This window comes from Anopheles ziemanni, unplaced genomic scaffold (genome assembly GCF_943734765.1).
Source record: "Anopheles ziemanni unplaced genomic scaffold, idAnoZiCoDA_A2_x.2 scaffold_12_ctg1, whole genome shotgun sequence".
In the NCBI taxonomy this organism is placed as follows: domain Eukaryota; kingdom Metazoa; phylum Arthropoda; class Insecta; order Diptera; family Culicidae; genus Anopheles; species Anopheles ziemanni.
The window spans coordinates 782803-854497 of NW_026690043.1; the positions used below are offsets into that span (position 1 = coordinate 782803).

General features: G+C 39.0%; 6 protein-coding genes across 6 annotated transcripts; 3 read left to right on the forward strand and 3 right to left on the reverse strand.

The window, feature by feature from the left end:
• Positions 1-5492: 5492 nt before the first annotated feature.
• LOC131292873 (guanine nucleotide-binding protein subunit beta-5) lies at positions 5493-7234 on the forward strand. The gene is made up of 5 exons (XM_058320966.1): positions 5493-5659; positions 5749-6004; positions 6073-6484; positions 6548-6811; positions 6878-7234. The coding sequence occupies exons 1-5, from the start codon at positions 5542-5544 to the stop codon at positions 6887-6889; spliced, it is 1062 nt and encodes a 353-aa protein (XP_058176949.1). The 5' UTR covers positions 5493-5541; the 3' UTR covers positions 6890-7234.
• Positions 7235-11657: 4423 nt separating this feature from the next.
• LOC131292829 (uncharacterized) lies at positions 11658-21936 on the forward strand. Its single transcript, XM_058320914.1, has 5 exons — positions 11658-12582; positions 16197-16298; positions 20793-20964; positions 21041-21102; positions 21180-21936. The coding sequence occupies exons 1-5, from the start codon at positions 12348-12350 to the stop codon at positions 21434-21436; spliced, it is 828 nt and encodes a 275-aa protein (XP_058176897.1). The 5' UTR covers positions 11658-12347; the 3' UTR covers positions 21437-21936.
• A 9551-nt stretch (positions 21937-31487) lies between these two features.
• Positions 31488-32517, reverse strand: LOC131292885 (farnesol dehydrogenase-like). The gene is made up of 3 exons (XM_058320978.1): positions 31855-32517; positions 31607-31753; positions 31488-31529 (listed from the first exon to the last, which is right to left on the reverse strand). Exons 1-3 carry the CDS (start codon positions 32515-32517, stop codon positions 31488-31490), a joined length of 852 nt encoding a protein of 283 aa, XP_058176961.1.
• A 16057-nt stretch (positions 32518-48574) lies between these two features.
• On the forward strand, positions 48575-49386 carry LOC131292868 (chymotrypsin-2-like). Its single transcript, XM_058320960.1, has 2 exons — positions 48575-49174; positions 49240-49386. Exons 1-2 carry the CDS (start codon positions 48575-48577, stop codon positions 49384-49386), a joined length of 747 nt encoding a protein of 248 aa, XP_058176943.1.
• Positions 49387-51406: 2020 nt separating this feature from the next.
• Positions 51407-55421, reverse strand: LOC131292841 (histone-lysine N-methyltransferase PR-Set7). Its single transcript, XM_058320935.1, has 5 exons — positions 55196-55421; positions 54013-55033; positions 53592-53925; positions 52185-52375; positions 51407-52119 (listed from the first exon to the last, which is right to left on the reverse strand). Exons 1-5 carry the CDS (start codon positions 55203-55205, stop codon positions 51909-51911), a joined length of 1767 nt encoding a protein of 588 aa, XP_058176918.1. The 5' UTR covers positions 55206-55421; the 3' UTR covers positions 51407-51908.
• A 6536-nt stretch (positions 55422-61957) lies between these two features.
• LOC131292898 (turripeptide Pal9.2) lies at positions 61958-65202 on the reverse strand. The gene is made up of 3 exons (XM_058320991.1): positions 65095-65202; positions 64826-65008; positions 61958-62093 (listed from the first exon to the last, which is right to left on the reverse strand). The coding sequence occupies exons 1-3, from the start codon at positions 65117-65119 to the stop codon at positions 62035-62037; spliced, it is 267 nt and encodes an 88-aa protein (XP_058176974.1). The 5' UTR covers positions 65120-65202; the 3' UTR covers positions 61958-62034.
• Positions 65203-71695: the final 6493 nt, after the last annotated feature.

Below are 71695 nucleotides of genomic sequence, written 5' to 3' on the forward strand. Positions count from 1 at the left end.
TTTCTGGCATCGCATACGCTCTGACTTCAGCGTTGACGATGGTTTATTATATGATGTGTCTAGGGTAGTTGTTTAATAAACAAATCTTCCGCGCAAGATATTTTATTGTAAAATATCAATAAGGAAGTCGATATTTTTGTGGAACTAGGCACAACAATATACATTCTTAACATTGGAATGGATGAAAAAGGTTTAATAAAAAAGTAAAAACACAAATAAATACCGGTTACAAACGAGTGTTTAAAGAACATTCGGCAATTTAACACCTAAGTTACTATGGATAGGACTAGTCAACGTGCATCTTTTTCATATTTATTAGCTAATCGAAAGCACGTGAGTTTTTTTTTTTTAAACACAGTTGGTTGGATTATGGGGCTAAACCAAATAGGGTATTCCCAGTCTTCAGCGAACCGAACCATATCCGGTTGTATGAACGAAGGCAAAAAATGGCGTATTCCATCTAATTTTTCTAAAAAAAGAGGAAACGGAAAATTGAGAGATATGTACGTTATATATTTTAGCATTTTCTTATAATTTGAATGCAGTTTCCAGTTGAGCCAAATGCCTTGCTTCGATACGAATCAGTCGATATAATTTTCTACGATATGGAAATCCACTAGAATAGTTTCTGTGGCATGAATAAGTGGCAGATGATTTATTTTGCATTAATTCCCGTTGTAAAATTTCCCACCACTTGTACACAAACCGAAGCAAATGGCAAAATGGCCAATGTTTATTCGAATTACACAAGGTAAAAGATTTCACAGGTTTGTGTTTTCCATATCGTGTTGTTATTTTTTCATTTGTAGTTAATGAAAATGTACCAATGCCAAGAAAACAATTAGAGAAAATTTTAAACAATAAAGAAAAACAAAGAAGTTGTTTTTTTTTATTAAAAATTGGTTTGAAAACGTTCAGAATAACATTTTAAATTGTTTGTAATCAAAGCGCAAAGTAGGCTTTGTATCAAAATTGCATCCAATGGTTTAACATTTAACCATGGTCAATTGAAACAGTACGCGATACCAAATTCGAGCGGCTAAAATAGACCATTGCTTAATTTAAGCCATGGTTAAAATTAAACAAATTCGTATGCGATTCCACCTAATATCTTCATTACATCGCATTTTTTCCCATTCCATGAGTTATTTTTGCAAAAAACAGCTGAACAGGATAAATACGGCAATCTTACGCTATCGGAAAGAAGAAAAAACAACTAGCAAATTGTAAACATAAACAAAAACCCGGAACGATTGCCAAATTTTTCCTTTTTTTTTCTAAAAAAATCGAGGCGATTTGTTCGGTATGAACCCACCTGTATAGTAATCACTTTGGTGCGCACTGTGCGCACAATCGCACTTTACCCAACACTAGTTACAGCGCACCATACCAAAATCGGTTATTGACACCTGATCGTACCAGCGTTTTTGGTATGGTACGCTGTTATGTAGTTCCGCGGTGTAAATCAGGCCGCTGCAGTCATGACCTTTAAATTGGCTGTTTAAGACTGCTTATTAAAAACTTCATTCTACCTAAACAAACCAAACATTGACTAATCAGGCTCAAGCAACAACAGTAAACGCTATGAGCTGTCATTTGAAAAAAACTTCGTGTATTGAGAATTCGCGTATATCGAGTATAGCGTACTGCGGGGACCTACTGTATGTTCTTAAATACCTTGCATTTTGGTTTACAAAACCAAGGTACAGATATAACAAAAATCATGATAACTTTACCTGCTAAAGAATCGTCTGTGCAGTGACCTTGATAATTATCAATAGTGTGAAGTAGCGATGGGGAAACTGAATCCCTACAGGGATTCGAATCTTTCGATTCAAATCCATTCTGAGATCCGGATCTTCGAATCCGAGTCCCAATCCGTCATATCATACATGCTCATCTGATGCCGATTTTTCATATGATGTGTTACTTTAACAATTGTTCAATCAATGGTTGAATTGATCCAAAGGCTAAATCGAGCCTGTGAATGGTCCCCAGGACCTTCTGTATCGCTATCGCTATTGTTCGATATAATATACGCGATATCGCTATCGCTATCGCGTGTGTTCGCGAGCACCTGATTTTCTTGCTTCATATTTCTGTGGGAGAGAGAGAGAGACAGTTTGGTTAGGTTAGTACTTTTCCATTCAATTACCTTTTTGTACGGCCGATGAGCTGTTTTGAACCCGGGTGGGTTGTGATCGTTGAAGTTCGCGATGCACGATAATTGCGTTGAACCGTTGGTGCCGTTGTAACTGGAGATGATACTATGCCTATATACATAGAGCAAAAATGTTTTAACAAATTCACCCAGTGCGATTTCGTAACATGTCTTCAATTTTTTTTAAATTTCCAGCGATGGATATTGCATCGAATGACATGTTAGGACCGGCCAAGAAGCGTCGGATTTTGGAAGAGTTGGTCCTCACAGAGGAAGATATAGTTGAAGTTATACCTAAATATAACAATGCTTTAGTTGCGTTTTCAAACAAAAATAGCTTCATTAACAGGTCCACCAGCACCAAAACAGCTTTTTCTAAAGCATATTTCTAATCCCGTTACGCCTGGTGAGTTTAGAAAATCTTTCGTAGTTTTATATTTTGGTTAATGTTTCGTTTCTTCCTAGACCCGAGTCAGCTGAATCAAAAAGTGATTTTACTTCCTGCTCAACTTTCTGGTCGTTCTTCTCCCGCTACTCCTGGTGAGTTTAGAAAATCTTTCGTAGTTTTATATTTTGGTTAATGTTTCGTTTCTTTCTATGCCCGAGTCAGCTGAAACAAGGATTGGATATTTCTCCTGCTAAACCTTCTGATCGTTCTTCTCCCGCTACTACTAGTGAGTTTAGAAAACCTTTCGTAGTTTTATATTTTGCTTATTGTTTCGTTTCTTCCTAGGCCCGAGTCAGCTGAAAGAAGGAGTGGTTATTCGTGCAAACAGATCCGTGCAAACAGATGGAGTCTAGTCAACTAATATCAGACAACACACCACTGACTGCAGGAATCAGATTTTTTAATTCATAAGTTAAGATACGCATGTTATAACATTGAAGGATTGCATGAACGCAATGAAAATACAATACCGTAAAACTACAATTTTGCATTTATGTGTGTATTTATTTGACAAGAGTACGTAGGAAAGGAAAGAATATCATTTCTCCCTCCTCTTCTCCGATGGTTTTCACTAGTTTACATTTTATATCTTTAAATTCTAATTCGATGGATTCCTCTGGAAGATCTATGATCCGCTTTGTTCGTAGAACAGTCCTCGGATCTTTTGGGATGTTCATATCCGTTTTTGCACGAAACATTTCCAGCATTCGTCCAACGGTTGCAAGCGACTCGTTCCCAGTTAACGCCCAGTATCGTACACACTCTGCATCTGGCATCTTGGCATAATCGGGACAATCTTCTTCATCATCTGCGGAATTCTCCTCGTCGTCCATCGCATTCTCTTCATCACTACTCTCTTCATCGTCCGTAACAAAGTCCATTTCGTATACCTGAGTGTCAGAGAAAAGCGGATCCAATTGTTCAGTTGGTTCCTCATCTGGCAAATCGATAGAAGGCAGCAATAATTGGTCCGACGAAGCCGAAACTAAAATGATATCAAAGCGATGGTATACATCAGTTTTGCTCGATTCCCGATACAAATGAAACTAAATTATTACATTACACATAATAATCTACATTACCTACATAAGATTATTTACCTGACAACTTGGTTGGTGCTACAACATTCACAAAGCTATCCGTTGTCTCGGATTTCGGCATCAATCTTGCAACGCGCTTGTAAAAGGCACCGGACCTGCGTTGTGCTTGCAAAATGCGATTTTTTCCGCACCATGCGCAACTGCTGAAGGATGCGGTCCTCGATTACTCATGGTTAACACTGAATCACAAAAATAATAGCTAAAACACACGAAACAAGTTACAGCCGATACCGGCCAGCTCTGTCGTACGCTCCTCGAACTTTGTCTTGTAAGCCCGATCGTTGGCTTCTGTGCCAATACGTTCAGCTTTCGCTCCGATTCGCTCGTCTTGTTCGTTGCTGAACAAGGTAACTAAACCTAGCTAAACAACTCGCGAAGGTTTATAGATCATCGAAGTCAAGGTGTATAGTTTTGGAGTCAAAAAAATTAAAAAATCAAAGACCGTCGTAATGGCAGTAGAATTGACCAAATTGTGTATTTGTTAAAGATTTTTTCAAGTGATTAATGATGCGTATGAAAATTATTACTTCGATCAATTCTACTGCCATTACGACGGCCATTATTTTTTTATTTTTTTGACACCAAAACTATACACCTTGACTTCGATGATCTATAAACCTTCGCGAGTTGTTTAGCTTGGTTTAGTTACCTTGTTCAGCAACGAACAAGACGAGCGAATCGGAGCGAAAGCTGAACGTACAGAAGCCAACGATCGGGCTTACAAGACAAAGTTCGAGGAGCGTACGACAGAGCTGGCCGGTAGCGGCTGTAAATAGCCAAACAGATACTGGACTGACGCTGATCAAAACAAACAATTTCGGCGGCTTTTTTGGTTGAGTACATCTATTCCATCAGGTAGAAAGAGACAGAAAACCAATTGACTGCTTGCACAGTAGCGCCACCCTGCGAGTGAACGTTGTAAGCTTGCAAATTCAATATGGCTTCCCACAAGGTTACCCAAACGCGGCATATTTCCTTCAGACACAGGCATAGCTTCGCAAAAGTAACCTTGAAATGGCTCACAAATCTAGCCTCGGTGCTTGTAGTGTTGTGATATCACGGTGTCATGAAATACCACTCGTTTTGCTACCGGTGAAGATACTTTTGTCCCTCTCAAAACTTTGTAGGGGTAAGCGGTGAAACCCATCATCATCATCATCATCATCATCATCATCATCATCATCATCATCATCATCATCATCATCATCATCATCATCATCATCATCATCATGTAAACATATCAATGTCGGTCTGGAAATTGTGTATCCTAATCTGAATCCCTAGAATCCGATTCAGAATCCGGTAAAAATGGTCTGGTCCTGATGAAATGGGTTTGGTTGGGTAGAACAACTCGGATAATGGACATTCTACTGTATTTCTTTGTAAAAACTAGGTTCCAGGAATTTTTCTAGAGCCTAACTTGCAAATCGCGCAAAAAACTCAATCTATGTCCAATGAACATTCTACCCAGCGTTCGATTTGAGTAAACTTAAATCAATTACAGATCGATCAATAGATCGACTAGTTATGTGACTAATTCGACTCAAATCATTGTGAGTCGATTCAAACAGTTTAGGATCAAGTCAGAATCGAATCAAATCGAGTCCCAAACCAATCAAATCTGATTCGAATCCTAATCGAATCAAATACTTAGAATCCGTCAGATACGATTCGAATCTTTAGAATCCGTCAAATGGGATTTGAATCTTTAGAATCTGTCCAGGGATCGAATCTTCGAATCTTCCGAATCCCGATTCTGCCAACACTTCACAGACGACGCTCGATAACATCGCGAGTGGTAACAGGACATTCGTATCCGACAATATAATACTATGACCGACATTCTGAGCAACGTACACAATTCCGATAAAGTGTCCGCCCTGATCAAAGAGGCGGAAAGCCTGAAATCTAAGTTGGAAGAAGAACGGCAAAAGTTGAACGATGTTACCCGTGAGATGAACATACTTATGCATTCTGTTTGTATCGATCGGTTTGAAGATGTTTGTTACACCTTATTTTTGTCTGCTTTTTAATCTCAGTATCGTCAGTAGCGGATCGCTTGGAGTTGATAAGTTATTTAAACATAAAACCGCGCCGTGTTCTCAAGGGTCATCAGGCAAAAGTACTGTGTTCTGATTGGTCTCCGGACAAACGTCACATTGTATCCTCATCCCAGGATGGTAAGCTGATTATTTGGGATGCTTTCACCACTAACAAAGAGCATGCAGTTACGATGCCTACAACTTGGGTAATGGGATGTTCGTATGCTCCATCAGGCAATCTGGTGGCTTGTGGGTAAGTAGTGTATTAGCGGCAGTAGGAAAAAACAAACAGTTTACTAATGTTATAATACTTCATTTTAGAGGGTTGGATAATAAAGTAACTGTTTACCCTATAACGCTGGAAGAGGATATATCCGCAAGGAAAAAAACAGTGGGCACACATACAAGCTACATGTCCTGCTGTATTTTTCCAAATTCTGATCAACAAATTTTAACGGGTAGTGGTGACTCTACTTGTGCTCTTTGGGATGTTGAATCCGGACAGCTTCTGCAAAGCTTTCATGGTCATACCGGAGACGTGATGTCCATAGATCTAGCTCCCAATGAGACTGGAAACACGTTCGTATCTGGAAGCTGCGACAAGATGGCGTTCATTTGGGATATGCGCTCAGGGCATGTGGTTCAATCTTTCGAAGGCCACCAGTCTGATGTTAATAGCGTTAAATTTCACCCCAGTGGCGATGCAATCAGCACCGGGTCGGACGATAGTACTGTAAGTAGAAAATATTTTTATCACATTTGTAATATAAGAATTACACTATCTGTACATCTTTAGTGTCGTCTTTTTGATATGCGAGCGGATAAAGAGGTGGCCGTGTTCAACAAGGATAGTATTATTTTTGGTGTGAATTGTGTTGATTTTTCTGTAAGCGGACGCTTATTGTTTGCTGGATACAATGACTATACTGTCAATGTTTGGGATACGCTCAAAGCACAACGAGTTTGTCTGCTGTACGGTCATGAAAATAAAGTTTCTTGTCTTCAAGTATCACCAGATGGCACGGCGTTATCAACAGGAAGCTGGGATTACACACTGAGGGTAATATGTATTGTACGTTCAAGCAACGTGAACTGCGAAAACTAACAGTTGCCAATATTCTTTCAGATCTGGGCATAAACCGAAATCTCCATCTAATCAAATGTTGGAACCAGTATTATTAGCTGAACAGTTTATGAGTCAAGGCGCTTTGTGGCAATATAGCAAAGTGAACTACTAGTCTAACCGTAGAATTGTTCCAGTACCTTTACTGATCCATGTTAGCCTATAGGACGTTATTCTGGTAAAATGAATGTCTAAGAAAAATTTGCTTCACTAAATTTTCAACACATTCGATGTACTCGTTGTGGTAATGTACGATTTTTAAAGCTTAATTGTTGGTTCTGCAGTGAAATTTCGAAAAATAGAAATAACTAAAGGCCTGTGGCGATCTATGTAATAAACAATACAATCAAGTAGAGATAATATGAATATTTTTCATGACAGCAAAAACACAAAATATATTGCAGGTCTAAATTTTAGTTTTTTCTTATTCCAAAATTGGGTTTATTTGAATTACTCTACACATAAAAGGTTTTATGGAATATTTTCACAATAGAACAAAAGTTCCTAACTCCATTGGTTAGCTACTCGTAATGGAAAAAGTACATATGATTGGAACCATCAATTTTATGTTTGTATTAAAATTAATTACAATGCATAATACTTTAACTCTCACTCGGGGTCCACACTACAGCGCGACGTCCCGTCCCGAAACGCGACGTTGCCTGACAGGCGGCTGAACTCCATGCAAAAAACACCTAGCGCGATTCGCGCGACATCGCGCAAGGTTTTTTTTATACGCGCTTTCCAGACTGCACCGTCGCGTAACGCGACGTCGCCTGACAGGCGCTGAACTCCACCTCCTATATGGAGTTCAGCTCCTGACAGGCGAAGTCGCGCTGTAGTGTGGACCCCGAGTATGGAGTTCGGCTCCTGTCAGGCGACGTCGCGCTGTAGTGTGGACCCCGAGTCACGCTTTCCAGACTGCACCGTCGCGTAACGCGACGTCGCCTGACTGGCGCTGAACTCAACCCGGTTGACAAAAATTCAAATTTTTTGCAGCTGTCATGTAGTTACAGCAAGTTTTTCCATGGCAGATTGCTGGGACTCTTGCTGGAACTACATAGTACCAGCAACAATTTAAATTTCTGTCAACCGGGAATGCAAAAAAACCTAGTGCGATTCGCGCGACATCGCGCAAGGTTTTTTTATGTGGAGTTCAGCTGCTGTCAGGCGACGTCGCGGTGTAGTGTGGACACCGAGTATGGTAACATTGAAAGTTACCCGGGGTCCACACTACAGCGCGACGTCGCCTGACAGGAGCTGAACTCCATATAAAAAAACCTTGCGCGATGTCTCGCGAATCGCGCTAGGTTTTTTTGCATGGAGTTCTGCGCCTGTCAGGCGACGTCTCGTTACGCGACGGTGCAGTCTGGAAAGCGTGTAAAAAGAAACTATAGCTCGGGGTCCACACTATACCGCGACGTCGCCTGACAGAAGCTGAACTCCATATAAAAAAAAACCTTGCGCGATGTCGCGCGAACCACGCTAGGTTTTTTTTGCATGGAGTTCAGCGCCAGTCAGGCGACGGTGGAGTCTAGAAAGCGTGTAGGAATCGATTTTCATCTTGACATTGAGTTATGAAACTCATGTTTTTGAAAGCCAATTTTGCATTTGATATAACTTCGCGTAGTTAATGGTTGTTGTATTCTTCTTCGTCTTATTGGCATACCCAGTCCGCAAGAATCAGTCGGGAGCTTTAATATTTGTATGTATTGTCCTATCTGTACACGGGCGAGCAGCTCACTCTGCTCCCCTTTCATTCCTCTCCCACAAAGTTGATGAGGCAAGTTCGGCTCTGTTCGAAGCGTAGAACGGCGCAATTAAAAATAAGCTTTACTACTTTTGTCTCGTTTTTTTTCCCTCGCTTTCACACCTGCGGCAGTGTATCCCCTGCGATTTACGATGTGTAAATATGTATAGGTTTAGCTTCAACCATTCGTTCGCACCAGCAGACGCGTACCGCGTTTCTGGATTTCTCTGCATTCTTTCATTCGTTTCCAGTGCGTTCACGTGCGTGCGATATGATTTTAATATACTCTTCAGTCTATCGCTGCTAGCCGACGCGGTAGCATGCCATAGATGGCAGCGGAATTTCGTTCCTGGACACGCTTTATTAAATGTCCGTATCGACCATGAAAACACGCTGCGGTCTCAACCGTACACTTGCCACGCGGTATATGCCTCTTCTCCATCCGTCATTCTTACCTTTCGAGTTTCCACCGCCGCAATACCAGTACAGAACATTTCAACTAGAACAAAATTACATATGATCTTCGCTCGGATAAAACTGTTTCCTAAACGTTTCATTATGTTTCTTGCAGTACCTTACAGTCATAGGCAAAGTTTTAGTTAATTTTTGAATGCTAAAAAAAAAATTACCGTTTTATTAATTTTATTTCTATGGGGTGAAGGAAGCCTCGGAGACGAAAGTGGTGCAAGTAAAAAAGTTGTAATTTATTGTTAACCAAAACTTTGTCGAAGACCGCAATTAGCTATCTTCAACCGTTTGCCCATTAGAGCCGAAAAACTGTTTCCCTTTGGGTCACGAACAAATCGATTACATCAGCATGTCGTCAGATGATGCACATTCGATTTCTGAAACAAAAAAATTTATGAAAAATTCTATATTTGGACTTAGAATTTTTTTTTCGTGATGCCTGAGCGCATCAAAACCTATTTTATATTGGAAACAAGAACGGTGATTGTTGGAGCCAGCGATGGCCTAACGTGTATAGTTCGCTATTTTATAGAAGGAAGGAACGGAATCGACACGCGACGACATCGCATCGTATAGAAGACCCCCGCCGCATGCATGCATGGAACAACGTGTGCGCAAATCGGACGGAGCACGCACAGCCAGCCGACTGAGACTGCATCGTACCAGCGCTGTGGACATACTGTCGATCAGACACGCGCGATAGATTTAAGCATTTAAGCTGGATAAGGAAAGAAAGAAAGAAGAGATGAGGCGCGAACGGTGACCGAGCCACGGGTGCACGACCACCAACGCAGAAGTCAATGCGAAGCAATCGCGAGGCGTGACTGGTCAAAGCTTACGCTCCGAGCTTTTTTCCAAAGCTTTGCCAATTCCTACAGGGCATGAAGGCAGAACCAAAATGGGGCCAGCTAAAAAGCCACTTTTTCACTATGGTGAGAAAGCTTTCACCAGTAAGATTTTGTAGCACTGGGATAGTTTCTGAGTCGTTTTTTGTATGAGCCCCGCTACACGACCCGCAAACTCAAAAACTTTGCGGCGCAAAGAGGGGAACAACCGAAAAGTTTGCGTCAGAAACTTTTCAGCTCCGTGAGCTGAAAACTGCACCCGCGAAGTTTTTGGCAGCTAACCGCAAACTCAAATGCGCCAGAAGAAGAAGATGAAGAAGAAGTAAATGTAAACATAACAAATCTCAAAAACAAAATAATCGAACATATGGTGATAAATGTATGTGTTTATTATATGGCCTTAGCAGCCGGTCCTTTAACATTAATAGAGGTCTATGTCACCAGATTGGCTTGCGAACGCCCAGGAAGCTGGATTCAATAGCCCTACTGGTGTAAATCCTCGACGAAGAAGAAGAAGAAGAAGTACGTGTTTATTTTGCAGCTACAGTCATATTTTGTCATTTTATAGCTAGAATATCAATTATAAATTCACTATAGATCAGGGGTTAGCAAAGTCCGGTCCACCAACTGATGTTATCCAAAAGTTTCAAAATGTTTAATGATAAAGATTAAAATATTTTATACTACCACTTTTTATGTAACTTGAGAACATCAAAATCTTCCTTCTTCATGCGAAGAAAGTTAATTATAGTTTCATTTGCTTGCTCTGCTACAGTATTGTCCAGCAAACGGTTGCCATCTTCTTGCCTACGCACAATACGCCTGTTGCGTTGTTGCAAGTTTTGGGCACTCAACTCGATGACCCGCGATAGGGTAGTTAGCCACACTTCACTCATCAACAGATTATCCATCTTTTACTTTTTTTGTGCATTGAAATAAGATCTTGTTTGCTTTGAAGGAAGATTTTTGAGTTAACTGAAAAATCAAAAACAAAAACCTCTTTGCGCCGCCAAGTTTTTGAGTTTGCGGCTCGTGTAGCTTGGTACCGCAAAACGCGGCTACACGAACCGCAAAGATTTTGACGTAAACTTATACGGTTTATGAGTTTGCGGTTGGAGTTTGCGGCTCGTGTAGCAGGTCGGTATTTCTTGCCCGTGCTCCTATTGTTATTGTTGCCTTATCTATCCGAATTTCGATAGATACCGCTAGGGCGATTTCGAGAAAATCGTCCTACGTGACACAAACATCGAGCAGTTTTGTATGGTGACTAGGACGAAGTAGCATGATTACTCGAAAAACGTCCTACATTTGTTTTATCTCCGTACAAAAAAGTAGGACGTTTGTTCGCGCGTAGGACGCGTTTTTAGCACGATATTTCGAGCTGCCTAGCGGGGATGTTCTAAATTCTGTCATTATGTCAAAAATGACACAAGGCCGCCATTGTGAATGTATTTATACGTATAAGATACGTGTCCAACACGGTATGGATGTGTTGGTGCACAAAATGCGAATGTGTTCGTACTGCACGTTGCAGTCCCGGTTCGGCCTACCGGTTCAGGGACCTTGAGCTCATCGTAAGCTCCAACAAAACCCGCGTCGAGGTCATTTTTACCGCTGATTTTGAAGAGCATATTTGGCCCGAATTTTGGGAAAGAACTTGCATTTTCGCCCCAAAAACGAGCGGCGAAAATGCTGGTCTTCCAGCTAGAGATGGGCAATTCTTTGAATTGAACCTGGTCAGTCTAGAAAAAAGTGCGAAACGATGAACAGTGCTGAATGCAAGCGTCTTTCATTCGAGTAAAAACATAGATGGAAGTGTGTCTTCTATGTTAGAGCAGCTGGCAGACACGTCGGAACTGTAGCATACTGTAATTATTAACTTGAAGCTTGCTGCTGCTAGCCTTGTGGAGTTATGTTTTATTGTGATTTTGTGAAATGTGTTCATATGTGTTTTCATTTTAATGATTTGAGATTGAAGTGTACCGCTACAATAGCAACTGTTACAAAAAAATATCGTGCATAGATTGGTCACCTACTTCAGTAGTACGTTGGTTCATTCTTGCTGCGCAAGTGAAATATGTGTGAATTGTTCAGTTGAATCCTATCGCCTGAAGGGCAGCTCCTACTATGAAGTACGATGATGTAGGGTGTTTGAAAAAATGTTGTATTTGATCAGAAAACCCTAAAACAGATCAATTTTGCTGTGCTGTATTTGATTGTGTTTGTGAATCACAACGCGTGGAGCATCCATTCGATAGTGTTTGTGTCGCAAGTGTACAATAGTCATAATAAGAAAAAGAAGAAGCAAACATGACGGCATAGATGGTTACTGCACAACTGAAGCAAATACAATTTTGAAGTAAACCTGGTTGTTGATTAGTAGTGCCCAAGTTATACAAAAAAAAACAAAATGCAGCAGAGGGAAGTTACAGATTATGTAACAGTAAATAATCAAAACTGGTCTGCACAGAAAATACCAGTCTACACCGGCAAGGGAGGCATTAAATATTGTGTCTCATGCAGAAATGCTATAAACGACGAAAGCAATAGGAAATTAACCAAATGGACGAAACCAACCTGTGAATCCGGAGTTAAACCCCAACTTGCTGCAATAGATTTATTCAAAATCCTTGCTCGATTTGCTGGTAAGTGCCGTAAGGGTTTGTTGAAATTAATGTTGTACAAACTTAACACAAATTTTACTCAAACTCCATCAAATTTGTGGCGAATAAAGAAGCCAACGATTGCTGTAGTCAGGTACGCAGGTTATCATCGTTCCGTTTGTTACTATTGGTATAATTTATCTTGTGTATGCAAGTCATTAAGATAAAGTTATTAGTTAGATAATGTAAACCAGAGAGCCAATCCTTCACAGCTATCATAAAAATTCCACTTCATTTCGTCACAGGTAAAACTCAGCAAAGGCAATCGTATACTTTGATGTATTGCCTAGCTGTCGATGTATTAGGTGGTTAGTAATTTCTTTGCACTCCGTTTTTTACTACATATCTGATTGTACAGAAACGATAAAATACATAGTACGTTTTCTGATAAATAGTTTGCGAGAACATAACATACCTGACCGTTTTGAATTTGAATACGAATTACTCAACTTATTATTTAACCATATGTAAATATCATAAGAAAAGTCGGAATGACTCTTCGAGATAGCCAAGCAGTTACGCCAGTTAGAACACGCACCGTAGAGTTCGCTCAGTGGCAATGCTCAACCAAAACCCGGATCCTCATCATACGCGAGATTTCATAACGACAGGCTATCCATATGTCACGCAAAGGAATAAGCCTAGTAACCTTTATTTCCTATCACCTCTCTTGCATGTTACAACTGCCAAAGAAAGCTAGTACAACTACCAAGAAACTATATCCTCAGAGAAAAGTAATCTTTTCTAACCGATTCAAAATATGTTAAATAATAAAATAAAAGATAATGAAGCCAATTAACACGTTAAGCGCTACGTCGGCCCCATGGGGCCGACATTGTCCTTCCCCGTAAGCCGGCGTCGGTCTGTTCGGACCGACAGAGCCCGTTGGGTAGGCCGGCGTTTCTACGAATCGCTGGCAGAACGGAAAGCAATTTGGGCATAGCGCTTAACGTGTTAAAGACGGTGCCGATCTTACCAAAAATGAATCAACAGATGACAACAAACATTATCCAACAGGGATTTTCAGATCATATAACAGTTGCAGCATTTATTCCAACTGCAGCACATGATATTCCAACTGCATCAGTTGATTTTATAACGCAATCTTGTTTATTATGCAGTTGAAATAACCCTGCTACTGTTATGATATCATCTGAAAATAACTGTATCTTGTAAAACTGCAATTTCCTCTCCCGAAACCCGAAACCCGAAAAGAAACTCTCGGTCGCAGGATTGTCGCAGTGTCGTGTAGACCTGCGGTCAAGCGCTTGTAAAACATCCCCCAACGAATTGCAAGACCTCTCCCATACAGTGCATCACGATTTACCGGTCGATGTGTCACCCGTCAAATTTCACTAAACAGCGAGTATTTTTTTAGTAACTTAAAAACCGATGACGAATTGCTAGGGGGATTTCAAAACTTGTATGCTTAACCTAATTTATGAATAAATTATCTATTGACATCTATGAAGTAGTCATTGTTCTACTCTATTTACATTGCTCATACATCTTTGTAACTTCCAGTTAGTTCACACTCTGACGGCCGGGTACATCGATAGATGTAACGGCACCGTTTCAGTTTGCATCCGATCACATCATTTTGGTGTGCTGTCAACGCTGTCGCCAGACACGCACCACAGACTACTGGATATAAACAAAGATCAAATGGAAAGTAAACAAATTTCACAGGGCGCGTTGCTGTTCGTTCGTATAAATTCTAATAAAGATTGAAAAAGAATGATAAAACAGAGTGGCCAGATACGGAGGAACTAGTGCAAACGCACCGGTCGCCAAGCGTTGCGACTCCGTGAATTGTGCGGCCGTCAAAGTGTTAAAAGATTTAATATGACGACGATGCCCAAATTTTACACATTGGCTTAGTTTTGGGCTAATTACTAATGAAACAATGACAATGAAAGTTCCAAAGTGACAAAAGTCTCCTTTATACCCTTATTAGACGAGGAATGTATCTGTCATATTTTTCCAGAAGTTATCTGCAAGACGCGCTTGACAGATACATTCCTTCCTCAAAATCTAATAAAAAGTAAAAAATGGAGCGTAATCAATACCACACCTCGCTGGGGATTTGTTTATAATATTGGTTGTGTTTACTTTTAACTTCATTTGTGGTCTACAACTTTGTAACGACTGTGGGTTCAAACTCTTTTATAAAAGATTCAAAGAAGATCAAAGAGCTATTTTTTCAAAGATTTAACCTATCCATAGTCAAAAGATGATACCTTTGTTCATGAATTCACATTTCTCTTTATGGAAAATTTTACAGTATTACAAAGCAGAAATTATATGCTACATAGAAAAGTGAACATCAACAATTCCTGCATTGAGCCGCTTGTACGAAAAACATTATTATCCTGTCTGTTATTCGATCTAATTGAAATCATGAAATTATTTACTTTTTAATGTCAATTAATTTCATGACGCAACGTTGGGTACGTAATCTTCTTCTTCTTCTTTTTCTTCGGTGAAAATTTACTCCAGTACGGCTTTTGAATCCAGCTTCCAGGGTCTTCGCAAGCTAACCTGGAGACATAGTCCTCTATTGAGTGAAGGACTGCCTACTAAGGCCATATGTCATGTGATTATTCTGATTTTCTGTGTGAGTCACCGTTTGGCTGGATGTTGTCAGGTTAACCCTACTTACGCTAACCTATTTTAGATTACGCAGCAAACTACGTTCAACTACAAGAATGTATTTAGGGTGTTGAATATTTGTTATCGATCTTCATGTTAATATTGTCTTCCTTATTTTTCATTCGCATTCACCGATTCAGCCCATTATCATAAAATCTCTATTAAACAGTTAAAAACAACCTGCGAGACAAAGATTTTTTAATCAGGTATGAGAATCTGCTCTAGTACGATCGTTTGAAATAGTACGATAAAAACGAACATCATTTGGTTACGAGTTTCTTCCAATACTAAACGACCTTGAATAAAAGTATTTAGTCATAATGACCGGGGATAGTTATAATACTATAAATAAAACTATTAGTAAACGTGCAGCAATTGTCTACCTTCCTACAGTGGCTGCTAAATAAACCAAAATAATCGTCCAGAAAACACTAAAAACAAGATTATTCGTGAGTTTGCTTGTAAACAAATTCTGAGTAACCTTTAAAGCTTTAAAATAGATAAGAATATTAGAGAAAGAATCGATGTTGTGTTCAGAATTTTATGAACATTATTCTATTCAATTAAGTGAAAATGGTATTTGTTATATCTTATATAGGAACATTTTTATATTAAGTAATTTAAATTTTAAAAAATACATAAGGCATGCAATTTATGAAGACATTTCGTTAAAAAAGTTATCCTTTGGCAATGTTTGTGGTAACATGTTTTCCCCTTAAAGTTTAAATTTAAATTTTCGTCATGGTAGCGGTATGCGGCAACAATCTATTTTATCCTAAGTTAAAGGCTATTTCTACATCTCCTGAACTATTATTTTAAACTACCTGTTCAGAATACAAAAACCTATAAATAAGAGCTATTCAAAAACAACCTCATACTGTACAAAAAGAATATAAAAAGAAAATAGATATTTTTTTAAATAATTCAATCATTTATCTTTGCAGGAAGGCGACAAATCAACCATCAAAAGCTTCTCATGTTCAACAGTAGGACTGTCTCTGTTTTGGCAATATTTCTAGTTTTTAGTTCAGCATTACAAATGACAGGTAAGAAGTTTGTTTAGTAATGATTTTATGGCATGTGGCATGAAACATGGCACAATTTAGAATTATAATTCTAGAATTATTTTAGAATTATAATAATGAAAAGATTTCCATCTTCAGTCACCATCTTCGGTCAATTCACAAGGGCAGTTTGAAGCCATACAACAGGTAATAACGTCATACCAGCGTGCCCATGCTACTCAGTTCTTAGTTACAGCATCAAATCCCTCATTATATGTTACTTCTCATTGGCTATGCACTACTCGGTACAATTTCACCTGATTTGCTGACCTGTTTGTCTAGATATCAGGGTCGGCAATCGGTCATCTCATATATTTCTAGGCGCCGGTTAGAAAATCGGCCCATGAGCGGCCGGGGCTCACCAGCTCGACGCAAAAAACGAGTTAAGATACAAATACCCGTAGCAGAGCGTAACGTTAAATGCAAAACTATTCTATTGACTATTATTATGTTCTTATTTTTAGTATCATTAATCTTCTATAATGCATTAATCATTTATGCATTAATATTCACCATGAAATATGCACCAGACTATCCCTAGAACCTGAAACTGGACGATCATCTAATTTTCAGCGTACCAAAAGTTTTACTTCATTCAAATGCTTATGTTGAAAACGGATAACTTCGTGTAACCGGCCTAAACCAAGATAGAATATTCAAGTAAATGGTGTTGGATGAGTTTGTTAAAAAAATACTTACTGTAAAAAAAATACCAGCCGCAAACTCCAACCGCAAACTCAAAAACCGTATAAGTTTACGAGTGAAGTGTGGCTAACTACCCGAAAAAACAACCTGCCGAGTAACCTGAAAATCCAACGGAAATGTAATTTAGTTTCATCACAGGAAAATAAATAGCAAATAAGTACATCTATAGTGAATTTATAATTGATATTCTAGCTATAAAATGACAAAATAATACCGTAGCTGCAAAATAAACACGTACATTTATCACCGTATGTCCGTTTATTTTGATTTTGAGATTTGTTATGTTTACATTTATTTCTTTATCGTCTTCTTCTTCTGGCGCATTTGAGTTTGCGGTTAGCTGGCAAAAACTTTGCGGGTGCAGTTTTCACCTCACGGAGCTGAAAAGATTTTGACGTAAACTATTCGGCTGTTCCCCGAGTTTGCGGCTCGTGTAGCGTGGCTCATACGGTTTTTGAGTTTGCGGTTGGAGTTTGCGGCTCGTGTAGCGGGCCGGTTAAAGATGATCGTAAATACAAACAAGAAATATACGGTTTTTATATTAAGGGTACGGGAAACGAAACGTAATCGCTAGCGTAATCGTGTAATTCCGCTGCTCAATCTGTCAAAGAATTTTGGCTCACCTACCCTATAATCGCATGCGCAATCTTGTCCACACGTAAACAAACGAATCAATATTTATTGAGATTCTGCGATTATTTAGCGTATTTTTGTATTTTCAACAAAAAACAACAAAATAATAGCTGTAGCTATCAAGCAATGTTGCAACTTTTACCAAATTGCAAAATATAAACAAAGCACTGATGACGCTTGGCCTGAATATCGACGATACACGAGAGACCAGCGATTACGTTTCGTTTAGGCTGATGTCAGTACTTTACCGCGTCAAGTTTTGACAGCCGAAATGTATGTATGTAATTGTTGGATTTTATCGAATGGACGCATCCGATTTTATCTGTCAACAAAGTTGGATTTTATAAACACGGAATCGTGGCTTTCATCTAGGAAAAAAAAACAATCACTTAATATTCTTAGAATTTGAAAAATTACAGAAACTTTTGCTGACCTGACGTCCGACAAAATATCGTGCGACAAAGCACTGATACCAGCCTTACGTGTCTTTTAGATTTACCGACAAACTTTTTGTGCAGACATTATTTACCTGTTTATTTAATTAAGTCCATCCTGTTGGTTGACCACACTGATACTTCGAGCATGTGCCTTTTCAAAGTCTCTTCTTCACAGACCCATCTAGACGTGAAATCTAGGATTCTGATGCTGTTAAAGCATGTTGAATTTTTTTTGCGTTTGCATTTTTTCACATGTACGTACTTTGACCTGCATGTGTGCTGCATATACCAATTTATGTGTATGCGCTGCTTCAGTTCACCAACTGCCACTTCTAAAGCTTCGACATGCGATCTTCACGCTCGCTAGACACGCGGTACAGGCTCTTTTTCCCTTGGTGACTGTAGATGTGCCGGGTGCTCTCGGGATTCTTCTTTGGTTCTGCGCCGTCTTCCGGTCCATGTTTTTTTGTGTCTTATTTGTCACTAAGCAGCCAAACAGCCAGTTAGTTCCATCCACCATATGGAAATCAACCGGTGTTCTTTACTTTTCGGCTGAGCATCCTAGTTGATTGTCATCTGGCCGTAAAGGACACTGTAGATAGAGCGTGTTTGAAGACCAGCTTGTGTTCAAGTGAGATGTTCAAAATGTGGATGAACAGATGCAATCCCGCTCTCTTTTGGTTCCTACTTTAATGCCGTTTCGATGGTCTTCTTTGTCCTGTTCCTCCTTATGTACATTGAAGGTTTTTTTTAGAAAAGGAGCGTGTGGTGCTGTCTAGAGATGTTAAGAAGTGCAACAGAACGAACGTTGTGAAAGTTTCGGTTTACAAAAAGAAAGAGAGGAATGGGCATAGAAATCCAGCGTAAAGATGAGGATGGAATTCGAACATGATATCTCAAACTCTTGGGATGAATGCAATGGAGTACCAGATGTGCTTTCAATATGCTCCTGTGTCACTTTTGGGCTGTATTCTGTTTGGCGTTTGTATTTCTTCACGGGTACGATGTGTGCAGTTTATCTTACTTTCATAGCTTGTATCCCGTTGATACTCGTTGGTAGCTATTACCCATTCTGCTTTCGTCCGTTGTACTTGTGTGCTGGCAGATTTTCTACCACGACAGCCTAGCACGTGCCAAATGCGCCTAAAAGATTGTTATGTACACAATACATCTGTTTTGGTCTGCTGTTTCCTGAATGCCATGTTATTTAAAGATTTGTTGCAGCATTTTTTTTTCAAAATGCTGATTATACACATTTCTTATAACAACTCGACGTACCTGAATTTCAATATTACCACTTACTTGGTTGGCGATGAAAAGTAAAATATAGCGTCTTTCTTCAAAGAAGGATTTTGTTTTTGAAAACTTGTGCATAAACGATTCATATCGTGATCTTAATAAAATATAAAAAGACAAAATAGTCGTGCCAAGGTAGTAGATAATATTGATACAAATAAATACGATCTATAGGCGAACCACACATCGTTCGGCGTTGATTTTATGACGACCAGTATGATTTAAAAACCCACGATGATACGTTTTGTTTTCTAGTACCACAAGAATTACGACATGATAAACGCAAATATACATTACTAGCTTGACGCCCCGACGATGCTCGGCGAATGAAGAAGAGTTTGAGAAAAAAGTTATGGTTTTTAGTCTTTACTTGAGAGTTATGTTTGAATTTAATAATAACAATAATAATTGAACGGGGGTCCGCGACAGCCGAGCGGTAGCGCCGGTTAGAAAATCGGCCCACGCCGGGGCTCACCACCTCGACGGCGTGGGTTCGAATCCCAACCGAGACCGGACCCTACCCTGTACGAGAGGACTGACTATCCACGTACAACAGGGAAACAAGTCTCGTAAGCCCTTAATGGGCAGGCATGACCAAGAGGTCGTTACGCCAAGAAGAAGAAGAATAGTTGAACGTCTAGGTCCTTTGACATCTAGGTATAAAATCTTTTAAATGTTTTAAATCGTTTTTTGAAACAGTTAATTTGAGTTAGATAAAATCTTTTAAATATGTTTTAACTCGTTTTTCATAATATTTGCTTATAAAATTTGTTAAATTGATTGTTTTCGAAGGCTAAGCCAAGACTAAGCCGCCCAGACAAATGGTTTTAATATTCCTATCATTTTTATGTTGCAATTTCTTTTGTTTATCGGACAAAAACTTATTAACTTTAGAACTAATGACAGCTGGCTATTAAAAATTATAGCCATGGTAGTCAACGTGTTAAAGATTATCAAAAACTTCTATCTATTTCACAAACGTCGGTGTAGAAATATATTGCTGAACTAATACTGGTATTCGATTTTTATTTTCACTACTACTTGTGCTTTCATAAGTTTGAGAATTTACTGTTCAGCAAACCACATGCATGTTCAACTCAGTTTTATTTGTTTCATCTGGGGATGTTTGACATTCTGGTTTTGCTGCGTCATAGCTGGCATAATGTTATACCCTACACTACTCGTGGTTTCCACAGTGATTACCATGATAATGCCCTTAGAAACAAAAAAAGTCAGTTAGTGCATCTGTGCACTTTAAATACGGTAATGGTCGTCATACCCAAATGTATAAAGAAATAAATAAGATTACTATGATATAAATGATAAATAAGATTTCTATTCATTCTCATTACGCGGTTTCTATAAACATTTGTATTCGTTTTCATTTTCCCACTTTTCTTTCTAGATGGTTGTTCGAGCAGAACAACACCGAAGCCCAGACCACCGAGTTCAACTCCTAGACCAAATATTACATTCCATACCTACAAATGTCCGCCAGCTTATGCCGCATGGTATTGCCTTAACGATGCCACATGCTTCACGGTGAAAATAGGAGATTCGTTACTATACAATTGCGAGTATGTTCGGAAACGAACTGATAAGAAAGGGTTGAATATATAAAAGGTTTTTTTTTTTCTATTTATCCATTTGAAGGTGTGCTGACGGATACATGGGACCAAGATGTGAATACAAAGATTTGGATGGCTCTTATCTACGTAAGTTCATCAAACAATTGTTAGTTGCAAATCTATCGACTCTTTTCTCTGAGCTTTGTCTTTTTTTCTATTTTTAGCAACTCGACCAAGAATCATGCTGGAAACGGCAAGCATAGCAAGTGGAGCTATCGGGTCTTTAGTACTAATTATGATAGGTTGGTGTTGTTGGTGCGTTAGAAGACATCAGCGGCATAAAAGACTTGAAAAGGAAAATGGTGTGGATACAGTTGACGCTCCTGGTGTATTGCATGTTGTGCATAGTCAGCAGGTAATTCGTCCTTTTGGAGCACATCACCTAAAGACTATTCCGATGAGTGAAGCACTGAAGCGATAAGAAAAAACGAACGACCTCATAAATTATTGGCCTGAATCTGGGCGACGTAGTGAGCAATGCCTAAAATATTTAGAAGCAAAAGCAAAATAAAATAGTACCAACGAAAACTACGCATTACCCAACATGTATGCGTGCCAGTAGAAGATTTAATACAGAAACTGTTTATTTTTAAGCAAACAGAACACAAAACATATATAAATTATCGAACCAAAACGGACACTAAACACGAATACTAACCTACGAATATTATGACAAATGTGGTTGGAAGGACAAATCAAAAGTAGACTTACTTACAATTTGCTTTGATGGATTGGAATAAACTTTTCTGTATTCCTGTGAAATGCTCACAACCCGTATTTCATGGGCATTTTCATAAAATTATTCAGACACTTGGTACGGTAGACTCTGTATATAATTACATTCAAAAGTAGTTGGACATAAACAAACAGCTTAATGTGAACAGGTCGAACACAAAATAGGTTCATATAGCAATACAGCCAGGTGCATTTTGCATTGAAAGTCAGCACCGCTTAATTTCAAAATTTGAAATATCAAACATAAAAACCAAGACTAAATTACGCAATGATGCTGAAGCATTTCATGCCTTGAATATTCATAAAAACATGTGCTTTATGATTGTTACACCTTTTACCATAGAAATTACAACACAATTCATCGAATGCACAACATTTGCTATCGAATCGAAAGCGAGTACCGTCGGCATCTCAGTAGCAATATAATGCATGTTAAATACACAACACAAGAATTATTCAAATTCCAAAGCATTAAGAGTAGGAAACGTTGTGGTGTGGAGTGTTATGCAGGAATAACAATTAACATAATGTTTAAAATTTGGATTACTATAAATAAAACGCCTTTTTCTAACTTATTCGTGTAAACTATAATTAAATTTACATGCCACAAAGTTCCTCCAATGCTATGAACCATTATTGAAGTAGAGACTTGCCACGTAACACCCAGCGCAGGATAGAAGAGAACAAGCAGTATTTTATCATTCAAAATGGTGCCATTTTGGACATTTTGACGTGAAAATTTCTATTTAATTTTCTATTTCATCATAATTATACGCAGGTAGAAAAAAAAAATAAATACATCACAGTCGGCACCTACATTCGTATAATAATTGTATTATATAATCTTCTATAATCTGTACTGTATTTTGCATATTAATGGCAATGTCGATTATTCTGTTATTTTTAAATCTTTAATATTTATTTTAAAACGTATTATTTATTTTAAGTCGTACTAATGCTTCATCCAGCTTTTGCATCTAAATTACTCTATTTAGATTCAGGTGGCAAACCATCTGAGGTTGATTTTTTATTTTAGACATATTTTACGTTAAATCATGTTACAATTAAAACAGCGAAGAAACCGTCGAAAATCTGGAAAATCACATGCAATTAGGAAAATTTTCAAGCCGTTTGCCGGTTATCTATTGGGTTGTTTTGTGTTGCTTCAGGATTGATAAAAGATGTAAATTTGAAGTCTGCTGTTCAAACTTTATTTGAATTGTTAGTCCCTTTGATCTTAGGATTTGAAGACTGGAAGACAGAAACGTATGACAGCCTGCTTTATATTCCGTTAAATAAATAAATTTAACGAACTTACATATTTATTTTTGTATAACTAAACATATGCAGTTTAACGTTAAATTTGAGCAAATAAATATAAGAAATCAATTGGAATCGAACATCCTCCAACTATGTGATGAATTAGATAATCGATGGCGTAAAGACAAAGCAATTGACATTTTTACGGTCATGTAAAGTCGAACATGTGCATTATAAATGCTTTCGTTTGGGATATCGAAATCCTGATCCATTTTTAAGAGAACAACATACATCATTTAACCATATGAAATTGTGCCGAAAAAAAAATAATACGGCCTTGATTTTAAAATATACCGTTGTCTATACTTATAAAATCACAGCATTACACTTATACTGATTTTTCATTACATTGAAAAAATTGCAAATGTGTTGAGTATTTTTATTAATATATTCGATTAGGTCTTAATATTTTTCTGATAAATTTAAAAATATCAAAAAAACGCCAAATCACATTTTTTATCAAATTTAAACATTGTTGAACTGTGTATGATAACTTCGTTTAATTACTTTTTTTGGTGTTCTTCGCTTTGCATCCACCTTATTGAATGAAATAAGTACTTGTTGAAAGATAATAATGAAAGCCAATGATGAAAACTAATCGGAGACGGCATAATGGCGTAACATTTGTGTATTACTCAGAAAAATAGGTATAATAGTGCGCTTATTTTACAAAAGCAATAATTGATGAAGTTGGAACGCATTAGGAGGAACGAACAAAGATTGGAATTTTGGATTCGCTTTGTGAGGACATCTCACGTTCACATGGCGCATGGTGTGAGTAAAAACTGAAGGATTACAATAAATGTGCCTTTAACCATCATAAGAAAATTTAGATCTTTTGATAGCAAAATGGTTATGGTGGGCTCAGATAATTTGCTTACAAACTACCAAATATTGAAAGAATAAAAGCATGGTTACATTTCAATATAAGATGACAATGGTAATTGACTAGATTTTGTTGACATATGTAAAATATGTTTCTTATTGTTCACGCTTCCATTCAATAAAATGGACAAAATGTCTTTGGGTATAGGAACAAAAGCACGCAAGATAATTAACTGGAATAATTGTTCTGCGTACTTACAACCTTCCGGGGGTCCGCGACAGCCGAGTGCGCTCCGCGGTAGCGCCGGTTGAAAAATCGGCCCATGAGCGCCGGGGCTCACCACCTCGACGACGTGACCGGACCCTCCACTGTACGAGAGCACTGACGATCCACGTACAACAGGGAAACAAGTCTCGTAAGCCCTTAACGGGCAGGCATGACCAAGAGGTCGTTACGGCAAGAAGAAGAAGAAGAACTTACAACCTTTAACACTAGAATACATTGCTTTGGAAACTTGCCCGAAAGCTTTTTAGGGGTCATTTTGACCCCTGTTTTTAAAACGCTATAACTTCACAATTTTTGAAGATTTTTCAATTCCGTAAACTGTTACGTTTTAGTGTATTTATTGACTATCTTTTGGCGTTTTTAATTTTTTGATGTACCATTTCACCATTCCGCTAGCTCGGTGTATAGCAAAAAAGATCGATAAGAGTCGAATTTTAATCCTTTTCAACTTTTATTTGTTCAAAATGTATCATGTAAATTAAGAAAAAAAGTGTGCGCTATGATGTTGATATATTAGATCACCTTTGAAAAATAATTTCAAATTAAATTAACAGATAAATTTAAATTAACAAATAACGCCACAAATTGATCTTGAAGATGTGGATTTTAACATTTTCCATAGGTACCCAATCGCAAAAATCGGATACTGTTCGGACCTCTCACTCTAAATCTGCACTTTCTTTCTTGCTTCCACTCGCACAAGGGTATGCAACCACTTTCTGCCGCGGCACCGAGCTGCGAGTGTATGCGTGAGCCATGCATGAATTTACTCCCCGCATCACGCATCCCCCCTTTGGGTCCCACGAACTTGCATCGTTCGTTTCCTCCATTCTTCATGCCCCGCGGTCGTTGTCCTGCGTCTGTCGTTTTAAATCGTTTTCTGTCTTTTTTGCGCTTTTTTTTCTCTTTTGCTCATCTTTGGCTACGCGCCAAAACTATGAAGTGACGTCACATTGCATTTGTTTAATACGATTTTAGTTATCACTTGCGGTAGAATTAAAACCATAGTTGCATTGATTGCAAGTGAACAAAGTTTTCCAATGTTTATAAAATGCAAAATTATACCTTGAATTGTACCAAAATGTCCGATCTTGAGAGAATGAAAAAAACTTGCATTTTCAGTCGTAGGGTCGCAAAGTACCTGAAGATGGATTTTCCAGTCGATGAAGAAGCAGGATCAAGTGGATTGAGTGAGGGAAAATAATAATATATTTTCTATAATATATATGTAATATTGAATCAGTGTTAAAGCTTTATTTTCCAGTGTCACAACAATTACATGCCGTTAATCCTTCGGGTAGCACCGATATGCCATCTGAACCACAAGAGCATCAAGGAGAGAGATCCATTCATTCCGAAGATCCGAAGTTAACGGATTATTTAGAATCGAGTTCTATTAGTATGACAGGATGTCCTCTTGTTATCTTTCATATGCACTCTGACTGCAGCATGTTGCAGTTTCTTTATCAAAAAGTTAGCAACAGCTACTATTAAATGCTCGTTACTGTCTATTTCCTTAAAAATACACCTTTCCTTAAAGTACCACCTCTTTAAAATTATTCAAACCTGTCGTTGCGTGCCCAGGTGTCCTACTGACCCCCGACCAATTAATACTGGCGAAACATGGCTTAGCAAAAATAATATCAATAGAATCATGCATACGATTGGAAGGTTCTGCGCGCGTGACTTGACTTTGCAACCAAGCCAACAGTTTTCTTTTGTATCGCTAATTTTTTAACTCATCTTCAAGCTTCAAAAGTTCTTCTGTGCTAGATACAGGAGAAAATTCAAAATCCGTCTCCTTACGGATGAGGCCTTCTCTAGGCCGACTTACTGCCACCAACGTGTCCAAAGTGACATTGGTAGTCACAGTGTTGCGCAGAACTAAATCCAGTTTGGCTTCGAGCCTCTCATTTTGAAGTCGAAGTTCTCTATTCTGATTTTCTAGTTTAGTGAACTTCTCTTCAAATTTTTCAGACATAGATTTGACAAGATTTACTAGAGTTTGCATCGTTGTATTGTTGTCCATTCTAATTGGATTTTGTGAAGAGCACAAGGTGTAGGTAGGTAAAGCAAATGAATTGTAATTCTCCTTAGCAATAACATTCTGCTCATTAATTGCTGTAAAACAAACAAATATTAAAAAGAAACACAAATAACTCCATTGCTTTTGGATCCATTGCTTCAGGATAGTTTGATGATGATGATGATGGAAATGAAGAGCAAGGTTTGAATAAATAAATAATAATGAAAACCTAATAATGTAACTTAATCGATCTTGGATGCTGCTTGATCGATCACGAACGGTTCGATGACAGTTGACCAGTCGAACAAATGTCGAAACTCCTGATAAGGATGAGAGAGTAAGGAGCAGTCGTTCTCACTCTACTATCTGGTACACTGCGTCCCAAAATCTGGTACACTGCGTCGTTTCTCCACTCATTCTTCCATGTCATATGTTCTGTAGCAAACTCCAATCTATCGACTTTTTGGTGAAGTTTGAGGGCAGAAACTTTCTTCATGGACTCTCTTACAATATCAGAACATGAATTCAAAGCTCTATTTCAAAGTGAATCTATTTATTAGCACACCAATCTCATGATTTGACTTGAAGTGAGGCTATCATTATGGGACACTCAATTTTTTTAATTTTTGACCAAAATGTTATAATTAAATTTTTTTTCTGATAAATTAGAAGTGAAACACATTTCTTTTAGATTAATGAATATGTTTCTGTCGTTTTTTTTACCTTGCGATCATTTAAAATAGCATATGAGTGAAAAAAGTGGGTGAGGCTATCATTTTGGGACGCAGTGTATCTAGACAAGTTATTGAGGATGCACCAGGATGCACAGGTATCAGCTGATACAAGTCAACGACCTGTGACAAATCCGAATTGGTTGGTGGATTTGAGAACAATCGTTCTTTCGTTCTGCATAGCGAAAATTTTTAAACTTTGGCTCTAGTAAAATTATTGTCAATTTAAATGCGGAGAACTTTTTACACAAAGCGGAAAAGAAAGCACGAATCGATGTAATAGCACTAGATTCGAAAAATTATTAGATATTAGATTGCGTAGCACTTGAAGGTGTAAACTGAATTATGTTTACATTCAAACATTTCGTTATTTATATTGAATCACCAACTGGTCATGCAGAAGAGCAGCCGATAGCACAACTGGAAAACACTTCGTTCCATGGGTAAATATAAACCATCAAATAACGATAATCAATTCTACTCTTTCAGGAACAATTGCACCGTAAAAAGTTTGTTCATCAATTAGAATAATATGATATGACGTCATATAAAGCGTACGCTTCCTTTCACGCCACCGCCACAGGCCCACAGGCACGATATACCCGCGCGTGTAAGAGCAAACGAGAAGCAGACAGCTGTCTAGAAAGCAGGAGAAATAATCGAAAAGAGAGAGAACACGGGCAAAACAAATACGACATAGATTTTTTTTTATGCAACGCGTTTGTGACGTCATCAATCCGGCATCACCCTAAACACACCGCAACACCGCAAAAATCGGGTGATGGCCAGTGCTCATGTGTGTGTATAACGCGGCGCGCTTCGACCGCGACACCCAAAAATCTTGATTTGAGCGATTGTTTAGGGGCTCAATTGGATATCCAATTTTTCTATGTGTAATATCCAATTTAGTATCCAAAACCCGCGTGTTCAAGTGACTGGGTAGTTTCCGTTCTGCGCTTTGTTCCGTTATTCCGTACGCGAGCGTTTCGAAGCGTTATGCGCGATGCGTTACTATGAGAATTGGCATTATTTTCAATCTTTGAGGCCAATTTATGCAGTCATTTCTTATGGCAAAAATATGATTTTATTTTTGACAAGTTGCTCAACATACTAACTTTCTAGCGTAAACTTTTTTTCTAGATTTACATTAAAGATTTTGAATGAATAAAAGCTGAAAAAACGCAATTTCGAGAGTTTATGAAATACACCGAGCTAGCGGAATTATGAAGAAATGCATCGAAAAACCAAAAACGTTAAAAGATAGTCAACAAATATACAAAAAAGTAACTGTTTACGGATTTGAAGAATTTTCAAAAATAGCGAAGTTATAGCGTTTTACAAGTAGGGGTCAAAATGACCCCTAAAAAGCATTCTAGGTATAGTCAAGTTGGCTCTCGGAACTGGTCGAACAGAAAAATCTGAAATTTTTGTTTTAGATATAGCTTTGGATTTTAAGAAAAGTTTTTTTTTTTTGTAAAAATATTTAGCCGTTTTCGAGATATTAAAATCGAAAAGTGCGTTGTGGTCAAAATGAGCCCAATTTGGATTCTAGTGTTAAGTACTTTAAAATAATATTACGACGGCCAGGGAAGTAGTCACCCTTGCGGTAGCTGGCCCGAACTTTCGCCATAGCCTGCAAAAGTATTTATTTTTTTCATGTTTTTCAGTTATGGTGTAGAGTTCACGAACCATGCTGCTTGTTATGGGTTTCAAATTTGTTTGAATAGACCCTACTTTCATCCAGTGTTGTGTTTAGATTCATTCATGAATATTTTTGGATACGAATCTTTAAACGTTGATGAATCTTACGAAATCATGGATCTTTCACGAATCTTGATGATTCTTTAATTGGCGTGGTTCATACGACAACAAAAAGCGAGTCTTTAGTTTTCTGTTCTTTTAACATTAATGAATTTTGGGGAGTCATGAATCTGTCATTAAAAGATTCGTGAATCTCTTAAACGAAGCAAAGAATCATTCCGATTAATGAATTTGAATCGGAAATACACAGCTCTAGTTTCAACAGCTCCGACGATCTTCAGTTATGATTAACTAGGGCTTATTCCGAACGAAGTCGTCAACGCTAATCAATCGTATAGCAAATAGACGGTCGTCTAATAAACGGCTCGAAAAAGGTACCCCGAACGAATTTCATGAACGATCGTTAATATGATATACGATCGATAATACAATAAGCTCGAGCAGTTTTAATTCCCCTCAATACTCACACATAGCTTTTTGGCGACTGTGTTGCAACTAGAATAGCGACTATTTCATCTCCTCTCTTCTCGCCGGGCCGTAGAACATCCAACACTGGGCAAAAATATCGGTTAGCACTAGTGTGTATTCTTTAGATTCATCGTCGCGCTATTGAACATGTTCGTCGTGGGTAGATCAATGATCAAATCGGACGCTTTCTCATGGACAGGTTGGCGTTATCGACTGCTCTTTAGTCATCGACAACTAAACGGTCGTCATTGCTGTAGATTAAGCTTATGTGATACCTATAGCGATCGTTAACTCAACTGCTCGACAAATTTACTCACAGATGGCAGAGCTCAAAGGATTTTATTGACGATTATTTCGACGATCGTCTGTTTGAACGGATGTGATAGGTTTGCAACCGATTTTACTCAAAACGATCGTTTATTTTTAGATTAACGATAGTTTACCTTTGATGATTTCGTTCGGAATAGGCCCTACTGTTTAACTCATTCTCTTCATGTTGTTTTCCAACAAAATAAGCCACTTCCGGAAGCCATTGCGTGCTGCATAACTTTCCATACGCCCCTGTCTCTCCAACTCTTGTATCACATTTGGGTCCCGCAGCATGCTCCGTGACCGGAACCCGACTTTTAAATGAACGTTCCTTCATAAGTGATAAAATACTAAAAAATCCACATTAGATGAGTTCAGCTGTTCATGTTCGTTCCGCGGTAAAGCTTTTTTTTGTTTAACGTCAGGGGAATCTTCTAAGGGGCTTACGCAAGGCCCTTGCGCTAACACTGCTGGACGTGTCCTGTTGTGGTTGTGGCTACCACCCCCTTTTTACGCTGATCGGCGCCGCTACCTTGAACCTGCGTTAGAGATTCAGGGCTCAAAGGTATTTGTTTATTTTTCACGTGGATGAGTTTACTCTTTTAACCACAACGGCTACAATTGAGATAATAACGATGTCAAATTTCTTGTGAACGCTAAACAAATGCTTCTTTCAATTATGCTTTAAAAGAAAAAGGTTAGCGTGTTTCGTTTTAGTTTGAAAAATCGTTAAATTTTGTCCATTTGTTTTTAATGAAAACGTTATATGGAATGTTAATTAGCTAAGTTTGATAAAGATGTAGCATAACATTAATGCCTTTATGGCAGCGCTCTGTGAACAGTCCAACAAACCAGACAAACACGACACTGTTCGAAGGGTGCTCTGCCAAATGTCGTGAAGAACTGTCACTCATCCAAGCAGCAAGGTAGCAGAATACACAAGGTATAACAGTTTCACAGTGGGATAGAGTCCTGCACGACAAAATCAAACTGTTTTGTTCTGTGTCGTGTTTGTCTGACATGTTCGATGCAGGTTGACAGAGCACCTCCATATGATTGCATGGGTTTGATTGTTTTTTTTTGTCGTGTTTGTCGTGTTTGTCTTGTTCGATAGCTGACAGAGCGCTGCCTATATTTAAGTGCCTAGAGGTATGCAATAGAAAGTTGATCGAAATCGAAAGCTTAAAAAATAAGCTTCAACAAATCACAAATCCCAACAAGTTTCTCAAGAAAAGAAAAGCTGGTCTCTTAAACATTTTCAAAAAACTCGTTACTTGCTTTTTGGAACCACTATATGGAATCGTTTCGTCATTAATCGTTTTAGTAAAAATTAATCAACGTTGTAATCAGAACAAACGACCGTTACGCCAGGTCAATAGAGAATAGCGATCGTTTATTTTTAACCATCGGTAAAATGAAACGATTTCAAAACAGGTTATTTGAATAAATACCTTAACATATTTATTTTTTTGTTCACATTCCTTCCTAATTGAAAATCTGTTTCGGCAATCACCCGGTCCTGAACAACCTGAGTGATGGATGCTATACTGTATTTACTGTTTTTTTTTTAAAGCAACCCTAAAGGTTTCGGTTTTTGTCATGTTTTATCAGTAGAGCAAATTTCTGAAAATATGTTGTTGCGATTCTTTACTTAAGGTTGATGCTTACTATTTTTTATCGGTCAAGCTGTGATATTTTTCTTTCTTTCTAGAACAATCGTGCGTATACACAAATCCGAAAGGAATGAAATCAATTTTTGGATTTGAATCACACACAACGCTGAAGATGGATTTGAAACGTAACAATTTCAAAAACATAAAAATAAAGTTTGTGAATCATGAAACCACAATCATATAATTGACCTTCAATTTGTCCTTCAAATGTTCAGAAGTTTAATGCACAATACAATTGTATAAAACAAATATTTATTAACAGATGCAAATTACTGAGAAGCTAGTATATTTTTTAATTGAAAATTTGGAAATATTTTGCAAGCTGCTACATGATCCACTTATAAAAATTCTCCCATCGGTTTGATAACTAGATCATGAATCTGAAAAAATAATAAATAAAAGTAAATTCATTAATATACTTCCATGCACCAAAAGAAAACGCGCCCCAATACCCTACCTGTACATTATCGGGAGTTGTGATGGCATATAAAACCGCTTCGGCAACATCCTCTGGCTTAAGCTTGGGCATGTACTTCACAATTTCATTCTCATTGGAGCTGACCGTTGACAAAATGTCACCTTCTACAAGTCCGGGGCTAATACTCTGCAAAAGCAAATACATTTACCGTTGTTAGAGGTTTGTCAAACTGGTAGACTCTAAATGCAAATCGCATCAAAGTTTATATGAGCAAACGAAAAACATACAGTTACTTTGCATCCCGTATCCAAATAGATGAGTTCTTGTCGGATACATTCAGTGATGGCAGTGACGGCATATTTAGACGCAGGATACATTCCATTCAGTGGTCGCGTTCCCGGTACAGCCTGATGTACCTTGTGTCCAAATATGCTGTTGATGTTAATAATGTGTCCTTTAACGTCTCGTAATTTCATGGATTTTACGGCTTCTCTCGTGCATAAACATAATCCAATTATGTTCGTCTCCATGGTCGTGTAAAGATCGCGAGTATTATTTTTCTCGGTAAGTAGACATTTTGTGATCACGCCGGCGTTGTTTACTAGTATATCAACTCCACCGTACGTGTTCGCGATCCAACCAAATGCGTGCTTCACATCTTCTTCCTCGGTGATATCACATTCTACGCAGTTTAAGTTGCCTGCTACATCGAAGAGACTTGCTCGCAGTTTTTCCACCTTATCCCGGCGCCTTGACAGTGCGCAAACAATCATGCCGGCCTTAACGAGCTCCTTCGCTATGGCGCCACCAATAGCACCACTGGCCCCAGTCACGACTGCCACTTTTCCTTCCCAACGTTTCATTCGTTCACAGATGTCTAATCTGACCGAGGTAGGTGGGGATGCTGTCTCGCCGCTCTCGTTGCCTGCATTGGCCCCATTGGATGCCATGTCAATTGTTCAAGCTTGATTTCTGAAAAAATATATTAAATTTTTTTTTCTCTATCGACCCTGATGATTATGAAGCGTGCCAGCTAAGTAATGCTCTACTGATGCGTCATAGTACTATTTGGTATTAGTACCTGAATACTGTTTGTGGTCGATTTATCAAATCGTTACATAGAGTGATAATTTGACCAAACCCGTCTTTAGTGAAGAATTTAATGTGTGAATTATTTCCACGGTTTACGATGTACTGTATTCAAATTTACCTTCAAGTCGAAATATAACAGAAGATACCAAAATTGCCAAAAAGAAATCAAGCAAATTTATAGGGAGTATCTGAATGTCAAAGAAATGTGAGAAGTTCGGCTCACAGTTTGATAATCGAATTTTTAATAAAACTTTACAAAATCAATTAATACTCAATTGATGCAACATAATAAACATTATTAAATGGTGTTTAAACATTATTAAATGGATCCTAATTTCTTCGTTATTCCATTGGTCTTAAAAGAATTTGTAAAAGCGTTCGTTACAATTTCGTTATTTGAAGTTCTTTGTATTTATGAAGAGTTTTATCTGAAAGCCTTTTCTTGAAATTGGTAGAATTAGAAAAAATGGTTTTTGGTGAAAATCCTAATTGTTTTTTTTTTCTTTTAGATAATCAGCTACTATCCAATGAATTTCAAGCAAATGATGTGTCGGATAATGTAGAACATTAAGGAAGTGTGTTTGTTTCTCATAGGATTTTTTTTCGATTTCAACATTTAAATAAATTCTTTTCATTAATTATAACAATTCTTGATGGTAACCGTGAAAGGCTCTGTTACATTATGTGAAAATTAAATTAGCTCCTATTGATTGTTTCAAATGCTGGCTTTGCTGCAAAAATAAACATATTGATAGACTTGGAAATAAGTACAACAGCATGTTTGGTTCACTCTTTAATCAACAGATACACTTTTTTACGGCATAACATTTTCTATGAAATTTAGCTGGCATTCAGTTGAAATCAAATCGCTTAGTAAAATGTTCTGTTAATTAATTGTTTGATGGCACATTCACATGGTCTATTGATGAAATTTGTCAATTAGCCGTCGTGCACTATACTTTCTTTTTGCTTCAATTGCAGATCTTTGTTAATTAACATACACGATACCATTTTCTGAATAAAATGTCACACAAAGCACTTCTTACATTTGACTTATCCAAAAACCGTTCTTTTAACAGACTATAACTGCACTCGTTGTATAATGAACTAATTGTCACAGGACAGTTAAGCTGCTGCAAACTTTTTCCTTTTTAACACGTAGGCTTGGCTGAAGGATTCTAACGAAATGTCGTATGGCGCTTGGATTGCGACCTATTTATATAATCTTTCCCCAACGGCTTAACGGATATACTTGCTTGATCCACTTTGCACTAACACAAGCTCTGCACTGAAAGACAGCAAATACTAAGGCACGCTATGCATTATTACTAATTTGGTAGCCAAGTGTTGGCAAAGAGCGTCATATTTTCCCCTCATCAGTTTTTTCGTCAGTTCAGGATCCTCTGATTGAGATAGTACAAAAGCGATGGTTTGCAGTATACCGGTATTTGTGTAGAGATAACTCCTCGTCTATCTTTTAATTAAGCGTCATTTTTCAAACGCCAGTGTAATTAATCAGCGTTCGTCAGTGAATGTGTCGTATAATGTTCTATAAGAATAAAACTTACCTTTTCAAACACAACCAATTTTCATTTTCTATTGTATGTGACTTTTTCAGCCCTTATCGATTTATTGTATTCAATATCAGATGCGCTATGAGTTACCGATGCTATGTATTATGCTATGAAAAATATGTGCGGTTCTATGACTGTGTATGTGTTGTGGGATGGGAAAAACTGTAGACAGATTGGTAGAACAAAAAGAAAGAAAGAGAGAATATGTATAAAATGGTGGAAAATGAGACAAGAAAAATAAATATTGAAGGGAAAGTTATCCCACTGGCGCAATGATAAAAGAAAAATATTGAGTGAATAAGGAATGGCTCAGCAATGAATGACAAGGATGGGAAGCGAAAATAGAAACTCTTCTCGCATTTTTAGCATTTGCAACATAAATAAAGCAAATTTATAATCGTGTGTCAGTGTCCACAGTGTTGCTTTCGGCGCTCGGATGATATGTCTTTCTGTAAATATTAAAACTGTTGGAATGAAATTTAAAAATAAGCACATTCTTCCTTAGTCTTCTTTTTAACTTTTTCTCAATGCCATTGAGGTGCCGAGCTTCTAAATGAGTAGGTTTATGAAGGATTAGCAAAGTGTACCAAGATTGGAACCGACAGAACGTATCAGTAATTGTTGTCTTAAGATGATGTATATTCATTATTAGAAACACGGTTTAGAAATTAAATGTTGCACTTTAGACCAATTTATTTTTTTCCACTTTAGACTAACTTAAGATTAATTTAGTTAAGTTAGAACAATATCAGTATTTCAATGGATTGGTAATTAATTTAAAAATTAACTCTGTCCCTATTTCTTATGCTCTACAAGTAAGGTTTATCCATTGACGTTTACAGACTTTTTAATGGGCACATATAAGTTAGCCGATGAAATCCTGCGATGAACATTATCCACACATGTAGTGTAAACGGATTTATATGAAAAGGCTTCCCATCCAAAGCATTTGTAAAGTGTGCAGATTAACCAATCGGTAGAGGCACAACACTTCTGGGAGTGAAGTTACTGATGAGTCTGCTTAGACATTCCGTCCAAAGCAATATTTATCTTGTTTACCCTTTTCTTTCAAACGACCGTGAAACCATCATTTGGCTTGTTACCGTTCTAAAAAAAGAGATATTTTTACGAGAAAAATGTAGCAAATTAGTTACTTCAGGCCGTCTGAAACCCGCTATCTGCCCAGCATAGACGATCTTCGTGAAGGTGAAATTTTTATTACAGTTTGATTAATTGGGTGAGTAACATTCACATGTTCGAACACGCATTTTCGACCGTTCAAGCATTTGTTTGTATATTTCATTCTATCCTACTTTTCCACACTGTTTGCCTGCCGTTCGTTTTCACTAAAATTAAGAACACATATCAACAACCCAGGCATGGTGCCAAACCTGCGTGAGCTTCATGGTTCGCGAGATGAAAATGATTGTCATGTTGATAAATGTGTTTGACACGTACTGATGTGAGCTCGGTTTCAGAAGAAATGAATATTTCTACACATAAGATGTCATTAATGAATGTGACATAAAAATCATAAACACATTAAATACTACTAAATACAAAGTTCATAACTACGGAAGCGTATTTTTTATGCCAGAACAACAGTAAAGAAACATATTCAAATAGTAGAGTACCACAACATTTGGTGCAGCATATTCAATAATATACATGTAGATTGAAGAAGGGTGGGAGGTTGGAACATACGGTCATTTAGTGGAATATCGTAAAAGATTGATGTATACACCATAAATATTCGAAAGTGTAAATTTTCTTTCGCCTCTACGTTTCGAAGTCCTCACTTTACTGCATTCCCCTAAGAATGAATAATGTAATTGTTCCGCTGACGCCCGTTTGCGGTTACAACGACAAAAAAAGGAATCACAAACATGCCATCCATTCATTTATGCGAGATAGCTGAACCGATTGAGTTGTCTCATCTACATGAAAAATGCTCTATATAGGGATCACTTTTCTGGCTCTGAGAAAATGATATATGATAGGAAAAGATATATTCTCTTTGAGAATGTAAAAGGAAACACTCAAATTGTCAGTGAATGTATAAGATTATGTTTTTGTTTTCTATTAAAAAATTCAGCTAATTGAACTAAGAAAAACACATTATCATGTTTATATTACAATCTCGCATCTTGTTACAAACTACGAGTTGGATTGATTAACATACATATAAATTACTCAAGAAACATTCATATGCTAAGTATTCGACGTGACACAATAAATTATACCTCGCGGCATTTGTTGTATCTATTTCTATATTTAAGTAGGATTAGGCTTGCTGGTATCATAAAACTAGCTGCTCGCACACGTATCTGACCACTCAGTGACGAATGGATAGAGTATGTTAAATTAGACAGGAAACAAGATGAGTGCTTGTAGTGTTTCTGTGGTAGCCGGCACTTCAGTGGATTTAAAATAAATAAATTGGTATACAGAATAAGTTAACTGCTTAGGGTTGCTTATTGCGAAAAGCAATCAATCAACATTTACAGCCGCAAGAATTGCTTGCTGGTGCTTTGAAGCTATATTTAAAATAAAACAATATCGAAGGTGGATGAAGTGATAAGGTGATTGTGCACGCAAAGAGATGAAAATGTCCGTTTCGAGTTAAGTTCTTTTATTTTATAAATTAATCGTTAGAGTGAATCGAATTTCAAATGAAAGATTAAAATATCATTCACTTCCTCCAAATGAAACTCTCAGACCCCGTTGGAAGGTTCGGCTCGACACTTAAGAAATCAACACTTTTACTTTTGAATGTTTCTGTTTCTGTGCAGCTGCGATTTGGTTTTGATGAACGTGACATTTTTATCACATACGCCCCAGAAAGAGAAAGACTACCGTTACAGATTTTATATGACAGGTGCTATTACTGAAATCACAAAAACTGATGTAGATAGATGTCGTTCAACTTTCCGATGGTGCATGGTATTTTTACTCTTTTTTGATACGGAATGCTTCATATTTGAAACTTAACATCAGAGGCATCTCCAAGGTTTTCCGAACGTATTTCACATCCGCTGCAACAAATCATTTTCATGGACGAGTAATCTTATACAAGTTGATTGGGTTTCTATAGGTTTCTGCTTCACAGATTCACGACACCTACTCACTGAATTAAGTATACGATCTTCATTAGAAGTAGAGCCTATGTACACATGTCTTTTCACCTCGTAAAAGTCGCATACTACCGTACATTTTTTTTTTCGGCATGTTCTAGGCACCCTGCGCTTGATCTGGCACATAAGCGTGACCATGAACTTGGTGAAAAAAGTAGTGAGTCAAGATTCCACAAATTCACGCTTCATATGCTTCACACTGGCTTGTCTATATCCCAATGTTCTATAAATAGCAATCAATAATAATAAAAGAGAAGTACATGTGGGTGTTGATGAATTTAGAAGAAATTATATTATAATTTCAACGTTACTCGTTTCATCATGGCTAATTTAAAAAACTATGAATTCAACTGGATAGGTTGATAGTATAAGTATAGTAAATTTAAATATCTGTTTGTAAATATTGATAAAAAACTTAGATTATATTACATAACGCACAAAAACCCGTAAGTATATATTATGTAAAAGGTCTAAGAGATAGTCTTCTTTTTATGTCCACTTACGGTTTACTACGTTGTTCATCCAGATTCTCCAATCAACAGCTGCATTGAGAAAGGTATATTAATCTCTTCTCTATCTCTTCTCTTCTCTTCTTCTTCTAAATGCTAAAACTCAAAATCGGCTGGACCAATCTTGATGATGTCTTCGAATGATTTGTTCCTTTTTACCCAAGGAAGGTTTAGAAAAAAAGAGAATTTGAAAATTCCCAACAAAAGCCGGAAAATGCGAAAATTCGGAAAAAATGGCCTTTTCCATATAAAAAAATAAAATTTACCTTCTCTAACGAAAACGGTTTGACTTATCCCAACAAAGTCTTCGTATGATTTGTTTCTTTTGGCCCAATAAAAACAATGCAAGTTAAAAATCCTTAGGAAAAGCCAGAAACCCAGAAAACTCGATAAATGCTGTTTTCCATAAAAAAATTTAAACCTATAAAAATGAATGTTTGTTTGTTTTTAACGCTAAAACTCAAAACTGACTGAACCAATCTTGACGATGTAATCAAACTATTTGCTCGTTTTTATTCATGGAAGGTTTAAAGAAAAGACAACTTTAATATTTCCTAAGGAAATCCGGAAAATGGAAAGATTTGTTAAAATTGCTTTTTCCATACTTCTTCTTCTTCTTCTTGGCGTAACGACCTCTTGGTCATGCCTGCCCGTTAAGGGCTTACGATACTTGTTTCCCTGTTGTACGTGGATAGTCAGTCCTCTCGTACAGGGGAGGGTCCGGTCTCGGTTGGGATTCGAACCCACGCCGTCGAGGTGGTGAGCCCCGGCGCTCATGGGCCGATTTTCTAACCGGCGCTACCGCTCGGCTGCCGCGGACCCCCGCGGCTTCTTCCATACAATCAAATCAAATATACGATGTATAACTTAAACGAAGAAACCGCTTTGCCAATCTTAACGAAGTTTTGGGATGATTTTTTCCTTCTTACCCATACCGATTTAAATTGTGACAAATCATGAGTCCGAATTCACAGGTCATCGAATAATTTCATCTCGGTTAATCAACAAGCGATCGCCTAGATATATTTGGTTCTGATAGGCGTTGAATGTATTTTGTTGAGTGGTAGAAAAGAGCTTAGTTACTAAACACATATGAATGTTGAGTATTTAAGTTCAGGGAAATCTATTAAACAAGTTTGCAAGTTCGTCGCCGGAAGGGATATGCTGGTTTTCGGCATTGAAGGAGATGAGATCAAGAAGAATCAAACGAGCCGAAACGTTGTTGTGCATTCCACAAGTTTTGTTTTATATTTCAATGTTCAATTTATTTGAAGAATGGTCAAAGAATTCACCAAGAACTCTTGAGTCAGGAGTACAGCCAGGAAAAAAAACATAAGAAACAAGATTCGAACTTGCAGCAGCGATTCTATTCAGCATATAAATTAAATGGATCGGAGAAATGGTTATGCAAAAACAAGGGTGCACGGTACATGGACAAAGAAGTGTGTGTTCATTTCGCTTTAGAATAAATTTACACAATCCATCGAAAACGAATACCTTCGATTTGTTTGAGCCATTGCGGACAGCGATGATTATGTTGTGCAACTTTATAATATAAAGATTATTTCGATGAAGCCATAAAAAGTCCCGTTCATTGTGAGATACGTATAAAAATGACATCGTCGAAGATATTTCACATTGCTTTTGAAAGGGAAATTTTGAACAAAAAAAATGAATGATCTAATGAAGCATTGGTGATTGAACATGTGAGTTTGTTTATGAGTAGCATTCTATTGACTGAAATTCAAATGTCAGCAGCAATCGTCGAATTAAAAATGTTCTGCTTCGTGAATAGTAACTTGGGCTTGCAACCCGCTATTTGGCAATTCGCTTCAACTAAAAATGATTGATGAAATGACGATGCCCCATAGTATCGAAACTACGATTGGTTGAGTGCACGTACAATTTTAGCTGCTTAAAAATCTATGCTAATGACTCCAGCTGGACCATTGCGCTCATTTTATATGATTAATCGTATTGAAAATGAAAACGAATGATTAGGGCCTATTCCGAACGAAATCGTCAAAGGTAAACTATCGTTAATCTAAAAATAAACGATCGTTTTGAGTAAAATCGGTTGCAAACCTATTACATCCGTTCAAACAGACGACCGTCGAAATAATCGTCAATAAAATCTTTTGAGCTTTACCATCTGTGAGTAAATTTGTCGAGCAGGTGAATTAACGATCGTTATAGGTATCACATAAGTTTAATCTACAGCAATGACTACCGTTTAGTTGTCGATGACTAAAGAGCAGTCGATAACGCCAACCTATCCATGAGAAAGCGTCCGATTTGATCATCGATCTACCCACGACGAACATGTTCAATAGCGCGACGATGAATCTAAAGAATACACACTAGTGCTAACCGATATTTTTGCCCAGTGTTGGATGTTCCACGACCCGGCGAGAAGAGAGGAGATGAAATAGTCGCTATTCTAGTTGCAACACAGTCGCCAAAAAGCTATGTGTGAGCATTGAGGGGAATTAAAACTGCTCGAGCTTATTGTATTATCGATCGTATATCATATTAACGATCGTTCATGAAATTCGTTCGGGATACCTTTTTCGAGCCGTTTATTAGACGACCGTCTATTTGCTATACGATCGATTAGCGTTGACGACTTCGTTCGGAATAAGCCCTATTGTTATGTGTCGACATCTTCATGAACCGAACCAATTGAGTTTCAATATTTTGTTATTCCAATATTAGTGTATCGTTAATATGAGACGATTCGTTGGGTCAGCATGTCAAATATATCTGTTGAATCGCAGGAAGGTGATGATTACCATTGCGAAGAAGTATCTGATGTCGAAGACGAAGAAAAAGAATGACTGAACATGGACGAAGATGCTTCTAATGAGGTAATATCATCCGGCCGAGAGTCCCAGGTTCGGAACATGGAGCTAAAAGAAGCTCTTCAATATTGGGCGGTCACAATGCTACAATCGCGTGCATCAGTAAACATGATCCTGGAAATCTTTCATGAGCTAACAATTTACAAACATTTACCAAAACATGCACGAGCAGTATTGCAGACGCCAAGACAGCCTTTAAATATTATGAATATTGAAGGAGGCCGATTTTTCTACAATGGAGTTAAAAAGTGCTTGATAAATCGCTTCGAGTGAGTATTTTATGGAAATAGTTTTTATGTAATAAAACTTAGTATATTGCTGACACGTATCAATTCTACTCTTTTGCAGACATGTGGTAGTTCCAGAAATTATAAACATCAATGTATCAATTGATGGATTGCCACTTTATAAAGGATCTCCTTCTTCCTTTTGGCCGATACTAGTGAACGTTCATGAAATTCCGATATTTTCCCCCATGATGGTGGGTGTGTTTCATGGAATCACGAAACCCCCACAGCTGAAGGAATACCTTGGGCCATTTGTTGAAGAGATGAATGATGTTATCGAAAATGGTATCCCAATAAACAACAGAGTAGTTCGTGTAAGATTACGGGCATTCATCTGTGATGCTCCGGCAAGGGCTTACATAAAAGGTATGTTTTTGGTTATTTTTATTTAATGTTAATGTAATTTAATTGGAATTATGGGCTTGTTTCGTTCTCCATTTAGGTGTCGTCTATTTCAATGCTAAACATGGCTGCATGAAGTGTTGTACTGTCGGAGAGCATAGCACGCATGTACGAACAGTGTTCTTCAGGGACAGCGACGCACCCGAGCGTACCGATGAACTATTTCGCAAGATGGCATATTCAGATCACTACAGGGAGTACACTCCTCTTCTGCAACTTAAAATATTCGATGTGATTCAAGACGTTGTGGTCGCAGATCGCCTACATCTGATCGACCTGGGTGTGATGAGACGATTGCTACGAGGCTGGTTGTATGGAGCATATGGGGCAGCTAAGTGGTCAACAACTCAGTCCAGTCGGATATCAAGAGCATTGGAAAATATGGAATTGCCCTCGGAAATTCATCGACCCATGGGTAGTCTGCAACATTTAAAATATTGGAAAGGGACTGAATATAGCAGTTTTCTCCATTACGCTAGCCTTGCCGTACTAAAAGATAACATTAGTAAGCAAGCTTACGAACATTTTTTACTTCTGTTCCGTGCAATAACAATTTTATCCTCGAGGGTGTATGAAGAAAGTTGGGTATATGCTGATCAATTGTTGTAAAAGTTTGTTACGCAGTTCGATTCTGTGTACGGCGTTGATTATGTGACCAGCAATATACACAACTTACTCCACGTTTTCAATGATGTTAGAAGATTTGGGCCTTTATTTTCAATATCTTCTTATCCATTCGAAAACGAATTACAGCAGGTAAAAAAGTTACAAAGAAGTGGGTACAAATGTTTAGAACAAGTGGCGAGGCGATTGATGGAAGCTGAAATGCACATATTATGAAGCTTCGGGTGGAGCCTAATAGTCAAATCTACCTCGATGAAACTCGAACAGGAGTAAGAGTGGTTTTTCCAGATTTTATTTTATGTAAGGGACATCGAGACGGATGGTTTCTTACTAAAAATTTTGAAGTAGTACAATATTCGACAGCATGCGGTATAGAGTCTTCCATCAAAATAAAAGGAAAACCCTTAAAAAAAACAAATAATTACTTTGATAATGAATTCCCGTCTACTGGAATAAATATTTGTACCGCCAATTCAAGTACACTATACAGTGAGGATAAAGAATACGATCCAAACGATGTAAAATGTAAATATGTTAGTTTAAAGCTGTTGGAATATGGACAAATGCTATTTGTTACTCTGATGCATACTTTGAAGCATGATTCTAATAAATAATAGGAATATAAGCTTGTAGCATAGTTATACTGGTACGTAAATATATTTAACAATATTTGAATAAACAACTAGATGTGTGAATGAAAATCGTTTAATTTATTCATGTCGTCATTTTTGTCAACCAATATTCGGTTATATTTGGCCTTATGAATTTGCTCGGTAAAAGAGTAAATGAGGCCCCGGGCTAGATTCTCCTCTTCCTACTGGTTCACATTTAGCGCCTGAAGCTATGCAAAGCGCGACGCATGCATTCGTTTCGAATTTTTGAACGCTAACGGTTTGCTTAAAAGACCATAACGGTTTAAACTAATCACGCAGTGGAGGTTGAATGCGGGTTAATATACTTTTACATGTTAAGTTACTAGTAAGTAAACTATACCACACATGATGGACTGCATGAAACAATGAGTTTAGCCGAAGAAATGATTTGGAAACGGCGGCGCGCCCGCAGCGAGCGAAGCGAGCGGACTGCGCTAGGTCTACCGAAAAAGAGAGTTTGTTATAGTTTTGAGAAATAAGGGGGCCCGTGGGCCCCCCTCATACCGCACCCCTAGGTTGATTGCGTAGCCGAAATTAACGGTACACACTACCGTTCAAATACTCGGAGGTTGAATTTAACGAATTAATGTATCACCAATTGCATACATTCAGTTTAAACGTCCAGAAGAGGTGTAGCCACGATCGAAAACATGGCGGCCGGGGCCTCATTTACTCTTTTACCCATCAATTGATCGATAGAAGCGGTGGCTTCATGCAGAGAACGTACCTACTCTACCTCCAACGACTACGGTTCGAAATCACACAACGCAAACCACCTCTGGTAAGTAAAAGTATAATTGATATTGTTCTTCTTCTCTCTTCCACAAATCCACAGGTAACAACGAAAGCACAGACGCAAGAGCAGGACAACCGTGTGAAGCAAGCCCGACCGACGAAGACTACTCAGATAGATGCAAACAGCAAAGAAAAAAACAACCAAACTCGAGATGCGCACGACATAGATGAGAACCAAATTGACATAAAGTCTATAGAACCTTAGCTTCGTTTTTTTAAATTTAATACCTTGAAATTGCTTTTCTTTATTTACCTTTACAATACAAATCTTGGTTTTCATTCGTTTTTGACAGGAGAAAAAGCCTTCGTATAGGTCTTCTTGTCAGAAGCCCTAACCGTACACCTTGTATTTGTCCTATGCGGTGTACTTTTAACGATTTTGCGCCGCCGGGGGAGCGATAGGATAAGAAAATGTTCGGGTATTCGGAGCTCCCATTCCCGCTGCTGGCAGTTTTTTTTCTGTTACTGTTGGAAGAGCAGGAAAGTAATGAGTATTATAATTGTGGCTAAAGTACAAACCGTGAACAGAGATATTTTGGTACCCGAGCTCATGCGCCTGGGGGTATGCAATCGACAGTACACTGTACTAAACAGCAGCGAAGGGGAACGAACACCATACCGCCTTACTAGGGACCGGCAATAAAAGAAGCGATAAAATCCCTAATGAAGCCCCCCCAGTCGAAATCGCTGTCGTGGCTACACCATTTGTGAGCGGATGTAACTATGCAAAAAGATATGCAATGGATAAAACAAATGCCGTTGTGTGAACCGTTCGGATTGAATGTCTCGTTAAATTAAAGAATATGGTTATACTGGAAAGGATGTACAACATGAACTCCCTCATGCATTACTTGCATGAGTTTATGAAAATTCGGCTACGCAATCAACCTAGGGCACAGTGGTTCAGCTAGAGCGGCGCACAGAGGTTCAGAGTCCGGTCATCTGGTTTGACATTTCACGAACCCAATTTTCAAAATTTCATTTGCATATGAAAAAACGATAGTTTAACAGGAAATTTCCAGAATATTACTCATTTTAAAGCACAATTGCCGAAGATATCGCCCTTGAAAGTTGGGCAAAGAGAAAAAAATCATGTTTTCTTTCAAGTATTAGCTTCGTTTTGCATATTTAATTTTTAATATTTATAAAATATTTTTTCACACATGTTGTACATTGTTGGAAAGGAAATTTTGTTGGAAATCTTCTAAAATTATAAAAAGTGTCTACTTTAAAAAAATATACAAACTTTTTTCAAAAATAAATGAAAAACTCACACAACATTATCACTTTATAATGTTTCATAAGGCAGTACTTTTTTGGAACTAAACGGAACTCTTTGAGACCATATCAGGGCAAAAATATAACATCATGCTGAAAAACTTGGCTGCGACTATTTGCGACTATGGGAGTTATAGGTATTTCAATCTCCCACTTCAACTGTGTTCTTGCATGCAAAGCGTTACTGTATCTTATGGAATGTTGTACGGGTGCAAAATTGATGCAGAAGGGAAATGAAATAATATTGTGAGCTAGATGTAGTAAGAAGGTTGTCTGACGTAAAATTCTTGCCAAAATCATAGTTAAGTTGACGGTAGCTGCAGGCTTGGTGTTTGCACAAGGTAGTAGCAAGTAGCAACGTTGGATCCAGATCGGAAAAATCTTTTCCATATGCTTGGTTAATTATTGTCTTGAAAACAACGAAAAACTCTATTCAAAATTTGGACGACCGGACCGCCGCTCTAGCTGAACCACTGTGCACTGTGGGGGGCTTCATTTGGGATTTTACCATTTTATTTATGAGCCACGCTACACGAGCGGCAAACTCAAAAACTTTGCGGCGCAAAGAGGGGAACAGCCGAAAAGTTTACGTCAGAAACTTTTCAGCTCCGTGATAGTATAGTTTCATTTGCTTGCTCTGTTACAGTATTGTCCAGCAAACGGTTGCCATCTTCTTGCCGCCGGCAAAAATTGGACGCATCCACTACCTACGCACAATACGCCTGTTGCGTTGCCTGTTGCGTTGTTGCAAGTTTTGGGTACTCAACTCGATGACCCGCGATAGGGTAGTTAGCCACACTTCACTCATCAACAGATTATCCGTCTTTTACTTTTTGTGTGAATTGAAATATGATCTTGTTTGCTTTGAAGGAAGATTTTTGAGTTAACTGAAATATCAAAAACAAAAACAGCAGAGAATGACGCATGCATAGACTGTCAGGAACTTTGCACTTGCATTGACTGGCGACAGAATTGGTACCGCAAAACGCGGCTACACGAACCGCAAAGATTTTGACGTAAACTTATACGGTTTTTGAGTTTGCGGTTGGAGTTTGCGGCTCGTGTAGCAGCACGGGATTGTCTAGGTACTCAATACCAACCTGCTACACGAGCCGCAAACTCCAACCGCAAACTCAGTACTCGCGCAAGCGTAAACGGTCTTGCATGTTAAGGGTTAACTCCCTTGCGATCTCTCAATGTCACACAGCGCTCTCCCAGGGAAGAGAATAGAGACTTCTCAACCAGACCAGCACGCTTTCTGCTCAAGTGTGCCAAAACGAGAACGCGAACGCACAGTCAGCGAGCAAAATATACGGGTATTGCTAGCACACCTATCTCCTATCTTTATCTCTGTCTCGACTCATATTTTGCGACATCCATGAAAGTGAAAACATAAAAAAATGAAGTTTTGTATAAATTTGTGTATTAAGGGGGGCCCGTGGGCCCCTCTCATACCGCCCCACTATGTTGATTGCGTAGCCGAATTTTCATAAACTCCTACAAGTAATGCATGAGGGAGTTATTGTTGTACATCCTAGCCACTATAACCATATTCTTTAATTTAACGAGACATTCAATTCAAACGGTATTTTTATTTGGAATTTTGAACATCGTTATCACACAATGTTTACATTATTATTAGTATAAAAAATTGCCACCATACGAAAAAGGCAACGGTTCAAGCGCGACAGGAACAAATCCAAGAAGCAAGCAATTCCTTTACGCAATTCAAACTAAACGCATATAGGGGTGGATGGGGTAATACGCACCCCTTAAGGAAAACTACAAAATTTTCTATCAACTTGGCTCTTGATTGTTGATTTTATCACTGGATAGGATTCATAAAGGTTCAAACTAGTTACCAGTTCAGGATCGTTTGCTTTTTTTGCTAAGAAAAACGTATTTTTTCAGTTTTGAAAAAGTTCAATTTTTTATCGATCTGTGTTGAGGCAAAACGAATCTTTGCTAGGGGTAATACGCACCACAACAAAGGGGCAATACGCACCACAGCAAAGGGGCAATACGCACCATAACAAAGAGGCAATACGCATCACAACAACGAGGCAACATCCAACGTCAAATAAAGATAGATTGTTTACAAACTGGTGCATTTTACCCCGACATACTGGGTGCGTATTGCCCCCATTCATAGATTCAACACATTTTCAACTAAAATATGAGTAAATCTGCATACTTTACGAAATTTTCATGAACAGTCTCAAGCACTGATTCTCAATTCACTAAATTTCGTATTCTTCGTGGGTAAATATCGGTTTTTGCTCTTAATATTTTTTAGCAGAATGGTACGTCACATTATAACAAAAACTGTCTGAGCTGAGAATGATTTTGTTTTGCGTTTATTTCGCGTTTTTGTTGACGTAGAGCTATCAAACTCACAGGATGACCATATTTTAGTTTGATCTTGCTAGGTGACTACTTTTTACGTGTCCAAAACTCGTTTTTCAAGGGAAAGAGCTATCAAACTCACAGGATGACCATATTTTAGTTTGATCTTGCTAGGTGACTACTTTTTACGTGTCCAAAACTCGTTTTTCAAGGGAAATGGGAAAGGGTGCGTATTGCCTCAGAGGTGCGTATTACCCCAGCCACCTCTACTTGACATAACAATGCCACGAATAAAAAATTCCAAAAACAGAATTTTTGAATATATTAGCTTTTAGCGACTAATGATTTCTTATAAGGAACACATTTGCACACTTGCTTTAATTGCTTACGAATTATATACTAAAGTGTTGAATGGAAGTGTAAAGGACTAAAGCCCATATCAAGCAAACATAATATCATGCAAATTTATGCACCTTATCCGAGTTGTTCCCTAGAAACTGTGTACAGTCTTTCCCCGACTTACGCGAATAATGCGTGCCGGAGGCATTCGCGTAAGTCGAGTTTTCGCGTAAGTCGAGTTCCGCTTGACACTTGGTTTATACCTGGTGTTAAGAGATCGAGTATTTAATATCATCATTCAAAACATATTCAAAATAATACGAATACGTTAAGTTCCTCTTTTTATTAAGTTTATTCGAATTGTATTCTATACTAAATTCATTTTTAATATTTTTTAATTTACAAAGTTATAACAAAATTGTCCAACGTCAACTGTTTTGCAGTTTTTTTTTTGTCTTAACGTCATAAACTCAATGAACTGTCAAAATTTGAACATTCGCGTAAGTCGAATTCGCGTAACTCGAGTGTCGCGTAACTCGGGGAAAGACTGTACCAATTTTGTATTGTTTAATTCAGGGGTATTTTGCATCCTTGTGTGATTTTTTGCGCGCAGAGTTACAACACTCTGCACACACTTTTTAAATCGAACACTTTGCACACACACAGACTATTTTGAATCGTGGGCAATTGATAAGAGTGTTATGGGAATACTGGGAAGTAACCGTCTTAAGTGGATGCGCTGTAAAAGTTCAAAATAAACAACCATTCTTAATGAATTGTATTTGATATCAAATATTTGAACCTTAGTATCTTTGAATTGAGCATGGAACTATTGTTATCGCTAAAAGAAGCCGTTTATATAAAGACAACAGCTTCCTGCGATGGTTGCCTATTTGTCGCATAGTGGTAAAGCATAGAAAATACCTTAGTGCACTTTATAGCATTCATTACCAACTTTGTTACCACAAAACATCTGAATAACCGACGATGAAAGTAGAGAGTTTTTTTCAAACAGTGCTAGTAATAGCAGGAGTGATCTTACTGAAAATTAATCAAGGTAAATCAAGATAGATAGTTGATTGCAGACAAGCAAAAACATAGAAGCTGTGGACAATGTTTGTGTTGGAGCAACTTCAGCTAGTCAATCCAACTGATGCAAAATCTCTGAATTATTTCTCCCTAGTGCATTCAATTGTTGGTGGTCGTACTGCAATGCCGGGAACTGCGCCGTACATCGTAGCGGTGCGAGAAGGCTCGGTGTTCATTTGTGCTGGGGTATTGATCAAATCCAATTGGGTCCTCACCACAGCTCAATGTGTCAACGAGAAAAATCTAGCAGATCTAACCATACTGGCTGGTTCCCATCGCCTACTGACGAACAAAAAAAATATTCTTATTAGTGAGATTGTAAAACATACGGAATATAACACTACGTCGGGTGCTCATAATCTAGCGCTTCTGAAACTCGCTGCACCTGTAACACGTTCGTCTCGTATTAATATAATTTCACTTAATGATGTAACTGTTGCATCACGAATAGTGACAAATTTGTTTGGTTGGGGATCCCTTGCTTACGCTAGTACGTCGTACTCAAACATCTTGCAGAACTTAGTCCAACGAACCTTATCAACAACTGACTGTCGCCCATGGATTGCGAATCTTGCGGATGGTGATATTTGCGCTTTGATACAGCCTGGCCAAGCGGCATGTACGGTAATATATTTTGCCATTTTTGAAATTAACATATCAATATTAATCTCTTTGGATTATTCTTCCAGAGGGATGAAGGAGGACCTTTAGTAAATTATCAAACAAACACACTTCTTGGAATTTATAGCTACGGTACACAATGTAGCGGAAGGGTACCGGATGTATTTGTTGATGTATACAGTCACAAAACGTGGATTGATGCTACTGCCGTATAAAAAAAAGCCAAATGTATTAAAATGAAACCGCAATACTAAAAATATATAATTTCGAACGTGAAATTTGATATTTGCTAACAAATTTCTTGTCTAGTGTCCATTTCTTGTTACGAAGACACGGAAATTTACGGAATTATTATACGAAAAACACCTATGTCTTGGGCGAATTGACCCGAGAGTGAATGTTATAAGACAACCACTCTTTAGAGTTCAGGTGAGTTGCTCTACCGACTAGATTGTAGGGGTATTGCAAGCCCAATGTAGTATATTGCAGTAAATGGTAAATAATTGAATGAACAGAATCTGAACATTAGTCAGGAAAAAAGGTGTTCGTGATTGTCAACAAGTAAAATGTTTGTTCGCAAACAAATATATTTTATTTAGTGAGTCTACGGAAAACTTTCACTTAATACCTTAGCACTTTCATTTAATACCGGTAGTTTAATGAGTTTTACTTCTTCTTCTTGACGTAACGACCATGTTAGTAATAGCCAGTGGATAGTCAGTTCTCTCGTACAGGGTCCGGACTCGGTTGGGATTTGAACCCACGCCGTCGAGGTGGTGAGCCTCGGCGATTATAGGCCGATTTTTAACCGGCGCTATCGCTCGGCTCTCGCAGACCTCCGTGTAGTTTAATGAGTTAACTGTGATCAAATTAGTTCGAACGAAAAAAGCTACAAAGTGTGTTTTTGAAGTGTGTTCGACCGATGGAGATCTTCTTTGTCCTTGATATCCTTGTTTGGTGGAATCATGTGTTATATGTAAATACCAGTTTCAGTTGCTGTACATTTTGCACATCATCATTGGCCTTCTGCAGATTTTTGTTTCTCATTAGCTTAGTTTCTAGCTTAGCATTAGTTTCTCAGATGTTTGTACTGACGACGAACATTCTTGTACTCACAAAAATCTAAGTTTTAATAAAATTGGTATCAATAACGATATCTTACATTTTAAATCTGTAGATGTGATATGATCCCACAGAGCAATAAACATACGCAACACACCTGCATTCAAAAATTACGTCCAAAAGAGAATACGAGAAGTCTTTTAGAAATTGGTAATGAGTTGATTGACAATGCTGTATATAATTTGGTACATTTTAATTTAAAAAACTATTTAAAAAACCATTATTAGCTTAACTTAGTTTACACAAAATTTTGTTTATTCTTGCACAGAGTAAAGAGAAGATAATAAATGGCCAAATAAATCGATTATGATTCATACTTTTCTTACTTTAGGTGAGGAAACATAGCATTGATATTGCTCATCAATTATATTTGTATATAAGTTATATGTTTGAACAACGCCGACCACGGGCCGGAATCCTCTACAAACTTTCATCCTGTGTTACTTCCTTCGTAACCAAACATATTATAACGAGGGAAGAAAACTAAGAAAACTTGTAAGATCGTTTTGGAATCATCGTCAAACTATATACAATTTGAACCAGAAATAACAAAACCTGTAACGTTCACACAAAACCACCTGGATAGATGCTGAAATTATAACTGATTTTTATGATTGGATTTCTAGATGAAAGAAAAAGAGAACAGGTTAAAGAAAAAACCATCAGGACGGATGGTTTGGTATATCCCCACATATTACTATTACTATAAAAGACTCCAGGTGGTATGTAGAGACGAATGACCGAATAGGTCAAAGTCTCTAAAATTAAAAAAAAAAAAACTCCAGGTGGTATTGTCCATATTAACAGAACGGATCGACTCAACGTCGTTCTAAACGTTAGCTAATCAATGCGCAAACAACATTGTTCAATTTAAAATATTTCATCAACAATACTATTACGGAAAAGACGCGCTTACTAGCGGTCGGTGTGTGTTCAACTGATTATTATTGTTTGCAAAATGTGTTCATTCGTCATAAAGCGAAAAAATACATAAATACCAACCGCTTTATTTCAACCTCCTTTGTGGCCTAACATCTTTTAAAATACACTTGCTTGTGGAGGCAGGATGAAAAATTGAACAAAGGTGGAGTTCAAATTCATGTTTTGCAACCATCCTATTGGTTATTGTACATCAGAAATATTTGAACGATGAATAGTTTATCTTTTTACGGACAACATTTTTGTAACTTTCAGTTAAAGCATGAAAAGTATGAACAAAGCATTCAAAAATGACAAAAGCCAGCCGGGGTCACAATAACTTAATTTTCTATTTACTAATAAACTGTCAGGTTTGCATCACTACTTAATCTAACTTCAACCATTACAATGCGCGTCTTACTATATAGATTAAACTGTGCTGCGTCCAATGTTTCTTGACTACTTTCTAAAATTATTCCAATAGCGACCCACATAAGATCCCTATATAGATACGATTATTCGAAACATTCTACGAAAACCTAGTTATCTATTTGCTCGATCCTCTAAGCTATCCGGATAGGTTTCAGAATAGAATTGCAGCACATGTACTATGATGAAAGAGATTGACAATACGATAAATGAACTAAATTATTTTAGAATTGAACAAAAGTAAACTTATTAACAGAACACTGGGCAGTTACAGGGCCAACCAAGGGTAGTATTGTAATGCCTCTTTCGAACGGTCACCATAGTCGTACGTAACTTCAACACCCGCTTCGATGTCCTCTTTGGCTATTAGTACTAGGTGAGGACGATTGTTCAAGGAAACGGTTTTTGTAACAAGATTACCGTTTCGTGAATGATTTACTAATCGTCCCAGCTTTCCACTTTCGGCAGTAGCGTCGATACTGAAACAGCATGAAGCAAAGAAAATATTAGTCTGTAAAAGATTAACTTACTCCAGATAGCTTACCAATGCTGGAGATTTTTATGCTTAAAATAGTACATGTAGCATCCTGTATTGTCATCTTCCGCGTATATTTGCTCTCGCTGTTTCGCTTCTGATACGCTTATCAGGTCGCCTATATATTCAACTACAAATTCACCTTTGCAGAATGGCCGGGTAGTTACAACACCCCGTCCCTTGCCCTCAAAATGCTGGATCTAGTGTAAAAGGGAAAACAACAATACATAGGTTTTAAACTATCTGCGCATTGCCCGTAAGTAGTGAATCTCATTACATACGTTGCAAATTAAATATTATCCAATTTTCATAGATTCAGCAAGATAGAATCTTAGAAATTATCCTTATGCTGTATTAAACTCACACAAATTCATTCAGTAATAACTCTATCCACATTAAACTGTAAATTAACAATAATGTAGTGTAGTGTTTCAGATCATCTTCTTTATAAATGGTTTAAGTTTTGGTATACTGTTCGTCTTACTGATGAAGCAATAATTAACTTGTATTGGTTTGTAATGGCATTCAAAAAATACCGTTTTCAGATTGTGCAAAATATTATAACAGTGACTTCCATGCAAGATAACACTTCAAAGCTAATATTGAGTACCGTTGAAAAATGGATACTGTACGACAGCAGCATACACAAAATGGTCAGAAAAGGAAATTCTTTGCAGAAGATGTCCGATATCATTCGATTGAGTGGTTTAACGACGGGAAAACGACAACAGTGTTGAAATTTGATCAAGAAACAGTCGTTTTTCCCTCATATCGAAGCGAATGAGGCGCATGATTGAGACGATTAAGGGTGCTGAGCCCAATTAATTGGGGTAGCTTAGAATTTGTTTTGCGGAGCGAAAACCACCCTCAGGATCACTTCCTGTAGCTAGTACCACTCCAGACTCAATGGAAAATGTTGTGCAAAAATGGCGTAAAGTAGTAGAATTCATGCCCGCAGTGCTTGCATATTGTACAAGAAAAAGCAAAAACAGCTTTAACAGATACTTTATCTGTTTTAAGATTATCGTTCAATGTTTTGTTTGATTAAGATTGTACAAAACTCTTGTAAGATAAAGGGAAAGATTATCTTCAACAAGTTGTTTGCAAGAAAACAAGGCTTGAAATAAAAAATGACAAGTTTACGGCTACTTTATGAAATAGCTGTATATCTCCAACTTTTTTGTCATAAAGAGTCTGCCATGTACCCGTTAAACGATTACTAGAAAGCTTCGATCAGTAAGTAGTAGAGGGTAGGGCCCGGTTCGGTTAAGTTTTTAACCGTCACTTCCCATCATTCTAACCGTCCAAGGCCATCATTTAAAAGCATACAAATGTAACAACCAGCAATTTTATAAAATACAATCTTCGTGTATTAAACTAAACATTTTCTAAAAAGACAAATAAGTCATATATTACCTTGAGTCCTTCTTCACGTTCTTCCTGAATTGCATGTTCGATGTCTCGATCTCTTTCGACTTGAACTTCTTTTTTTGTTTTCCGCACACTGCGCCTAACTGGATAGAACTCGGTGATTTTTTTGTTTCCAACACTGTTTACTTTGCCGTTGAGAGGTTCAACTGTTAGATCACGCTGTTTTACTGTAAATTTGTTGCCTCTATTCTTTACGTCCAAATCATTATGGGCATGGTGCATCTCGGAAGTGCCCTGTGCCACTGGATGCTGATTACTATCATTTAACGGACCTGTTACCTGGCATTCCAAGGAATTCTCAGCATCGTCAACATTTAACCTAAAACAGAAATGGAGATTTGACATAATTTGATTTGAATCTGTGTTCTATAAGTAGGAGCAATCAACAAAACTATTTTTAATGTACCTTTTGCGAGTTTTGTTAGATGCGGCCACCAACTTTTTATTGCCTCCCGGGCCCATCGATTTGGTCCCGATCGCGAAGGTCGCTGAACAAACAACGGCATGCTTAACAGGTGACGGGCAAAGTATTCGATGCGGAGTGGCAGGCTTTCTACGTTTCTCTGCACTGTCTGATTTGTACCCGATGGCATCCACATTAGATTCAGCGTCTTCAGTCGCCACGGATGAAGTTGTGCCATCGTTGCTTGAAATAATAACAACGCCGCTGTCACCACTATCACATGAATTGCTGTCATCGTGGTGGAACATTTCTGCAGTCGCAGTAGTCGAATCGATATGTGTAACTTGGGTGGGTTTTGATAAATCCAACGCATGCTGTTCTAGAGATTTTGTTAGATCATTTGGCGGATCTACTATGTTATTATTTTGATATATTCCTGTCACGGAGTCATTTTTCCACAAGGAATCAATCGTGGTTTGCGTAAGCGATGAAAACAGATTAGCTTTAAGGCTAGCGTTTTCTAAGAATGATTTAGGCATTATTTTACGGGAGTTGCTTTGATCCGTAGCCGTTTTGTCAAGGTTTAAACTTAACACCGGTTCTTGCAAAAATATGTTGTTGTTATTGAAACTGCTGGTCTTCTGTGTTCCAGCCAGCGTATGTACTTTAGTTATGCTTGCTTCAAGAGCATGCGACGATTGTTCTGTAAACAAATTACATGCGTTTTCATCCGTTATATCAATAATTGTATCTGCTTTGGGATGTGCTACTACGGTGACACTAGACAAATGATCTGTTGGCTGTAGGTAGCAAGTTATATCGACATTTTTTAAACGGCCTCCACGTAACATCATAGGTTGCGGCGTTTGAGGAAGATGTTTCTTGTTGAGATGCGCAGTGGCCGGAGATGCCTGATCCTTGTGAATGTGTTTAGAATCCTTTCGCTTGGGACTGGCAGTGTCATCCAAATTGGGTTTGGTCGAGTTCGGTATCGAACTTTTCCCAGCATGTCGTGTGCGCCGACCTGAAACAAAAGATTGCATCGTGAAGCACAATTCTTACTATAACAGCGACCTGTGAAATGTTGTTGGCGCGCCACCTCAAAATTTTGTTAGATCCTTCAATTTTTTAAATCTGTTTTCAACATCGCATCATTGCTGGGTTTTGGTTCTTGCATATCACATACCTTTAATCATCTTTAAAAGCTATATTCCTCAGTGTTGAATACACTGTCGCCTTTCAATGCGAGACGCTTTTTCGAGACCAATTAGAACAACACTTGGATGTATCCAAATTACATTCTTTTGACGAAACAGTGCACAAAACAACGATGCGACACAATCTGACAGAGCACGGTAGACAAATTGATCTATCAAACTTTGATGAACCACGCATCTAGCTTTAAAATCCCAGTACTCCTATGCTTGTCGTTCTAAAAGAAAATGAAAAATGTTTCCAAACGCACCGCCTCCTAAACACACACCACCGCGCCAAAATGCGTTCGTGTAGAACAAATACACGTAACACCGTACCAATGTGTGTGTGTCTTAACATATCTCGACCAGCGATGCGAATGAATTAGTGTGATCCGAACCGGTTAAAACGGTTAACCGTGAAATATCCGACAGCTGGCTCAAGGTGTATAAATATAGAAGGTGACTTTATGTCGCTTTGGAAGGGGTGCCATATTTGAGAAGTGTTATGTCAAAAGCCCAATCCTTCTCCGATACCCCCCCTCAAAACACACATGAATACCCAAGAAGTGTTATGTCAAGTCATGAAATGTCATTTTACACTGGACGACTTCACCTTTTAATTTATACACCTTGGGTACTATGTAGTTCCAGCAAGAGTCCCAGCATTCTGCCATGGAAAAACTTGCTGGTACTACATGACAGCTGCAAAAAATTTGAATTTTTGTCAACCGGGTTTTTGTTTTTTTAATCGTTTTTATTGTGAAAATCACTTCTGACCCTTAATACCCTTATTAGACGAGGGCTTTTTCTGTCATCTTTGCCCAGTATTTTTCTGCCAAAATTGGCTTTTGACATAAAAATGCTACCCGCTCGTGTAATAACGCAAAGTTCCACAAAATGTGTTTTTCGGTTAATTGATCATTTGGTAAAAGAGTAAATGAGGCCCCGGGCTAGATTCTCCTCTTCCTGCTGGTTCACATTAAGCGCCTGAAGCTATGCAAAACGCGACACATGCATTCGTTTCGATTTTTGAACGCTAACGGTTCGCTTAAAAGAACATAACGGTTTAAACTAATCACGCAGTGGAGGTTGAATGCGGGTTAACATACTTTTACATGTTAAGTTACTAGTAAGTAAACTATACCACACATGATGGACAGCATGAAACAATGAGTTTAGCCGAAGAAATGATGTGGAAACGGCGGCGCGCCCGCAGCGAGCGCAGCGAGCGGACTGCGCTAGGTCTACCGAAAAAGAGAGTTTGTTATATTTTTGAGAAATAAGGGGGGCCCGTGGGCCCCCCTCATACTGCACCCCTAGGTTGATTGCGTAGCCGAAATTAACGGTACACACTACGATTCAAATACTCGTAGGTTGAATTTAACGAACTAATGTATCACCAATTGCATACATTCAGTTTAAACGTCCACAAGAGGTGTAGCCACGATCGAAAACATGGCGGCCGGGGCCTCATTTACTCTTTTACCGATCATTTTTATGTTCGAATTTAGCGTATTGTTCAACCTAGAGTAACGAACAAAATCTGTTGCAAAAAACAGAGCAAAAAGTAAACAAATCGCCACTTAGACATAAAAATACTAGTCGAAAGAAAATCGGAACCAGTTGTGCTCGGTTCCGTTTTTCTGACAGCAATATTGCTGTCAATGGCCATCTGACACTATCTTCCAAAATCGACGGACAGAAATATTCCTCGTCTAATAAGGGTATAACTGAAAGGTCTTGTCAGGACAAATAATGTGGTCGAAAGGGAGATTTAATATTCAATTTATTTGATGCAAAATGTTACTGTATAGAGAAATGGCTGTAACTGCCAATTCATAAAAAAAACTTTTTATTCGTTGGAACCAACCCGGTTGACGACAATTGTCAGCTCACCCTGATTTTGGTTCCCCGCATCCAAAAATCAGTACTTCTCCCCCCACAACTCTATGATTAGAAATGAGAATGTGTGCGTTGGTCGTTTTCTTAGGGAGAGAGAGGGTGAGAATGCTTGCTATGCATATTCTATCCTTTGCAACCATGCAACGCCATACTATTCCCAATATGCTTACTGTGTCGTTATACGCGTACAGTCAGTATCCGACTTACGCGGATAATGGGAACCAGAGAAATCCGCGTATCTGAGCCCCGCTACACGACCCGCAAACTCAAAAAGTTTTCGGCGCAAAGAGGGGAACAACCGAAAAGTTTGCGTCAGAAACTTTTCAGCTCCGTGAGCTGAAAACTGCACCCGCGAAGTTTTTGGCAGCTAACCGCAAACTCAAATGCGCCAGAAGAAGAAGATGAAGAAGAAATAAATGTAAACATAACAAATCTCAAAAACAAAATAAACGAACATATGGTGATAAATTTACGTGTTTATTTTGCAGCTGCAGTAATATTTTGTCATTTTATAGCTAGAATATCAATTATAAATTCACCATAGATCAGGGGTCGGCAAAGTCCGGCACACCAACTGATTTTATCCAAAAGTTTGAAAAAGTTTAATGATAAAAATTAAAATATTTTATCCTACCACTTTTTATGTAACTTGAGAACATCAAAATCTTCCTTCTTCATGCGAAGAAAGTTAATTATAGTTTCATTTGCTTGCTCTGCTACAGTATTGTCCAGCAAACGGTTGCCATCTTCTTGCCTACGCACAATACGCCTGTTGCGTTGCCTGTTGCGTTGTTGCAAGTTTTGGGTACTCAACTCGATGACCCGCGATAGGGTAGTTAGCCACACTTCACTCATCAACAGATTATCCGTCTTTTACTTTTTGTGTGAATTGAAATAAGATCTTGTTTGCTTTAAAGGAAGATTTTTGAGTTAACTGAAAAATCAAAAACAAAAACCTCTTTGCGCCGCAAAGTTTTTGAGTTTACGGCTCGTGTAGCGTGGCTCACAGAATTGGTACCGCAAAACGCGGCTACACGAACCGCAAAGATTTTGACGTAAACTTATACGGTTTTTGAGTTTGCGGTTGAAGTTTGCGGTTCGTGTAGCAGGCCGGTTACACGGGGTCCACACTACAGCGCGACGTCCCGTCACGAAACGAAACGCAAACGTGCCTGACAGGCGGCCGAACTTCATACGAAAAAAGTGTCGTAAAAATGGCGCTCCTACCCAATCTGCAAGGTCTGGCTTAAAAGACCGATTGACTCAATTTACAATACAGGGTTGAGGAGTTTGAATGGTTTTTACTGCACTTGGCTTCTGCTTGTGTCCGTGTAATTACATACTGTCAAGCGGGATTTAAGTGCATTTCGTGTAAATTTCAATCTGGTTTAGGAGGTTCTTATTTTTCTTCCTTGCATTGTATTTCTGTCAAAGCGAAACAGGCACGATGAGAATCGTAAATATTTGGTTGTTTATTTCATGCAGCTGACTATCGTAGCATCACAGATCAGTGTATTTTAAAGCATCCAATCGATACAATGAGCGAAGAGGGTGAAAAAATTAATCACAGTGAAGAAAACAACAACTTGCAAGAAGGTTCGGCAACAGCAGACAGCTGAGGCAGAGGTAATGTTCGTATCATCGTTCGGAAGATTAACTCAACGCAGTGATCCCGCTTTCATCTTCAGCCATAATTGTTTGTATAACAATCTGTGTTTTTTTTTTGTTTAACATCAAGGGAATCTTCGAAAGATCGAAAGAAGAGGTTTGAGCCAGTGGTTGGGGCATGGCTCATTGAAGAGCATTGACGCCCAAAGCCACCTGGCTCTCGCAAAGCTCTTGCGCTAGAAAGCTCCTGTCTGAACGCATCAGCTGGCACCTACAAGACAACCTACCTCCGGTTAGCGGCCCGACGTCGAGGCCTCCGAGACGGCCGCTTCCTTCGCCGCCGTCAGAGGACTGCGGCTAGTCTCGTCGACTGTCACCTCCCGTACAGCGTCACTGCTCCTACTTCTGGAACGGCTGGTGGTGCAGTAGCCCGCCTCCTTGTTCCTCGGTTGCCTGCTGCTTCGGCTACGGTCCTCGGGATCGGCGCGAGGCTGTGTGCTGTGCAATGGTGCTGTGCTCACAACAACTCAACAACAACACACTCCGTCAACTCCTTCCGTCGTGAGGACGATTTGCCCAACAATGCGCAAAATCCACCCCAGTAGGAGGATGTTTCGAACGGACTCAACCAACTGTGTCATGCGCAGGGGAATCAAATGAAACACTTGATGTGGAACATCTTGATACAAAAGAGTTGCATGAGGGCTGACCGCTAAGCAAAGGAATCATCTTCGAAGTGCCGACCGCAAGACCACCTGATAATTGGTGTTAACGCGTTCTTAGCGGAGGATATATCGAACGATGTCGATGTGTGACTGCCGATATGAATGTTGAATAATTTGTCCACCTCGATTGCTCGAAATGTAACAATTGTGTTTCTTGTTTTACTAGATTGAAAATAAATAAAAAATCCGCAAAATCTTTTCTCAAAGCGGCTGTTGAAAAGTATTGGAATTAGCCTCATTTTGTCATTATCATTTTTATGCGAAGAATCATTAAACACCGTTCTTACGGTTTAAAACGATACATTTGTTGTTTTGTAGTAGTGTGAGTGTTTAGAATATGTATTTGAAAAAGACATAACCGTAAAAAAAATTGTAATAAAATGTTCTACGTATTGCGCTTGCTCCATTTATATATGGCAACTGACTAAAAAGAATTGTTTAATCGAATGGTCTAGTGGCTAGGAGCGCTGAAAACGAAATATGCAGTTGATGGTTTGATACACATGCAGGTATGTAATAAAAATCTACTAATACATATATGAAAATCTACATGCTTTCAGAAAAGGAAACTCTACAACAACACGTAGCAAGCAGAGCAATGACGAAGGACAGAGACGTGGGTGTTCGAAAAAAGGAGGGACAATTTTTTATTTCGAATTTTCGAAATCCCCACTTTTTGACATATGCGGTCTTTTAACCGTGTTATTTAGACGTCTTTTAACGGTCTTTTAATCTATTAAAAGACTACTAAAAGACGTCTGTTAACGTGACGTTTGCAGCTTGGGTATGGAAACTCGGGGTCCACACTACAGCGCGACGTCCCGTCACGAACCGCGACGTCGCCTGACAGGCGGCCGAACTCCATACTCGGGGTCCACACTACAGCGCGACGTTCCGTCACAAAACGCGACGTCGCCTGACAGGCGGCCGAACTCCATACAAAAAAAATGTCGCACAATTCGCGCTAGTGTAGAAACAGCGAAAAACGCGACGTCGCGCTAGCTCTTGTCAAATGTCAATTCGAAACGAAAACGAACCGACAGCTGGACAAAACGTAAACAAACCGAAACACAAACGCGAACAAAACGAGCAATATTCTTCACGAAACATCGGATTTTTCATTGAACTAGTTATTATTAGGCTTCACAAATGTAATTCAGTTTTCAAACTCCGTTTTGATTGATATTTTTACCAAAGTTTTTTCGAGTGCCGAAACGTAAACAAACTGCTCTTCAACAAGTAGGAGGTGATGTGGAAATATATACTTCATACGGCGGGCCAAAATATCGTCGTTGTTTGTTTAAGTTTGTTTTCTCAGTGAATTTCAAATGTGGAAGCGCCAAACTCACTCAGGGTGCATAAAATACGTAGCTAAACAAATACCATGCATTACTACCTCAAAATTCAATAAAAAAATTTAGCCGAGTTTGCGCCCCAATGTGATACATATTTCCACATACTCTCCTACCTCTGTCGCGCTTGACTTGCGTGATTGTTCTGCCGAAACTGGGCTACTTTTGCAACGGGAAGTCGCGCTGCAGTGTGGACCCCGAGATACAAAAAAAATGTCGCACAAATCGCGCTAGTGTAGAAACAGCGAAAAATGCGACGTCGCGCTAGCTTTTGTCAAATGTCAACTCGAAACGAAAACAAACCGACAGCTGGACAAAACGTAAACAAACCGAAACACAAACGCGAACAAAACGAACAATATTCTCCACGAAACATCGGATTTTTCGTTGTACTACTTATTTCTAGCCTTCACAAATGTAATTCAGTTATGAAACTCCGTTTTAATTGATATTTTTACCAAAATTTTCCCAGGTGTCGAAACGTAAACAAACTGCTCTTCAACAAGTAGGAGATTACGGAGAAATATATACCTCCTATGGTGGGGCAAAATATCGTCGATGTTTGTTTTATGTGGTTTTTTTTTCAGTAAATTTCAAATGTAGAAGCACCAAACTCCCTCAGGGTGCATACAATATGTAGCTAAACAAGTATCATGCATTAATACGTCCAAATTCAACAAAATTTTTGGGCTGAATTTGCGCTCCAATGTAATACATGTTTCCACATACTCCCCTACCTCTGTTCTGCCGAAACTGGGCTACTTTTGAAACGGGACGATGCGCTGCTGTGTGGACCCCGAGTTAGAGTGCATAAAATACGTAACTCAACCAATTTCATGCATTACTATGTCAACATTCAACAACATTTTTGAATCCAGTTTGCGCCTTAGTGTAATACATATTTCCCCACACTCCCCTACCTCTGTCACGCTTTGTTGGCGCGATTTTTCTGCCGAAACTGAGCTACTTTTGAAGCGGAACGTCGCGCTATAGTCTAGATCCCGAGTTTTGTAAATTCCTAAAAATACTCAAAATTTAAGTTTACTTGCTAAAACCCTAGTATAGAATATACCAATATGTTTAAATTGTGTCAGGAAAATTGAACTAAATTTCGAGTCAACAATTCACCTTTATTCAGTATTGTTTTCAATTTTTCAAAACAAAATCAGACATTTCAAAGGTTATCCATTTCAACGAAATTGTGCATTGGTCCAAGATAAGATGAAGAGCATATCCACACATTTATGATAGACGCACTGGACTCTTGTCGCCACATTCACCCTGCTGTTTCACGACGTAACCTATTTTGAAAAAAAGAGTAAAAGTTAATCAATATTGGTTGAACCAGCAAATATACTGCCAAATCTTTCAATTTCTTTTCAGCTATAAAAACACCCGGTTGACAAAAATTCTAAATTTTTGCAGCTGTCATGTAGTACCAGCAAGTTTTTCCATGGCAGATTGCTGGGACTCTTGCTGGAACTACATAGTACCAGCAACAATGTCAATTTCTGTCAACCGGGCATTTACTTATACAGGCTTACCCCGGTTTTCGTCACCAAACGGGACTTTGGCAGCGACGTAAAAGCGAGGCTAGCGAACTACAGTTCTTACGTTTATAATACCTACTCAAGACTTGACTGACACAAAACAAACGATGGATGTGATCATTATTCTCGTCTGAATTTTCAGTGGTTAATATGAAGGTGTTCTTCAAACTACAGTCTGTTCTCGAGTTACGCGGTTCTCGACTTACGCGGATTCGGAGATACGCGGTTTTCAAAGTTTGACAGTAGATTGGGTTTATTACATCGATTTAAATTCCTGAGATGTACAACCACACGAATAAATATGTAAATTACACATTTGCATAACTTACGCTTTTTATTTCGTTTGCTGCAATTTATGTTGTTTGAATACGCTTGCATTGCATTCATATTAATGAACAAAGAAAATTTTTGAATATTCTATGATGCATGTACACAAGAGCTCGATCTCTTAACTCCTAGTATAAACTATGTGTCAAGCAATATTCGAGATACGCGGAAATTCGAGATACGCGGATTTCTCTGGTCCCCATAATCCGCGTAACTCGGGAACAGACTGTATAACAAAGTTTGTCAAATCAATGGGCATCAACCGTTTTATATTCCGTTTTACTTCTTTGGTTTCCATGCCGTGTAGGTTTACAATAATACATTCAGTGCTTCAATTGGAAGATATTTTTGATTGAGCAAAGTAGTCTGAAGCAGACAACCTGGACCACTTGTTTATGAGTCCATGTTCGGTTCTTCTGACATACAATATGCATTGAATCGTATGAGTATAGAACAAAGCACGCGGCTATAAACCAGCTTCGAACGGTTTGTCAAACGACGAAAACCGGGGCTGACGAAAACCGGGGCCAGCCTGTATTTTAAACAGACTCATACAGCGTTTTACATCTCACCTAGCAACCCCGGCAGTGTACGTAGAACATCAAACACATATTAATCTGTACAGATGTTTGTCGTCTACAGCTTTTCCTTAGCTATTTCCAACATCCCTCGAGATATTCGGGATATCTGGAGGGATGTTGATGACAGACGTTGGCGAGGAGCGAACAAAGGAAAGCTGTAAACGTCAAAGATCTGCACAGATTAATATGTGACGAATACTCCCAGCCTAAGCAGATAATTCGTCGCTTTCTATAATCTACCAAAATGATAGCTAGCGATTGAATGTTTGTAGTAGACACGACCAGTCGAGGGGTGCAGATAAAAGTAGGGGAAAATCGCTTTCCGGTCGAAAAATATACTTTTACGAGGATTTTTGTGATTCGCGCTCGTTTCCTGATGCGAAAAAGCGATCATAGCCTACCTTTTCCTGTAACTTTCAACTGTTCGTCTCTACTAAAACATTTAACCGCTAGCTATCATTTTGGTCAAAGACAATTAACAGACAGGTCGCAGCATATCATGTAACGAGCCGAAAACCGTGGGAAAATTTTTGACAGTTGGTTAAAATTTTGTTTACTTCTCACGAACAGCGAAGAAAGTGGGGTAAAACTGCAAATTTGGTATGTTTCCTCAAAAGAAAAAAGAGTTGAGGCGTTCGTAATATGTGCTGGAGGAAGACTGGGTATAAGGCAGACCAACACACTTAATTTCGGCAATCACAGCGAGCAAAAGGATCTATATCACATGATTTCACACAGAAGAGCAGTTTCTATCCGCAAGACCATGGATACTGTGATCTAGAATTACCAACTACCTATTTCGCGAAGATTTTAGCGGAGATCTCCCATAAATATGCTGGAATTGTTTGAAAACACTTTTTTAACCAACTGTCACAACCATGGCGGAGCAAAAAACAGCTTTGACCTGACCTGTCTGTTAATTGTCTTTGATTTTGGTAGATCCTAGAAAGTGATAAATTTGGAGGTTTGTCGATTCAACATCAATTATTTTACAGTAGGCTAGCATTGTTGGATGTTTTACGTACACAAAAAAATGGGCACAAGATCATTATTTGAAATTGGTCTGATCCGTTGGTGCGGGCATTACCATACTCAAATGCCACATACAACAGAATTCTGTAGTGTTGATAGCTTCTCAGCATTTTGCTTTTGCATTTGGGGTCGTTATACACGGGTAGTAACTTTTCGATTCGATCATAGCTTGGAGGTTAAAACACTTATAACAATGATGAATCATAACTGATGAAAATTAGAAGAAAAACATTTCCAATTTTTTTCATAAACAATTAATTTTTTTTTTGCGGGGGTCGTTATACACGGAACAATACGGTATACGGCCAATATTGGCGACTATATTGCCATACTTAACACATCAGATTTGTTATATGCACATGACAACAAAACACATATTGAGCCATCCGAGTTCTCGGAGAAGTTTAGGAAAATCCACCACGCTAATTTAACGTTGGAGGATTAGACTACGAATACTTTTTTTTTGTGAACAAAAGCGAACTGTTGGCAGCTGTATGTAAGGCTGATTATCGATTGTATTGTTATATATAATGTTATACTCACTTTTACTTGTTTCACAATTGTAATTTTCCATCACACAGCTGTTACCAAACGTTATGGTGCTCCCTTTACCATCTTTCAGGAGACCACAAACTGGTGTGTAGTCTGCAGTGCAAACTTTGGAGCATGTTAACTTGGGTTGTTGTTCTTTGCCGGCCGGATTTGCCCAAACGATGGCCAGAAGCACTTTAAATACAAAAACAAACTTATAGCATTCAAGCAATACATTTTATCGCTGAATTATTCATGCAACTGAAAGATAGCTATATTACCGCAAAGAACAATAAGGGTACGCATTGTAGTATGATGACGATTCCGGAGATGTGCTCAAAGCAAGAAACGATGTTTGTTGGATGCGAGCTGTATTCACACTGAAACCATTTGCCAACTAGCCCAATATTTGTTCTTACATACCTTATGAATATATGATGACCTTCAAAACAACCTGATTGTACCAATCTATTTTCATTGCCGCTTGTTGCATAGTGGGCTAAATTAATCCAAAGTGTGATCAGTGATTTTTCATAATGAATTAATATTATTTCCCAGCTTCCCCAGAACCAACATAATTATAGTCCTTTATTAAAAGAATAAACGCATTATATCATGTGTGTTTTCACATAGAGTAACAGTAAAATACCGAAAATATTTTTTTTTATAAATAGAATAATGTTTTTAAATAAATCATTTTGATGAAAAAGTTTTTGGTTGAATTTATTTTCGGGATTTAAATATGGCTTTCTACGATATTGTCGATTTCATATTGTTTGTCCCTTTGTCCAGATGCTTGATCAACACAACCCCATTATTTAGTTTTGCACGAGCCGGACTCGGGCAAGCGGATGGAATTTGTACTGCTTTAATCATGCCTGGCTCGGGCAGTTTTTTGTCGCTCGTTTTGTTTCTACTTTCGTTGCGCGTCGTTTATTTTGAGTGTATCTGCTTCGAAAACACGTTCTTACGTGCTTATAAACTTTTATTCATATGTACTAGGTTAAAAGGCCCGGTTAAACGGGCTCATGTTGATGAAAATGCATTAAAATCTAGTAAAATTGCGATAGATCCAAAATTATGGCAGTTTTACTCAAAGCCTCAGCCCGGTTTGAGAACTCATGCTGTCTCATACTGTAAGCTTTTAATTCTTATCCTGGTTATTCTGATATGACATTGGCCCACTGGCTGACTTAAGGCTTGATCATTGCTGAGTTATTGAGAATCAATTCAGGTTCAATTATTCTCTGATAATTTATTTAACTTTTGGCAATAACGGGTTGTGGCTGCGGAATGTGTTTCAGAGAGGTCTTAAAAATCTTAACCCGGTTAGACGGGTCGATGTTTCGGAGAGAATTGTCGGTATAAGAGTAAATGAGGCCCCGGGCTAGATTCTCCTCTTCCTACTGGTTCACATTAAGCGCCTGAAGCTATGCAAAGCGCGACACATGCATTCGTTTCGAATATTTGAACGCTAACTGTCGCTGACGACGCGAAACAACTTAATAGGTCATCGTAACCAACCACCGATCGTACGATCTGACTGCGTTGCACCCTCTAGGATAATAAAAACGCCGCCGTGTCGGCATGCTGACTAGGTCGAAAATGTTAAGCATAGTCGTAAGAATTCAGGTATATAAGCGTATCGTAGAGATCAAAAAAGCAGTATTCTACTAAACGACAACTCGCATCATAGTGCTTTCGTCGGTGGAAGTGCCACCCGTCGAAAGAAACGCGTCAAGTGTAACATTGGAAGCTCCGGCGAGATCTGTCCATAGTCGAAATACTCACCCTCGAGTGGTTTCACCAGAACCACAGTTACCCGGGAAATTGAACCCCGTATAATCTGCCTGGTTCGTGAGTGACGCGAGGAAGAACGTGTTCAAGCAATGAGGTTGCACGTTAGGACCGGAGGAAGATCCGGCCAAATTTGGCAGTTGGTCCAGGGAGGCCAAAGAAATTCTACGGCGGCCAAAAGGCCCAAGGCAGCGAAGCCACAGACGCACAGTACCTAGCCAGGAGAGTAGCACCGGACAAGACATCCATCTGCGGACGGCCGACAAGACATCCATCGGTGGACGGCCGGCGGACAAGACATCCATCGGCGGACGGCCGGCGGACAAGACACCCATCGGCGGACGGCCGGCGGACAAGACACCCATCGGCGGACGGCCGGCGGAGAGAATCAGGCGAACGATCTTCCGGCGTACGGCCGGCGGAGAGGACCGGGCGAGCGATCTACTGGCGGACGACCTGCGGAGAGGACCGGGCGAACGATCCATCGGCGGACGGCCGGCGGAGAGGACCAGGTGGACGATCCATCGGCGGACGGCCGGCGGAGAAGACCAGGCGGGACATCGTGGAACACTCGGCGGCGAAAAGCGATCTTCACAACGTAGGCAGTACGCAGAACGCGACAACCAACGAGCCCGAGAAAGTCAGCACAGTAAGTAGAAATGGAGTTTAATCATAAGCAAAATCCGAATGGAAATTGTAAGCTATGCGCAAATTCCGATGATTGGAACAAACTGATACATTGCATAGAGTGCGATCGGTTTCTTCACCAGTCATGCGTAGAAGCGCTGAAGTTCAAGGCAGTCGCAAAGGGTTTTATCTGCCCTAAGTGCAAGAATGCTGCAGAAGAAAGGAAAGAGAGCCGAGAAGCTCTAATGCAGACGCAGAAATTATTACAGGAAAAAGGCAAAGAGAACGTAGAAAGGGAAAAAGCAGTCAAGATAGAAAAGGAGATAGAAAGGCTTCAAGAGGAAGAAAAAAGGGCACACGAAGAAGCTGAAGAGACCAGAAGCTTCATATATGAGCCAGGACATAATTCAACCGCAAATGAGGACGTTAAATTGCTTGCGGAAAGCATCGCCTCAATGGTAAAGGCATGGACGACAAAAACGGACAAAACAGCACTTTCCGAGCTTCCAGATTTTTTCGGAAGCTATAAGACTTGGCCGCGTTTTAAACGCATGTATGTAAAGTGAGAAATAACGAGAGGGGAGTTTTTACTGTAGTTTCTTCTTTATTTCCACTTGTTCTAGTTCCGAGCGCGACTGTCACTGAGCTTGGTTCGATTACGACTGACTGACCGTTTACCGCAGACCCGCCTTATATTCCCAAACTTAGTTCCGTTATTCTGGGTCTCTATTCACTCTCACATTCGGCCTTTCCTGACGCCTAACGCAGACCCTTGCTAGGCACTATGCTTCTTCCTCTGAAGATTCTAGCTCCTCTTCATTGACAGCATATGCCCACAGCTTCATATTGTCAATGCTAGTCGTTGTCATATTCGGCCCTTCGCATTCAGCGGCTTTTCTAACTTTAAAACGACCGTTTCGATTCACAGTCACAATTTGATAGGGCCCCAGATATTCGCTTGCCAGTTTCCTACCAGCCACAAACTGCGTTCTTCGTATAGCTACCAAATCTCCGGTCACATAACCCGATTCTGGTTTCCTTTTTTTATCGAATTCTCTTTTTTGAGCTAGCTGCGCTTCTTCAATAGCCTTTCTTGCATTGTACCGCATTTCCTGTCTATCTCGCTCAAATTCCTCATATAGCTCCTGCTGCAATATTTCTCCCAGCGTATCATCAGTTAGATTCTTCATTCGCACGCCAAACATTAACTCAAAAGGTGATTTACCAGTAGTTGCATGCCCGTGTGCGTTAATCGCCCTCTGAACCCTTGGGACCTCCTTAAACCACTTGCAGGGATTCTCGGCAGACAACTTGGATAACATGTTGAGCAACGTACGATTAACTCGCTCCGCTTGTCCGTTACCCCTAGGCACCCCTGTTGTGCAAACGACGTGTTCGATCCCGTTGGTGTTCATATACTCCGCAAATGAATTTGCCGTGAATGCCGCTCCTCGATCCGTCACCACTCGTTCTGGGTTCCCGAACACAGACGACCATTCTTCTATCTTCCGCAGCGTCTCCTCCGCACTCGTAGTTTTAGTCGGGTACAGCCAGACAAATTTGCTGAATCCGTCCACCATCGTTAGTATGTACCGGTATTGCTTCGACGTTGTGTCCATTGGGCCGACGTGGTCGATGTGTAACGTGTGCAGCGGTTTGTCGCCCTTCTCTATAGGATGAAGATACCCTTCCTTCAGACCCAATTTTTTATTGTACAATATGCACTTCACACAATTTCCGATGACTTGTTTCACTTTCATTTCAACCTGAGGAATCCAATACTTCTGTGTCAACGTATGGATTGTTTTCTGACTACCGAAATGTCCGTTGTTATGCACCTCTTGAATAAGCTGCTTTTGCATACTTCGCGGAGCCACTATCAAATCTTGTCCATCCTTCAAATAATATAGTATGCCACCTTTCAAGTGGTATGCTCCATAAGGTTCTTTTCGTAGGATCTCACAAATTGCTTTCACCATTTCATCTTTCTGTTGACTGTTCTTGATGCGCGCCGTAACTTCTGACGTCACTACCATTACACGATATGGGTATCTACTGAGGCAATCCACGTGTCGAAGCCTCGATCCCGGTCGATGTTCCACTTCAAACGTAAAATCCTGCAGGTACATTACCCACGGTAACACTTCGCTAGGTACCTCAGCCTTTTTCAATGTCTGTTTAAACGCATTACAATCAGTCACCAGCTTAAAAGGTACACCCAGAAGATATCTTCTAAACTGCTTTGTTGCCAGGAACACAGCTTTCGCTTCTAGAACATAGCTATGTTTTCTTTCCTCTGCGGCCGTCGTTTTTTTACTCCAAAACGCTACCGGATGCAGTTTTCCTTCAAAACGTTGGAGTAACACCGCACCATATCCCTCCTTCGACGCGTCGGTATGCAATTCTGTCTCTGCTTCACGGTCGTACAACCGTAACACTGGTTCACTCGCAAGTATCTCCTTCAACTGGTTAAAGGCTAGCAGCTCTTGACTTCCCACCACGAACTCCGTATCCTTACGCAGAAGATTGGTGAGGGGGCGAGCGATATGAGCGTAGTTTTTCACGAATTTTCTGAAAAACCCGGTGAGCCCAAGAAAAGCCTGCACAGCCTTCACATTCTTCGGTACACTGAACTTGGTCACAGCATTGATCTTCTCGGCGCTTGGCGAAATCATGCCAATTTCCACATAGTGGCCAAGGAAATGGACTGAGGACTGCATAAACTTGCATTTTTTCCATTTCACCGCGAGTCCATGTTCTGCAGCCGTCATGAGCACTTGTTCCGTTTTCCACAGACACTCCGCCGCCGTTTTTGCGTAAACGATCAAATCGTCCATGTACACTTCTAACACGCCTTCGTTGATCAGGTTCAAAAACACGTGGTAGACGAAGCGCATGAACACCGCAGGAGAGTTACACAACCCAAACGGTGCTCTATTAAATTCGTAAAACCCCTTTTTCGTCACAAAAGCGGTGTATTTCTTACTCGCCTCGTCGACCGGCACATGGAAAAATCCATTTTCTAAATCCATCACCGAGAACCACTTTGCACTCTGAAGCTTCTCCAGCACCTCGTCGATCCGCGGAATTGGAAATCCGTCTTTGAGTATCATCGAGTTCAGTTTCCTGAAATCGACGCATACACGATTGCTGCCGTCTTTCTTCTTCACCACGACCACCCGGCTGGCGAAATCAGACGTCGAAGCTTGCACAATCCCTTTTGATAGCCATTCGTCCACCTGCTCGTTAACGGCTTTTTCTTCCGGGTACGCAAGTCGCCCCGGTGTATGTCGAAAAGGAACAATGCTTTCGTTTGGGACTATTCTCAATTTCACTGGACCGTCCTCCAATTTTGGTTCGCACCATGCTTCGTTGTATTTACTAACGACACTATCGATTGCCTCCTGGAATTTGGGTGGTACTACTATTTTGTCCGGCTCGCAAATAAACACGTCACCGCTAAACACACATTCTTCCTCCTTGTTCTTACCACTTGGGCGCACTTTTATGCCGTCTTTCGTCACCGTCGCTTCCATATCTTTCAAAGCCTCTCTTCCGATGACTGCCTCGTAACACATGCTTCCAGTAGGAACAACATAGAACTGTATTTCCTTGTACTCATTTTGGTCGATCGTCACTGTCGTCACTATTGTTCCCAACGCCGCAGTTCTTGTGCCGCCGAATCCGTTGAGGGTCATTGTTGTTGGAGTAACGCTTGGGAATCGTATGGCCTGTTGCGCTTCTTCGGACAAAAGATTGTATTGGCTGCCCGTATCGAAAAGGGTGTTTAGCTCTTTCGTTCCGATTCTCATGGTGATCGTTCCCCCTTTGTCGCCGCTGACTAAATTGGTGTTCCCGGAAAAACTCGGTCTGTCTTTGCATTCGCGTGCTCGGTGACCTGGTCTGCCGCAGCTAAAACAAACCGGTCCTGCTACTTTGTTAGGGCACTCTTTGGCAAAATGTCCCATTTTCCCGCAGGTACGGCATTTTACGCTGGCCGCTGTTATTTGTTTGGGATTGTTGCCATCCGTAATCTTTGTGATTACTGGTCGCTTCTGACGTTGTTCGCGAATTTGGGCGACCAATTTTTCGTATCCCTTCATTTGACCTTTCAATTCTTTAATTGTTTTCGCAGCGATCAGGCAGGCTTTGTTCAAGGGATCGTCGTCTATCCCTTTCACTATGTACTCGCAAAGGGATTCTTCTTCCACGTGTCCCTTTTTCCCAATTGCACACATCGCGTAAATGTATTCCGTAAATGTTTCTTCTGTCTTCTTCTTCCGGTGTCGTAACGATTCGTGGACACTTGCGCTCAACACTTTTTCCTCGAACTCTTCCACTAGCGCACACTTTAGCTCCTTCCACGACGACACTTCGGGAATGCTTTTTACAAAAGCCTTGGCTGCGCCCTGCAGCACACGTTTAGCGTAAATGAGCTTGTGGAGTTCATGCCACTTG

Excerpts from the sequence above, each read along its gene's own strand:
- LOC131292898 (XM_058320991.1), bottom strand. The coding sequence starts at position 65,119 with ATGCGTACCCTTATTGTTCTTTGCG. Across the intron at positions 65,009-65,094 it reads TACCCTTATTGTTCTTTGCG|TGCTTCTGGCCATCGTTTGG; the intron begins GTAATATAGCTA and ends TTGTATTTAAAG. Across the intron at positions 62,094-64,825 it reads CAATTGTGAAACAAGTAAAA|GTTACGTCGTGAAACAGCAG; the intron begins GTGAGTATAACA and ends TTTTCAAAATAG.
- LOC131292868 (XM_058320960.1), top strand. The coding sequence starts at position 48,575 with ATGTTTGTGTTGGAGCAACTTCAGCTAGTCAATCCAACTGATGCAAAA. Across the intron at positions 49,175-49,239 it reads CTGGCCAAGCGGCATGTACG|AGGGATGAAGGAGGACCTTT; the intron begins GTAATATATTTT and ends TTATTCTTCCAG.
- LOC131292841 (XM_058320935.1), bottom strand. Across the intron at positions 53,926-54,012 it reads TCTAACAAAACTCGCAAAAG|GTTAAATGTTGACGATGCTG; the intron begins GTACATTAAAAA and ends TTTCTGTTTTAG. Across the intron at positions 52,120-52,184 it reads CATAAAAATCTCCAGCATTG|TATCGACGCTACTGCCGAAA; the intron begins GTAAGCTATCTG and ends ATGCTGTTTCAG.
- LOC131292873 (XM_058320966.1), top strand. The coding sequence starts at position 5,542 with ATGACCGACATTCTGAGCAACGTACACAATTCCGATAAAGTGTCCGCC. Across the intron at positions 5,660-5,748 it reads AAAGTTGAACGATGTTACCC|TATCGTCAGTAGCGGATCGC; the intron begins GTGAGATGAACA and ends TTTTAATCTCAG. Across the intron at positions 6,005-6,072 it reads GGCAATCTGGTGGCTTGTGG|AGGGTTGGATAATAAAGTAA; the intron begins GTAAGTAGTGTA and ends ACTTCATTTTAG.
- LOC131292885 (XM_058320978.1), bottom strand. The coding sequence starts at position 32,517 with ATGGCATCCAATGGGGCCAATGCAGGCAACGAGAGCGGCGAGACAGCA. Across the intron at positions 31,754-31,854 it reads ATACGGGATGCAAAGTAACT|AGTATTAGCCCCGGACTTGT; the intron begins GTATGTTTTTCG and ends TTGCTTTTGCAG. Across the intron at positions 31,530-31,606 it reads CAACTCCCGATAATGTACAG|ATTCATGATCTAGTTATCAA; the intron begins GTAGGGTATTGG and ends TTATTTTTTCAG.
- LOC131292829 (XM_058320914.1), top strand. The coding sequence starts at position 12,348 with ATGCAGCAGAGGGAAGTTACAGATTATGTAACAGTAAATAATCAAAAC. Across the intron at positions 12,583-16,196 it reads AATCCTTGCTCGATTTGCTG|GAAGGCGACAAATCAACCAT; the intron begins GTAAGTGCCGTA and ends TTATCTTTGCAG. Across the intron at positions 20,965-21,040 it reads TCGTTACTATACAATTGCGA|GTGTGCTGACGGATACATGG; the intron begins GTATGTTCGGAA and ends ATCCATTTGAAG.